Here is a 61,746-nt window from a genome sequence, read left to right as displayed (position 1 = left end):
TCTTGTAGCCCATTCCAGCCTTGTGTAGGTCTACAATCTTGTCCCTGACATCCTTGGACAGCTCTTTGGCCATGGTGGAGAGTTTGGAATCTGATTGATTGATTGCTTCTGTGGACAGGTGTCTTTTATACAGGTAACGAGCTGAGATTAGGAGCACTCCCTTTAAGAGAGTGCTCCTAATCTCAGCTCGTTACCTGTATGAAAGACACCTGGGAGCCAGAAATCTTGCTGATTGATAGGGGATCAAATACTTATTTCCCTCATTAACATGCAAATCAATTTATAACTTTTTTGAAATGCGTTTTTCTGGATTTTCTTGTTGTTATTCTGTCTCTCACTGCTAAAATACACCTACCATTAAAATTATAGACTGATCATTTCTTTGTCAGTGGGCAAATGTACAAAATCAGCAGGGGATCAAATACTTTTTTCCCTCACTGTATGTATGTATGTATGTATGTATGTAAGTGTGTGTGTGTCTGTCTCTGTGTGAAAGTGTGTGTGTGTGTCTGTCTGTGAAAGTGATTGTGTGTGAAAGTGTGTCTGTCTGTCTGTCTGTCTGTGAAAGTGTGTGTGTGTGTGCGTGTGTCTGTCTGTGAAAGTGTGTGTTTGTGTGTGTATGGGTGTGACAGTGTGTATGAGTGTCTGTCATGTAACTCGCACATCTGTGAGGGCACCATTTTTGCAGAAAGAGATGTACACATTTTGGAGCAACATATGCTGCCATCCAGACATCGTCTTTTCCAGGGACGTACCTGCATTTTTCAGCAGGATAACGCCAAACCACATTCTGCCAAGATTACAAGCGCATGGTTGCGTAGGCAGAGAGTGCGGGTGCTAGCATGGCCTGCCTGCAGTCCTGACCTGTCTCCGAATTGAGAATGTGTGGCGCACTATGAAGTGCAAATTAAGACAACGAAGGCCCTGTGCAGTTGCGCAGCTGAGGAAATGCATAATGGATGAATGGGGGAAAATCCCGCTTGCTAAACTTAACCAAGTGGTGTCTTCAGTGCCCAAGTGCTTAATAAGTGTTATTAAAAGAAAAGGTGATGTTACATAGTGGTAAACAGTCGACTGTCCCAACTTTCTTGGTTTCTTTTCACTGCTAATGAGATGCTGTAGAGTGAGTTAGTTATATTGCTTTCAGGAGCTCTAATCGTATTGATGAGTTCATGAAGCATTTGTAATTGAATTTCAAAAAGAAATCTTTGCTGTCTGGCCTGTGTGTATGAGATGTACTCTGTCAATCTTTGGCTAACAACTGAAACATTGGTAGAACAGAAATGGCAACATAAAAAAGAAAAGTACATTTTAAAAGAGCACATTAAATAGGATGAATATACAGTTTTTTACAATCACTTTGTCACTAATTTCAGAACCTTGATGTCATTTTTCAAAACTCTAGACACAAAACTCAAAACGGTCATCACTTGTAACACAGGCTGTCCAATGTTCAAAACATTGCATTGTGCATTCATATCTTTAAAGAAACCTAGCACTTGCAGACTTGTTGGTTCAAATAACTCATTTATCATGAAATACCATAGTAACATAGTAACACAGAAGATACCGATAGTTTCACTGTGTAGTTGTTCGTACAATCATTAAATATTGTAGTACAAAATATGTGATACATGTTTCATTATGGTACTACACATAAATACATCACTGTAAAAGGACTAGTAGAGAGAATACTACAAACACAGTGGAATCATTGAACAAAATCTGAAATGTATTGATGCAATACAATCAAATCACACCATAGGCTTCTTTGAATCCATGCAACAATAATTAGCTACAAAAACGAACAAAACTACAGTAAAATGTCAACTGCAGTGTTCCTCACCTGGCTTAGTGTAAAAAGCAAAACAAAGGATTGATTACTGTACTTCTAAATTTCCATCAGCCCTGTGTTCAGGTTCAGGTTCTCACAACCATTTTTCACAAGAGGCATTTTGAAACTGAACATACCTGAACATACTCAGTCATCAGCTGCTTCACTCTGTCTGCATTTCTTTCAAAAGGCACACTATACTCTGTGCTACACATTGGTATGCAGTATACAGTCATTTGACAATTGAGAGTAGCCTAATGTTTAGTGCATGCTGAAGACTTGCCGCTTCTCAGTACGGACATTTCTGATGATTGAGGCCACAGTTGATCCTGAGTTGATTCTGAGGTTTGATTGATTCATTGTAGCTGCCTCAGTCATGGTCATGCCATGATTTACAACATGTTCTACAACTATTTCTCGGATTTCACTGGACACTATTTGCTGTTGCTGCCGCTGTCTGGTCCGTGGCCTTGTCCTCTACCACGTTCCCCCAACACCTCTCAAATGAGGCCCATGGCTGCCTCTCTGGTGAGGCCTAAGCCCTCCTCTATGACGAGGCCCACGACCACCTCTCAGAAGGGGTGCATGTCCCCTTCCATTCCTTTGACCACCACGTCTTCCTCCTCCCACTGCTTGACCTCTATTGTGACCTGGATGACCTGCCGGCTCCATGTTATCACTGTGTTGCTCGGGTGGATAGCACTCATTTCACTCGATACTCGTACCACAATGTGAAATCAATCATCAATAACCAGTTGGCAGTATTGGAAAAGCAATTACAAGGGCCTGCATACATACAGTAATGTCAAATCTGATGTGGAAGAACAATCATCTTCAACCAGGTTGGAGCGTTAGTTGCAATGCCTTTAATACACGCAGCGTGGAGAGGAACAGTGACTCAAGAAGATCCCAAAGTCGCTCTGCCTTCATTTTAACAGTCAGAGCTTTTATACACAAAAATAATCAGAAAAATATAATCAGAAAGTCATTACTATGTTATCTTAAAAGTTAGCTAAGCAGAATTTATATCATTATAGGACAGAGTTCATAGATCAACACATGGATTAGGGAGCAGGCACTTCAATCATACTGTTTGACATTGTCTCCAAGATTCTCATCGTAAATAACAAGCAGAAATCAAACTACCTTCTGGCCTGACCTTCTAGCTTGACCTTATCTTTCTTAAGTATACAAGAGAGAAAAACAGGTATTAGAGAAAGAATTTCTAACTTTCCTTCCACACTGAAAACATGGTGTGGAAAAGTGCTACATGATGATGAATGATGATGAAATATTACATCCATAGATAATGCAGTCCAACTGGTTCATGCTCCTCGGTTATTGGTGTCAATGGATCTCATTATCCTGAAACTTTCATGATCGAAACATGGAATACTGTTCGTCAGTTTCCATAAAACTATGAATTAAGAGTAATGCAACAGTCACTTATCATTTTGAGCAGCTGTATCAATTGATAGTTAGATCTTTGTAATGAAATGAATAGACAGTGATCTCAGATGTAATGTGTGAATTGCATTTTGAAATGGTAATACTTTGACGTTAAGTTGTATCATTTTAGTTCAATGAACAAATGATCTGAGGTTGATGTGTATTGTATCCAAGCAATTGAAAAATGTGCATTTTGATCATCGGGTGTGAGTTTTGTGTCTAGAGTTTTGAAAAATGACATCAAGGTTCTGAAATGAGTGCCAAAGTGATTGTAAAAAAGTGTAATATCAGGGGACAGTGGCTATTACTGATCTGGCCTTCCGTGGCCTCTGTATTAATGTAACAGGTCACATTGTATGTGTACACTGATACTTGATAGTATAATATAGTACAAGTAAAAAACATACATAGGTATCATAGAAGTATTTTGCAGAAATGATTAAGGATAGTTATCAAAATGGAGAGGAAATGCTAAATCCAGTCTCCCCAGGCTGAGCTTCTATTGCTACACCTGCTAAGTGGCTGCTGGCCCCACTATATGGATAGAGCCACACCAAGTACAAGAGTCTCCACATTGCTATTTATATCTCCCTATCCAGTCTTCTATACGTGTCAGGTATACAAGTGTGTGTGTGTGTGTGTGTGTGTGTCTGTCTGTCTGTCTGTCTGTGAAAGTGTGTGTGTGTGTGTGTGTGAAAGTGTGTGTGAGTGTCTGTCTGTCTGTCTGTCATGTAACTTGCACATCTGTTAGGGCACCATTAATGCAGAAATGTACACATATTGTTTATTTTCCATATATATGTATGTATGTATGTATGCATGTCCAATTGCTTTGACAATACAAATGCACTGAATTGAGACAGAGAGAGAGAGAGAGAGAGAGAGAGAGAGAGAGAGGTGCTAAGGCACATTTGTAACATAAATTAGGGAACATTTGAAACATGCTTAGGGAACATTCATAAGAACATAAGAACATAAGAAAGTTTACAAACGAGAGGAGGCCATTCGACCCATCATGCTCGTTTGGTGTCCATTAATATCTAAGTGATCCATGGATCCTATCCAGTCTATTTTTAAATGTTCCCAAACTTTCAGCTTCTACCACTTTCCATCTTGAATGCCTTGAAGCCCAATTTCCATTTGTTGTCCCCTGGTGCGTGTGTCCCTGCTGATCTGGAAAAGCTCCTCTGGTTTGAGGAACCATTCATGATTTTGAAGACTTGGATCAAGTCCCCACGTAATCTCCTCTGTTCCAGGGTGAAAAGGTTCAGTTCCCTCAGTCTCTCCGAGTAGGACTTTCCCTTCAGACCTGGAATAAGTCTGGTTGCTCTCCTCTGAACTGTCTCTAAAGCAGCAATATCCTTCTTGAAGTGTGGTGCCCAGAACTGTACACAGTATTCCAGATGAGGTCTAGCGCATTGTACAGTCTTAACATTACTTCCCTTGTTTTACATTCTACACTTTTGACGATATACCCTAGCATTCTGTATGCCTTTTGTATTGCTTCCCCACATTGTTTGGATGGAGAAAGTGAATCCACATAGATTCCTAGGTCTTTCTCATGCATTACTTCATCTAGATCTGTACCTCCCATAGTGTAATTATAGTGGACATTTTTGTTTTACTGCATGTATTACCTTGCACTTGTCCACATTGAATTTCATTTGCCAGGTGTCAGCCCACAACTGAATTTATCTAAGTTCCTCTGAATAGCATGTGCTGCCAAGATTGTATCTGCTAAGCCACCTATTTTAGTATCATCTGCAAATTTGACAAGGTTGCTAAGTATCCCAGAGTCCAGATCATTAATATAGATTAGAAAAAGCAAAGGCCCTAGTACTGATCCCTGTGGAACTCCACTAACAACCTCACTCCAGTTAGAAGTGACTCCTCTAATCTGTTTCCTATACATCAACCAGTTCATAATCCATCTACTTACATGACCCTGAATGCCTACAGCTTCCAATTTGAGGATCAGTCTTTGGTGTGGAACCTTATCAAAAGCTTTTTGGAAATCTAAGTATATCATGTCATATGCTTTCACGTGATCTACAGCTGCAGTTGCATGTTCAAAAAAATGTATTAAGTTAGTAAGACATGATCTGCCTCGTCTAAACCCATGTTGACTATCTCCAAGAATATGGTTTTCATTGAGATGCTCCTCTATTTTCTGTCTAATCATTTTTTCCAACATTTTACAGGTGATGCAGGTGAGACTGATTGGTCTGTAATTTCCTGGCTCAGTTTTGTCCCCTTTCTTGTGGATTGGTATGAAATTTGCTGTCTTCCAGTCAGTGGGAACATCCCCTGTTCTAAGTGTCATTTGAAATAATCGAGTTAACGGCCTATACATAATTTCCCTCATTTCTTTAAGTACTGTTGGAAATATCCCATCTGGCCCAGGTGATTTGTTTGATTTTAATTCTGCTAGTCCCTTTAGTACCTCCTCCTCATTTATCCTGATCTCTCTTAGGGTTTGACTGGATTGATTGTCAACCTGTGGCATGTCATCTGTTTTTTCTTTTGTAAAAACCTCTGTGAAATACTCATTTAGAATATTTGCCACATCTTGTTCATTTTCCAAGATACCTCCATTTTTGCCCTTTATCTGTTTCACCTCCTCCTTAATTGACCGCTTGCTGTTGTAATTTTGAAAAAAGCTCATTGCATTGGTTGTAGCTCCAAGAGCTATGTTTCTTTCTATTTCCCTCTTTGCTTTCCTGATCCCTTTCTTAAGATCTCTTTGCAGCTCAACATATTCTATGTATTTTGTTTCATCACCATCCCTTTTGTATGTGCTATACAACATTTTCTTCCTCTTTATATTTTTTTGCATGCCTCTGGTTTGTATGTATGTATGTATGTATGTATGTATGTATGTGTGGAAGGAAAGTTAGAAATTCTTTTCTCACAACTGTTTTTCTCTCTTGTATACTTAAGAAAGATAAGGTCAAGCTAGAAGGTCAGGAGGCCATAAGGTAGTTTGATTTCTCTTTGTTATTTACAATGAGAACCTTGGAGACAATGTCAAACAGAATGACCTACGTGCCTGTTCCCTAATACCATGTATAGACCTATGAACTCTGTTCGATAATGATATATGTTCTGCTTAGTTAGCCTTTAAGATAACATAGTAATGACTTTCTAGCATGTATGTATGTATGTATATATATATATATATGTATGAATGTATGTATGTCCAATTGCTTTTGACAATACAAATGAATTGAGAGGGAGAGAGAGAGAGACAGACAGACAGACAGACAGACTGACAAACAGAAAAACAGACACACACACAAACACACACACACACAGAGCCAGCCAGCCCGCCAGCCAGCCAGCCAGCCAGCCAGCTCAGCGATGACATCACGAGTCTCTCTCAGCTGACTGCTATGACATCACAGAGCACGTACATTCCGTTGCTTGCCGTCTGTCAACCACTCAGTCACTGCCAGCCAGACTGGCTGGCTGGCTGGATGTGGGGGCTGCTTGCTGCTGCTGCGTACCTTAGCAAGCTTATTTGCTTGACCGGCCTTCCTACTCCTCTGCCCACATGCCCACCTATGCCTCTACTCCAAGATACTTATACAATAGAAAAACTATGGTAATAATAATATAGCCCAAGACAAAAAATATTAATCTTTCTAGACTGTATTAAAGTTCAGCACTTCGGAAAAATAGAATTATGTTGTATTTCAATAAAACAAAAATTATTACTGGTATCCACACACCCAACCAATGTAAATGTCACGGACGGTGTTAATTAGCTCCTTAATCACCATTACTTATTATATTTATATTTCACTTCACTTTATGCAATATGGCTTGTGTATTTTGTTTGGTTCTATATTGCCATTATTTTGTGTGTTGATTATCTTTCACTTTATTGTTTAATTTGTTATTCACTTAGTATTATTTTGATTGTTTGCACGCGTGCCTTATTATTTTTGTTTCTTCTTTCTTTCACAACTCACCTGGGTCCACCTGCACTCTTCACACGCGTCCCCACTTAATCACCCTGCCCTGGGAGAGGAGAGGATTATCTGCTGTAGTCCACTTTCCAATGTGGGAGGTCTCTGCGGCTCATATCTCATTCAATTATTTATTCATTTATCCTACATCAAGTTTATTTATTTTCCCACGTTTCATTCAATCACCATCAGAAGCTCTCTGTGCTAAAAGTGGCAGCACATTTGTCTCACACACATCAAACTCACCTTTTCCTGCTTCCCAAGCCTTATCAACTTACTCAGACCCTCGTCAACTTACTCAAACCCTCTTCAACTTTGGTTAACATTGCTCTGCATTCTAACAGCTATTCTTTCTCCTATTCTTAATTTCTTACAAGAAATGTATTCAGGTTTTTTTATCAATATGTTTTATTTATATTTATACAGATGTCACTCCATTATTCGTTTATTGAAGTCATATATGTACCTAACAAAATATTAGCCAATAGGCCATTGATCTCAATAATGATTCCCATAATCCTAGGACACCTTCTCTTTTACTCTTCCTTTCCATTCTTACTTTTCTCCTGTAAAGCATTTTATATTACTTGAGCTTACTTATTCTATAGTTGTAATCTTATACTTCTGCGGTATCTTACCCTTTTCCTACATCACTCATCTTAAAACCATGGTCTACTTTGACTTTCATTTCAGGTATTATATGCTAGGCACCAATAACCAAACATTTTCTGAAAGACTGTAACATGTCACCAGACTGTTTACATTCTCCTGCTTTCACAGGCTGTCAGGGCTGCACCAGGCTCTCTTCTAGCCTTTCGTTTCCTTGAATTTGACTTTTGACAGAGCTTGTCCATAACATGATGTTTAACAAACAAATTCTGGTTCTTCTTGTGGAGACACCATGACTATTTATGTATTACTATTATTATCCATCTGTTTATTCAATGTATATTTTGGATTACTTTTCTTATAATAGTCTTTCTTTCTGATTTCTGATGCTTGAGGCACTCTGTATAGAGCCAAAGATCCTCATGAATATGATAAATCTGTTGTTACATTTTTAAATATAATTCTAAAATGATTGCCAAAACATAGACATTTACCTTATATCACCTTCAAACTATACATATTCATAAACACACAACGCACATACACATTGATATCTAAAGATAATTCAGATATCCGATCTGTGGCATGTTTTATTGACCCTGCAGTGTCTCAAACAGCCCTTATAACTTATTATTTAAGCTTATGATTATTTAGAATAAAATGTCAAATAATCCCACTCGATTATTTCATTATTTCACGATCTCAGTTTTCTTGATCCATTGTGAAAAAGTTCTGTTATTTCCTCCTCATCTGTAGAGGCTACATTAGCCCACTCCCCGGTCTGATATTCTCGTAGTAACTGTATCCAAATGTTGGGCGGACATTTAGCCTTCACGATGATGTGTACATCGTGCGGGTGAAGGAGGTGAATAACCATCTTTTCATCTAGAATATCCCAAAAAGTTGTGTTACCCTGGTTTGGTTTTAATTTTGGGAGGGACGCCCATATCATTTCTTTTTCTCCTGGGGAGAAGGGGACATGGGTTTTAGTCGTATAGACTATTGATTGACCTTCCTCTTTACTCTGTCTAGTTTTGACTTGCATGGGTGCAGCTGGGACCGTTTTCAGAGCGGTCAGATCTGGATACAATGTATTATTATAACCAAAATCAGTGATTGATTTATATTCCGGATTATATGGGGGAGGAGCGCTAGCAAAACCTCCTTTTTCATATTCCCATGCTTTGCCATCTAAATCATCCCAATCGGGCCTGTCGTCCTCGGAGTGATCTGTGTCGCGACGCGCTCCTAACACGGCAGCACATCGCGCACCTACACCTTCACCTTTTCTGACCACTTTTCTTGCCCTTCTAATTTGCCTTGTAGTTCTATTAATTCTATCGTATTTTTCACAACTTCTTCTCTCAATTCACATTACTGTTTATGATGATCTTCCATTTCTGTTAAACCTGACACAATATCACAATTCCTTTCTCTGTCTTATCTGGTTGTTGTTGCTTCCACCAGTCCCGGTGCTCCTTCGGAGACCAGTCTTTCTCCCAACTTCCTTCCAACATTTTCTTCTCTACATTCTGTTTTTTTATTTCTCAAAAAACCAATAATGCTGGTGTCACTCACTGTGACGATTTATCTGAAATATTACATTATTATATATTATTTTATGTATATATATTATAATAAAAACAAACACTCCAGTAAGGTACGGACACCCGTACATGACACTGGCTAAGGTAAGGGAACCCATAAACAACCATAAGCACCCCCGGACCTAGGACAGCCTGTAACTTGCTAACTTGCTAACTGTTTTGTTTGCTTCACATCGTTTGCTGCTAGTTGCATGCCAAACGAGTTCGTTCTGTCCAAAATATAAGCTTTTTTCTTCTAATAAACTCAATAAAAATACAGTGCACTAGCAACTATTTCCCTTTCAAAAGTTGTAGTCCCGTTTCAGTTAAAACAAAATGTGTTCTTCAAACAAAGAAAATACTTGTGTTTCTTTTCCCTCTTTACCTGCTCTTATCACAAAGCTTCTCAACACAATCTCAGGTGCAGGTGCACTCTGCGCTATCCTTTGCCCGAGCTTTGTCCAGGAAAACTCACTGTAGCCATCTTAGTTCAACACGGGCTCTCCTTACCTGCGAGTCACACGGGTCCAATTCACTTTGCAAGTGAACAGTCTCTTCTCAGAAACAATAAGGAAACTTGGAAAGAAACACAATCCCAGGTCGGTGTTAAAAAAAAGTTCTTTGTTTTCATATTAAAAGAAAACATTTGTATTTTCTCTGCACACTTCACAGCTCCAATTAGCACACTCAACTAATCCCTGCCCCCCTCAGAACCGTCACTAAAGAAAGGTACTCACAGTCATTTTAAATATGACATCCTGTAGTGTTTCATTTCAAAATATGATCTTATTATCACTTGAACCAAATAAATCCTTTGACCCACTAATACCAAATTACAGTTATGGGGGCCACAGATGTGATTTGAAAATACGATCTTCCATGTCTTTCTGTTGTGTTTTGACCTGGGGATCTGTAATTGTCCAAGTGGCTACTGCACATGTACTTATTTAATATTAAATGTGTTATTTAATTAGGCTTGGTTCTGGTGAGCATGTTCAAGACGTCAGCTTTTTAAATAACTGTGTGTATTGGATCATACACATTTTAGAAATACTCTCTCAAACTTCCCGCATTGGTACCTCACCAGGGAGGTAGAAAACAGCAATAGCATTGAAAAAGTGTGATTGTAGTTCTGCTCTTCTGCAATATATTTCTACAATATCTTTAACATCTTCTTTAACATTGTTTTAAAGGCTGGGACCAATATGGTGGAATATCTCCAACACACGGACATTGAGAGACTCGACCCCTTTGTGCTGCTGCTCAGAGACCAACTCTCAGTTGTCTCTGAGTAGGCTATGGATCAACTTCCTTTCCTAATATGAAGGAGACCATGGATACAAAACCTATGAAAAACAGGTGATTATTGTTATTCTTCTCATTATAAACTACTTAATACATCTCTCCCATAAAGTACAACAGGATAGTGGTGACGTCATTCAGGATTGGATTGCCATTGGTCAAAAGCCCTCTGAGAGAAATTGTGTGGCGACACTCCACACTCTTAGAAGAAATTGTTCTGCACAGAACCATAAAGGGTTCCTCGAGTAATCGCTCTGGTGGATCCCTTTATGGTTCTATGTAGAACCCCTTCAAAGGGGTTACATGAAGAACCCCCAAACATAGCGTTCTACACAGAACCATTCGTTTTAAAATGTTATATATAGAACCCATTCAAAAGGGGGACACGTGCTATACCTGAATTTGTTTTCCAAATACAATCTTTAAAAAATGTATGAGTTCATATATACAAACACACATACACAACGTAAAAATCGCACTACTAGTGAAGTAACTTCATTTACATTATATGCCACAACTCCTCAATTTGGAACGCAAAAACAAGACATCTGATGTAAAAGTGTAAACTAATTACGAACAGCACTTTTGATTTTTATCTTCAATTCAGGGGCTACTTATTCGAACAGTAAACTGTATTCTCTCTTCAGAGTGACTGGAATGTTTTTGCCTACATTCAACTTAAATATGAAAGTTTCCAAAAACGGCATAGTTTTCTTTAAGGCTATTCAATGCCAAACACAAAATTCTCTCTGCTTTCAGTGCTTGTCCTTCAGCACAATTACACAGGTTCATGATGTTCTCATTTCAATACATTGTTTTCTTATTTAAACTATTTGACTTTGAGCTTACATTGAGAATAAAATCACTTTTGCAAGTAAAACCTGGCCAAGAAAGGAAGCAGCACTACAATAAAACAATACACAGAATACAAAGCAGTTCCTTCAAAAGTGAAAGTGATAAAGAGTGATGTCTGTCAGTAAATTACGTTGAGATACATATTGGTTATTTTGAATTAGGAGTCCAACTTCAATAACTTCTATTAACAAGCCAAAATACAGATCAGAATTACGGGTAATTGAAAATAATATGTAGCACCTAGGTAAGCTTGGATGTGTTCAGAGAAACACTAAAAACGGACCTTCCTCACACCCGTCTTGTTGAGGTGGACGTGGTCATACAGGTGATGTGGCTGGATGTCTCAGTGGTGTGCCAGGTGGACGTTGGGGAGGAGGGCACATCTTCGGGATACTTCTGCGTTGATGGCCTGGATGATGTGCAGGGGCACGTCTGTGCGGGGCAGCAGTGTGGAGATGGTGATTTTGGCAGTTTGGAATTCCTCTGTGGCTTTCTTTGCCACCTGTCTCAGGGCTGAGGCCACATCGCCCCTGCGGGCACTCAGGTCGTTAGTGCCGGTGTGGATGAGGATGTGTTTGACCTGGCACAGCCTCCTCTTGGAGAGCAGCTCCAGGGCTCTCTGTGCTGTCGGGCACCAAAGCTTTTTCACTTTTCGCCCAGGGAAGAGGCGCCTCTCATCCAGGAACTTCCCATTGGAGTCGCTCAGAATGACCACCTCTGTGTTGACCTGCCACTCCGGGTTTTGCGTCGGGAGTGGTGGGGGCAGCGGGTGTGTTTTAGGGGAGTGGCGTTTCAGGGGTTTGTGTATTAGTGGCAGGTCTGGTGATAGTGGGGGTGTCAGGAGTGGTGGGGAGTGTGGGTGGATCAGTGGGTGCGTCAGGGGTTGTAGGTGTTGTGGGGTCAGTGCGGTGCAGTCTCTGTGCTCCTCTCTTAGCTTCTCCAGCTGGCTCTGCAGGCTCCTCAGCTGGCTGTGCTGGGGTGTCCTGGTCAGCTCCTCCCTCGCTCTGTGCAGCTCCGTCCTCAGGGTTTGGCTCTGCTCCTCCTGGTCTCTTACTGCTGCTCTCAGCTTATGGATCTCAGCCTTGTGGTGCATCTTTAGTCCCTGAACTCCGCAAACTTCAGCTCCAGCACTGATAGGCATTCCTTTAGTTTTTTAATGTTGCTGGAGAGTTTTGGGGAGACAGGGGGGCAGTCTGTGGGAGATGGGGCACTGTCTGGCTCCGTGTGGCTGGGGGCAGACTGCAGGGTGGCCGGCTCTGGCTCTTGTTTCTCTACCTCAGTCTGCTGCTTTGAGGTGTGGAAGCCGAGAGATAATTGGTCCAGGCTGCTCTCGCTGTCCTGCACCATGATGGTCCCGTTGTGGTATACATTAAAAGTGAGCATCACACTGTCTGTGTCTTTCTCTACCAGCACTGAGATCTGCCTGCCTCTGCTAATGCCCCTCTTGTTGTTATTGGGGTATGTCTGGCACAGGGTTTTGTGAAAGGCGCTGTAGAACAGTAGATTGTTCTTGACCCTGTTTTCTCCTTTACCGGTGTAGTCTAGGATGAGGGTCTCAGGAGATGCTCTCATCACAGCTTGTTTGTAGTCCTTCTTAGCCTGTGCAGAGCGAATGTCTTCAGGGTATCGGATTTCAAAAGGCAGCTCTGCAGTCAGACTGCTGTTCGATAGATTTGTATCAGTCTCAGTGGCAGTTGGGCTCTCTCCTACTGTCACTCTATTCAAATTGGAGCTCTGCATTTTCATTGGCTGAGTCAACTACTGAGAATGCTTATTTATTTTATTAATACATATTTTTTTGTTTAATTATTTGTCTCTATAGGTGAAAGGTCTTACCTCCAATTCTTGTCTTCAGCTTTTCTTTTCTGACTTTTCTTCCTGAACTGTCTCTCTGCTTTCTTCTTTTTGTGTTTCTCTTAAAATTATTATTTTTTGAATACTTTTTCTTCTGAATTTCTATTCCATGTCTTCTGTGTATGTTTATAGTGCTATATATTCATTTGTAAATGACAAATTAAATCCGCTTATGTATAAAAACAAATGTTTTTTAGGAGCTCATATTCCTCTCTCTCTCTCTCTCTCTCTCTCTTTCTCTCTCTCCCTCTCAATTCAATTCATTTGTATTGTCAAAGCAATTGGACATACATACATATACATACATACATACATACATACATACATACATACATCTACACGGAAAATAAATAATAGAATTATGAATCACAATAAGATGTAATGAAGTACAGAAAATGAAAATGTAAAAAAATGTGATCTTTAATACATACAAATAAAGAAAATAGGTTTACTATTTCCAGATTCCTTTTTTGAAATACAATGACATGCATAACAAACAAGTATTTACATTATATTTACAGCTGGTGCTCGTGTGTCACTGTGTCCCTCAGGCTGTGGTAGGCGCTGACATATTGGGCAGCCAGGGTGGCTGTGTGTCCCTCCCCCAGGAGGACTGGCGTTTTTCTTTTTTCTCAGTTTTGTCACAGGTTGGGTGGGCATCCATTATGTTGTTACAGAATTTGTCCCTTATTTTGGGCTAAAGCTTTCCGTGGAGGGGAACGTGGATCAGTTTGTACCATTTTTGGGAGAATCTGCCTTGTTGGGGCGGAGCTGTGACCAGGTGAACAGCAGATCGGGCATAGGTGGGCATGTGGGCAGAGGAGTTGGAAGGCCGGTCAAGCAAATAAGCTTGCTAAGGTACGCAGCAGCAGCAAGCATCCCCCACATCCAGCCAGCCAGCCAGTCTGGCTGGCGGTGACTGAGTGGTTGTCAGACGGCAAGCAACGGAATGTACGTGCTCTGTGATGTCATAGCAGTCAGCTGAGAGAGGCTCGTGATGTCATCGCTGAGCTGGCTGGCTGGCTGGCTCTGTGTGTGTGTGTGTATGTCTGTGTGTGTGTGTGTGTGTCTGTTTGTCTGTTTTTCAGTCTGTCTGTCTCTCTCTCTCTCTCTCTCTCTCTCTCTCCCTCTCAAATCAATTCATTTGTATTGTCAAAGCAATTGGACATACATACATTCATACATACATATATATATATATATATATATATATATACATACATACATGCATACATGCTAGAAAGTCATTACTATGTTATCTTAAAGGCTAACTAAGCAGAACATATATCATTATAGAACAGAGTCCATAGGTCTACACATGGTTTTAGGGAACAGGCACGTAGGTCATACCGTTTGACATTGTTTCCAAGGTTCTCATCGTAAATAACAAACAGAAATCAAACTAGCTTCTGGCCTGACCTTCTAGCTTGACTCTATCTTTCCGCCTTATATACTTGGTGAATAATTGAGGAAGTAGCACCAAGTGACCACATTAGGCTGCCTGAGGGTTTCTGGGGAGTGTAGTTGTCTAGGGTCGGTTTTCTTCCCTAGAGTGCAGACCTTGCAGCAGACCTGGCCTGACATGTCTGCCATGTATGACCCTGCCCCTTGGTTTGTCCCACATCCTCCCCCCCAGCTGCGACCCCATAGGTCGAGCGACAGCCGCAAAAAAGCATGCACCCGGGACAGCCCATCAACATTCCCCATGGCCTTCCCTGGCCTGTGCTGCAGTGTGAAATGAAAATGTTGGAGACTCAAAAACCACCTCATCACACGGGCATTCCTGTCTTTCGAACGATGCATCCAAGTGAGGGGGGCATGGTCAGTGATCAGGGTGAAGTGCCTGCCCAACAAATAGTATCGAAGACTGTCCAAAGCCCACTTCACTGCCAAACATTCTTCTTCAACTACCAAATAATTTATTTCATTGGATTCCAACTTTCTGCTAAGGAACAACACCGGGTGTTCGTGATCACCCATTCTTTGGGACAAAACCACTCCGATCCCCACCTCAGAGGCGTCCGTCTGGACTATAAATTCTTTCTGAAAGTCTGGTACCATTAAAACGGGGTTGCGGCAGAGCGCCTCCTGTAGGCTCCGGAAAGCCCGGTTTGCTGTATCACCCCATCTAACCATATTGGGTTCTGTAGCCTTAGTCATATCAGTCAGAGGGGCCGCTAAGGTAGCATAGTTGGGAATAAACCTCCGGTAATACCCAGTTAACCCTAAAAATGCCCTAACCTGCTTTTTATTGACAGGCCTAGGCCAAGAGTTTATGGCTTCAACCTTGGATATTTGGGGTTTCACCATACCCCTCCCTACTGTATAGCCCAAGTATTTGGCCTCTTCCAACCCCAAATTGCATTTGGTTGGATTAGCCATCAGGCCTGCTGCATGTATTGAATCCAATACCGCTTGGAGCTGAGACAAATGTGATTCCCAATCTGGACTGTGAATGACCACATCATCTAAATATGCTGCCGCATACGTCCTGTGTGGTCTAAGTATGTGGTCCATCAACCTTTGAAAGGTGGCAGGAGCACCATGCAGGCCAAAGGGCATCACTGTGTAGTGAAACAGACCATTTGGGGTTGCAAAGGCTGTTTTTTCTTTGGCACCCGGGGTCAAGGGAATCTGCCAGTAGCCCTTGGCTAAGTCAATAGTTGAAATATAGCGAGCATTCCCAATATTCTCTAACAATTCATCTACTCGGGGCATTGGGTATGCATCAAACTTTGAAATTTCATTAACCTTTCTAAAATCATTACAGAATCTCCAGGAGCCATCAGGTTTGGAAACCATGACTATAGGGCTGGACCACTCACTGTGGGATTCTTCAATAACCCCTGCCTCCAGCATTTCCTTAACCTCATTTCTAATAGTGTTCCTGCGAGCTTCTGGTACCCTGTAAGGCCTCATATTTACCTTCTTTCCTGGGAGAGACACAATGTTGTGAGAGACTAAATGGGTACGCCCCGGTATGCCTGAGAAAACTTCCCTATTACGTATTATCAAGTCGTTCACCTCAACTTCAACTGGTCAGGTGACAAGGCAGCTGCAATATTCACCTTCGGTGTCCCTAGTGGCTGAGGGGGGTAAGTCAACATCAACACTTCCCTGTCCTTCCAGGCTTTTATTAAGTTGACATGATATATTTGTTCTGGGGGTCGGCGGCCGGGTTGCTGAACCTTATAGTTCACTTCCCGTATTCGCTCTATAATCTCATAAGGTCCCATCCACGTAGCCAGAAATTTACATTCTACAGTGGGAACCAACACCAACACCCTATCACCAGGCTGGAACACCCTCAGTGTAGCCTGACGATTATAGGCGAATTGTTGGTGTTCCTGTGCCTGCCTTAGGTGCTCTCTCACAATGGGAGTGACTGTGGCTATTCTCTCTTGCATAGCATTGATGTGCTCGACTACACTCCGGAAAGGAGTGGACTCGTGTTCCCACGTTTCACGGGCTATGTCTAATATCCCCCTGGGGTGCCTCCCATATAACAGTTCAAAAGGCGAAAAGCCCAGGGAAGCCTGTGGGACTTCCCTAATGGCAGACATCAAGTAGGGCAGCATGAATTCCCAATTTTTCCCATCCTTATCGATTACCTTTCTTAGCATGGACTTCAGGGTCCTATTAAATCTCTCAACCAACCCATCTGTTTGTGGGTGGTAGACTGATGTTCTCAACTGCTTAACCTGCAACAATTTACACAGATCGGTCATAACCTTAGACATAAAGGGTGTGCCCTGATCTGTTAATATCTCCCTCGGTATCCCCACCCTACTACACATCAACATTAGCTCTTTTGCAATACCTTTTGAAGCCATGGTCCGCAGTGGAATGGCTTCTGGGTACCTGGTGGCATAATCCAAAATAACCAGTATATACTGATGCCCTCTGGCTGATTTCGGGAGAGGTCCCACCACATCCATAGCTATCCTAGCAAAGGGGGTCTCTATGATGGGCAAAGGGACCAGTGGGCTTCTGAAGGCTGGTTTAGGAGCATGTAGTTGACATTCAGGACATGAGCTACAATGTTCTGTCACGTCTGCATGTACGCCTGGCCAGTAAAACCTCCTCAGGAGTCTATCCTTGGTTTTGTCCATCCCCAGATGTCCCCCCAGGATATGCCCATGTGCCAGATTGAGAACTGTTCGTCTGAATGGGGTGGGAACTAGCAATTGCTCCACAATGTCCACCCCTATCTTATTTACACGGTACAATAGGTCATTTTTTACCATAAAATAAGGATAAGCTGTTGGCGGGTCTGCAGTAGTCATAGGGGTCCCATTTACTACCTTCACATTTTCTTTAGCATAGTGTAGAGTGAGATCTCGCACCTGTGCGCTGCCAAAATCAGTGGGGAGTCCCTCTAACACTGACACTTCTACATTGTCAGCTTCAGGGGTCTCTATGAATGGATTCTCACCCACCCTGCTAGTGCTGGGTTCCTCACCCTCCATAGGGTCATCTACGTCACTACATTCCACCCCTATGTTTTCAGTTTAATTTTCCCCAACCAAAACCTTCACTGTCGACTCAACTGGAACCAGGTCTACTTTTAGCTCTAGTTGTGGGATCGAGGCAACTTCTGGCTTACAGTTTTCAGTGTGCATTTCCAATTTACTATGTTTTCTATCTAGTTTTCCAAAATTAGGAAAATATCGTCCCAGTATCACATCATATGGCATGTTGGGTACCACACCGACTTCGTAATCTAGTTTCCCGGCCTCTGTCTGTATGTTTACAAGGGCTGTGGGATAGGGGCGTGTGTCACCATGTGTGCATGTGATACTGAGCTCCTGATGTCTATCCAGCTTGTTGGTCGCTACTAATTTTTCTGTGACCAGTGTAACCATACTGCCAGAGTCGAGTAGAGCAGCCACTTCTTTCTCATCGACTATCACTGTACACATGTGTTTTGGATTAGGTACTCCGCCTATGAAAACATCCGTCCCAACAGGGCAGGCATAAAATACCGGTTTCTCTTTCCCCATATCACACACATTACATTGCATTGGTTCCTCTCTACCTGGGCAGTGGGCCGCAATATGTCCTACTTTGTCACAATTATAGCAGACAATTGGTTGTGATGGTGACCCCCTATAACCCTTAGTCTCGGCTTTAGGCCCCACCTTTGCCCCCCCCAGTCTTGCTCTTTTCTTCCAATCCAGCGCGTCATGTTTCCCAGAGTATTTTGGAACCATCTTACCCGGTCCGCTGGTTCGTCATGGCCTGGGGAACGAGTTTTTAACCTCCGGTACATGCTCTGCTGCTCCGGCTGTATAGAACCGCTCTACAATGGCCACCAAGGTGTCAGCGGACAGCACCTCATTCTGGCCAACCCAGCGTCGAACGTCCTTGGGCAAACAGCGTTGGTAGTTGTCAAGGACTATGGCCTCCACCACCTCGGCTGATGAATGGACCTCTGGCTGTAGCCATTTCCTGGCCAGATGGATCAGATCAAACATCTGCGTTCGGATTGGTTGTCCTGGTTGGTAGGCCCACTGCTGAAACCGATGTGCCCTCACTGCGGTGGTCACGCCCAATCGGGTCATTATCTCCGCTTTCAATTTATCATAGACCTGGGCGTCCTTCAGCTCCAGATCAAAGTACGCTTTCTGTGCATCCCCTGCCAGATAAGGTGCCACAAGCCCTGCCCAGGAATCTTTTGGCCATCCCTCTCCCTGCTGTCCTCTCAAAGGTCATAAGGAAGGCCTCAACATCGTCCTGTTTTGTCATTTTCTGCAGAAAGTGATTGGTGCGGGGACTGGAATGGGTTGCAGCCCCCTGTGGCCAAATCCTGGTTGCAAGTGCTTCAACACTCTCTTTCAGCTCTTTAGTCACCTTTTCCTGCTCTTCTCTAAACATTTTATTTGTATCATGCTGGACCTGCAGTGCTTCCTGATGCATCCGCATAGCATCCTGGTGAGCCACCTGCTGCACCCTGGTCGCTTCCTGTTGGGCTATTACAGCCTGTAGTTTTTTTTTTTTTGGATAAAAAAATTCACTCAGCCAGTCTGGGTTTCATGAGGTGCTGCCCGCATTCTACACCAAATGTGACAAAACGCCTTGGCTGTACACATGTGCGGGTCTTCTCTGTGATCTTCTTAGGAGTAAAAACCAGTCATGACCCAGGGAGGAGGTTGCAAATACAGGGCTGTGCCTGTATGTTTACTTCAAACAAAACAAATCTGAAAACAAAACCTAACTCACACTGGAGTTGAAACTAATCTTACATAATCATTCTATTTTAAACAAAGTCTGGAATAAATAAGTCTTGGCTTTCTCCTTATGAGCTACCTCTGTTTTCCAGATAACTCACCCTATTGTCTCTCACTTCTCTCTCTCTCAGGCCCGCCTTATATACCTGGTGAATAATTGAGGAAGTAACACCAAGTGACCACATTAGGTGCTAGAATGGCTGCCTGAGGGTTTCTGGGGAGTGTAGTTGCCTAGGGTCGGTATTCTACCCTAGAGTACACACCTTGCAGCAGACCTGGCCTGACATATCTGCCATGTATGACCCTGCCCCTTGGTTTGTCACAATACATACATACATACATATACACGGAAAATAAATAATAGAATTATGAATCACAATAAGATGTAATGAAGTACAGAAAAAGAAAATGTAATAAAATGTGATCTTTAATACATACAAATAAAGAAAATAGGTATACCATTTCCAGATTCCTTTTTTGAAATACAATGACATGCATTACAAACGAGTATTTACATTATATTTACAGCCGGTGCTCGTGTGTCACTGTGTCCCTCAGGCTGTGGTTGGCGCTGACATATTGGGCAGAATGTGTCCCTTATTTTGGGCTAAAGCTTTCTGTGGAGGGGAACGTGGGTGAGTTTGTACCATTCTTGGGGGGCTCTGCCTTGTTGGGGCGGAGCTGTGATCCAGGTGAACAGCAGATCGGGCATAGGTGGGCATGTGGGCAGAGGAGTAGGAAGGCCGGTCAAGCAAATAAGCTTGCTAAGGTACGCAGCAGCAGCAAGCAGCCCCCCCATCCAGCCAGCCAGCCAGTCTGGCTGGCAGTGACTGAGTGGTTGACAGACGGCAAGCAACGGAATGTACGTGCTCTGTGATGTCATAGCAGTCAGCTGAGAGAGGCTCGTGATGTCATGGCTGAGCTGGCTGGCTGTCTGGCTGGCTGGCTCTGTGTGTGTGTGTGTGTGTGTGTGTGTGCGTGTGTCTGTCTGTCTGTCAATTCATTTCAATTCAATTCAAAGGTGCTTTATTGGCATGATCTATCACAATATTGCCAAAGCAGATACAAATGTTCTATCAATCAAGACAAAACATTGCAATACAAGATTCAGTGGAACAAATATAGTACACATTGAAATAAAATTAAGTAGGATATAAACCATATTTGTTGTTTGTATCAAAATTTGTGTCATGACATCAGAAAAATCACTGTTTTTATTTTGTTTTGCAAATGGAGTGCCACAGGCTGGTGTCTACACACTGTCTCGCAGGCTGTGGCAGGTGGATACATATTGCGCTGCTAAGAAGGCAGTGCGCTCCTCCTCTCCCAGCAGGACGGGGAGTTTGCAGCAATCGGGGATCATGCTGAACTCAGGGATATGCATTTTTAATATTTTAAAGTATGTCTCCCTGATTTTTGTGTATTTAGGGCAGGACAGCAGGAAATGCGCCTGTGTTTCGACCTCCCCTAGGTCACACTGGCTGCACAGCCGCTCTTCTCTGGCAACCCAGAATTTTCTGTAGCGGCCTTTTTCAATGGCGAGGCTGTGGTCACTGAGCCTGTATTTAGTTAGATTTTGTCTCTCTTTTATATTTTGGATTTTTAAGTATTCAGCCAATGTAATGTTTCTATTCAGGGCCCGGTAGCATTCCAATTTGTTTTGTAATTCTAATTCGTGTCTCTAATCTTTTGTGTATTTGCTTTTCAGGTACATGTCAATTTTCCCAATTGTTGTTGTTTTGGTCATTGTGTGTTCGGGCTCTGTGAGCCTCAGAGCCGTGGGGGCGTTTCTGTGTACGTGTAAGATGTTTTTATTAAATTCTAGGTGGAATATTTCCATGGGGCTTTTGTCCCAATTGTTGTTATTGAGGTTCATGAGGGGACCCCACACTTCGCTCCCATATAGCAGGATTGGTTGGATGATGGAGTTTAATATTTTAATCCAAATAGTTATTGGTATTGTTGTTTTCCAAAATTGTGTCTTTATGGCATAAAATGCCCGGCGTGCCTTGTCTTTTAATGCGTTTATAGCCAGGCTGAAGCTCCCTGACGCACTGATGGTCAGGCCAAGGTAGTTGTATCTGGTGCAGTGCTCTAATCCAGTGCTGCCCAGAGTGAAGCGGTACCTGTTTCCCTGAGATGGGGCTTTTTTCTGGAAAACCATAACTCTGGTCTTGTCCAGATTGACTGCCAGGGCCCATTTCTGACAGTACTGCTCTAGCAGCGCCAGGTTCTGCTGAAGCCCCTGCTCTGTGGGCGACAGCAGCACCAGGTCGTCTGCATAGAGCAGGAACTTGATCTCTGTGTCATGGAGAGTTAGGCTGCGGGCGTCAGACTGCTCCAACACTGTGGCCAACTCGATGATGTAGATGTTGAACAGTGTTGGACTCAGACTGCAGCCCTGTCTCACTCCCCGCCCCTGAGTGAAGAACTCTGTTCTTGAGTTGCCAATTTGAACTCCGCATTTGTTTTCAGAATACATTGATTTAATGATGTCATAAACTTTACCCCCTACACCACTCTGTAGAAGTTTATAAAATAATCCCTTGTGCCAGATTGAGTCAAATGCCTTTCTAAAGTCTACAAAACAGGCAAATATTTTTCCTTTATTGTTTTGGGTATATTTATTTATGAGGGTGTGTAGAGTGTAAATATGATCGGTTGTGCTGTGTTTTGGTAGGAAGCCAATCTGACTCTTATTCAGGACACTGTGCTTGGTAAGGAAGGCCAGTATCTGGGCGTTGATGATACTGCAGAACACCTTCCCCAGGTTACTTCTCACACAGCTGCCCCAGTAGTTATTGGGGTCTAATTTGTCTCCACTTTTAAAAATCGGGGTGATCAATCCTTGATTCCCGACCTCAGGGAAACACCCGGCTCTCAGCACCAGGTTAAAGAGTTTGAGCAGAGCCTCCTGCAGCTGCGGGCTGCTGTGCTTCAGCATCTCAGGGCTGATGCTGTCGGGGCCGCTGGCTTTCCTGGGTTTGAGGATTTTGAGTTGATGTTTTAGTTCCTGTATTGTAAATGGGTTATCTAAGGGATTTTGGTTATTCTTAATGATTTCTTCCAATTTATTTAGGTTTTTTAATATTTTAACCTGTTCTGGCTTTGGATTGTTTTCAACATTTTGGTAAAATTTTTCAAAGTGTGTTTTCCAGATTTCTCCATTTTGAATTGGTATTTCATTTTTTGTTTTTGGGGTATTTATTCTGCCCATATAGTGGTCTTTTTTCTTACTGAGGAGTTGCTTGTAGTGCCGCAGGGCCTGGCAGTAGCTGAGGCGAGCCTCCTGGTTGTCGGGCTCTCTGTGTTTAGTGTTGGAGAGATGTCTCAGGTGTTTCCTAGAAGTTTCACACTCCTGGTCACACCACTGTTCTTTTTTTCTTTTAGACGATTTCATATTTTGGTTTTTAATTGTTTTAATGTTTGATTTTAAAGCCAGTCTCTCAAATATTTCATTCAGTGTTTTGGTGGCTGAGTTTATTCCGTTTTGGTTTATTTGATAGTGTGAGGATTGATATCTGTCTAACATGTTTTCAATCTCATCACTATTCAGGGCTCTTGTGTAGTTCTCTGTGCTGGGCTCTGACCATCTCTAACTGGGTGGCAGGGAGACCAGTTTTGTGGGAAGTTTGGCTCTGACTTGTGGCTGCGCTGATCTTTTTAGGTAAAGTGTTATTTGGCTGTGGTCTGATAGTGGAGATTGTTGTCTGACTATAAACGCATTGTTGGCTTGTGGGTCCAGGTCAGTTATGGCGTAGTCCACCACACTGCTGCCCAGAGCCAAGCAGTATGTGAATCTCCCCAGAGAGTACCCCCTGGTCCTGCCATTGATGATATATAGACCCAGGCTTTTACATAGGCGCACTACCTGCTTCCTGCTCTTGTTTACCACGCTGTCGTGGCTGTGTCAGTGTGGAGGTGTGTGTGTGGCACAGCGGGGAGTCTCCGAACAGGTGTGTGTTCCCCTCTGTATTGATGTAGTCCATCTCTCTGCCAGTCCTGGCATTGAGATCGCCACACAGCAGTACAGAGCCCAGGGTCTGGAAGTGGCAGATTTCGTTTTGAAGCTCATGAAAGCCTTCCTCATTATAGTAGGGGGAGTCTGCGGGTGGCATATAAATTGCACATAGGTATATATCTGTGTTATTTTGTAGGGTGTCTTTTCTGATTTTCATCCACAGGTGTGTGTCTCCTCTCTGTACTGGGCATAGGGCTGCTCGGAGCTCCTCCCTGTACCACACGATAATCCCCCACGAGGCCCTGCCACACCTGACTTTGGGTTTTTTATAGGAGGGCACAATCAGCTCCCTGTATCCATTGTATCCATCCAGTGTATAGACATATCTGCACAGCACCAAGTCTCTACAAGAATGAAAACATCTGAACTATTTACAGTGTTGATCAGTTCAGGGCCTGTGCTCTTCATTCCAAAAGTTGAGGAGCGTAAACCCTGCATATTCCAACTGCTTATTTTAAAGGACATGTTAATATATTTTATTATACTTGTCTCTTCTACATAAGAAAGTTTAATTTGTGGTCTACAACTGATATTATATTACTATTAATAATTATATATGGATATACATAATAATCACTCAAAGATTTTATCTTTGCATCAAAATATCAGAATAATTAAATCACATTTTTTCTTACTCTCCATCTCCACAACCATATATATGTGTGTTGAGGCTCAGTTAACTCAGCAGTGTGGTACAGATGACACTGAGGAGTTGCCTTATCTGGGCCAGCTGGGCAGCATCGGGCCTCCAGGCTCTGGAAGCCGCTGCTGCGTGGCTGTGTGGCTGTGCTGGTCCCCGGCTGTCCGCTCTGCTGTGCTGGACGGGCCCTCAGGGGCTGGGGCTGGGGTGGAGCCGGTGGCTGGGGATGTGGCCGGGGGCTGGGGGGGTTGCTCCTGGTCTCGAGGTGGGGGTGTGTGGGGTTTCGGCCCAGGGTTGTGTCCTTGAGGACCTTTGAGATGATCCTCACACCCGTCTTGTTGAGGTGGACGTGGTCATACAGGTGATGTGGCTGGATGTCTCAGTGGTGTGCCAGGTGGACGTTGGGGAGGAGGGCACATCTTCGGGACACTTCTGCGTTGATGGCCTGGATGATGTGCAGGGGCACGTCTGTGCGGGGCAGCAGTGTGGAGATGGAAATTTTGGCAGTTGGGAATTCCTCTGTGGCTTTCGTTGCTACCTGTCTCAGGGCTGAGGCCACATCGCCCCTGCGGGCACTCAGGTCGTTAGTGCCGGTGTGGATGAGGATGTGTTTGACTTGGCAAAGCCTCCTCTTGGAGAGCAGCTCCAGGGCTCTCTGTGCTGTGGAGCACCAAAGCTTTTTCACTTTTCGCCCAGGGAAGAGGCGCCTCTCAACCAGGAACTTCCCATTGGATTCGCTCAGAATGACCACCTCTGCGTTGACCTGCCACTCCGGGTTTGCGTCGGGAGTGGTGGGGGCAGCGGGTGTGTTTTGGGGGAGTGGCGTTTCAGGGGGTTGTGTATTAGTGGCAGGTCTGGTGATAGTGGGTGTGTCAGGAGTGGTGGGGAGTGTGGGTGGATCAGTGGGTGCGTCAGGGGTTGGAGGTGTTGTGGGGTCAGTGCAGTGCAGTCTCTGTGCTCCAGTGATGTGTAGCTCCTCTCTTAGCTCCTCCAGCTGGCTCTGCAGGCTCCTTAGCTGGCTGTGCTGGGGTGTCCTGGTCAGCTCCTCCCTCGCTCTGCGCAGCTCCGTCCTCAGGGTTTGGCTCTGCTCCTCCAGGTCTCTCACTGCTGCTCTCAGCTCATGGATCTCAGCCTTGTGCTGCATCTTTAGTCTGTGCATCTCATCCCGGAGCTGATCGCACAAGGAGGTCTGGGCCAGGGTGCTCAAGGTCTGCTCCCTGAACTCCGCAAACTCCAGCTCCAGCACTGATAGGCATTCCTTTAGTGTTTTAATGTTGCTGGAGAGTTTTGGGGAGACAGGGGGGCAGTCTGTGGGAGATGGGGCACTGTCTGGCTCCGTGTGGCTGGGGGCAGACTGCAGGGTGGCCGGCTCTGGCTCTTGTTTCTCTACCTCAGTCTGCTGCTTTGAGGTGTGGAAGCCGAGAGCTAATTGGTCCAGGCTGCTCTCGCTGCCCTGCACCATGATGGTCCCGTTGTGGTATACATTAAAAGTGAGCATCACACTGTCTGTGTCTTTCTCTACCAGCACTGAGATCTGCCTGCCTCTGCTAATGCCCCTCTTGTTGTTATTGGGGTATGTCTGGCACAGGGTTTTGTGAAAGGCGCTGTAGAACAGTAGATTGTTCTTGACCCTGTTTTCTCCTTTACCGGTGTAGTCTAGGATGAGGGTCTCAGGAGATGCTCTCATCACAGCTTGTTTGTAGTCCTTCTTAGCCTGTGCAGAGCGAATGTCTTCAGGGTATCGGATTTCAAAAGGCAGCTCTGCAGTCAGACTGCTGTTCGATAGATTTCTATCAGTCTCAGTGGCAGTTGGGCTCTCTCCTACTGTCACTCTATTCAAATCGGAGCTCTGCATTTTCATTGGCTGAGTCAACTACTGAGAATGCTTATTTATTTTATTAATACATATTTTTTTGTTTAATTATTTGTCTCTTACCTCCAATTCTTGTCTTCAGCTTTTCTTTTCTGACTTTTCTTCCTGAACTGTCTCTCTGCTTTCTTCTTTTTGTGTTTCTCTTAAAATTATTATTTTTTGAATACTTTTTCTTCTGAATTTCTATTCCATGTCTTCTGTGTATGTTTATAGTGCTATATATTCATTTGTAAATCACAAATTAAATCCGCTTATGTATAAAAACAAATGTTTTTTAGGAGCTCATATTCCTCCTCTCTCTCTCTCTCTCTCTCTCTCTCTCTCTCTCTCTCTCTCTCTCTCAATTCATTTCATTTGTATTGTCAAAGCAATTGGACATACATACACATACATACATATACACTCACCTAAAGGATTATTAGGAACACCTGTTCAATTTCTCATTAATGCAATTATCTAATCAACCAATCACATGGCAGTTGCTTCAATGCATTTAGGGGTGTGGTCCTGGTCAAGACAATCTCCTGAATTCCAAACTGAATGTCTGAATGGGAATGAAAGGTGATTTAAGCAATTTTGAGCGTGGCATGGTTGTTGGTGCCAGACGGGCCGGTCTGAGTATTTCACAATCTGCTCAGTTACTGGGATTTTCACGCACAACCATTTCTAGGGTTTACAAAGAATGGTGTGAAAAGGGAAAAACATCCAGTATGCGGCAGTCCTGTGGGCGACAATGCCTTGTTGATGCTAGAGCTCAGAGGAGAATGGGCCGACTCGATTCAAGCTGATAGAAGAGCAACTTTGACTGAAATAACCACTCGCTACAACCGAGGTATGCAGCAAAGCATTTGTGATGCCACAACACGTACAACCTTGAGGCGGATGGGCTACAACAGCAGAAGACCCCACTGGGTACCACTCATCTCCACTACAAATAGGAAAAAGAGGTGAGACATTCAGATGGTAGAGTCAGAATTTGGCGTAAACAGAATGAGAACATGGATCCATCATGTCTTGTTACCACTGTGCAGGCTGGTGATGGTGGTGTAATGGTGTGGGGGATGTCTTCTTGGCACACTTTAGGCCCCTTAGTGCCAATTGGGCATCGTTTAAATGCTACGGCCTACCTGAGCATTGTTTCTGACCATGTCCATCCCTTTTTGACCACCATGTACCCATCCTCTGATGGCTACTTCCAGCAGGATAATGCACCATGTCACAAAGGTCGAATCATTTCAAATTGGTTTCTTGAACATGACAATGAGTTCACTGTACTAAACTGGCCCCCACAGTCACCAGATCTCAACCCAATAGAGCATCTTTGGGATGTGGTGGAACGGGAGCTTCGTGCCCTGGATGTGCATCCCACAAATCTCCATCAACTGCAAGATGCTATCCTATCAATATGGGCCAACATTTCAAAAGAATGCTTTCAGCACCTTGTTGAATCAATGCCACGTAGAATTAAAGCAGTTCTGAAGGCGAAAGGGGGTCAAACACAGTATTAGTATGGTGTTCCTAATAATCCTTTAGGTGAGTTCATCGTAGCTCTTAATACTCTCTTTCTGTCTGGAGGAGATATAATTGAAGTATTGTACACGTACCCGGCTACTTTCAACACCCTTTGCTGCACTGATATTTTTCCCTCCATTTTTTTTTTTTTTTTTTTTTTTTTTTTGGAAGTTCCGTCAATACCCACCAGCCTTTAAGAGACATCATGCAGCCAGGCTTTTTGGCTTGCAGCCACACCGTCCTGAACGCGCCCGATCTCGTCAGATCTCGGAAGCTAAACGGGGCAGGGCCTGGTCAGTACTTGGATGGGTGACCTCCTGGAAATACCAGTTGCAGCAAGCTCTTTCGTCTCCTGGGTAACATCATCGTAGCTCTTAGTACTCTCTTTCAGTATGGAGGAGATATTATTGAAGAATTCTACACGTACCCGGCTACTTTCAACACCCTTTGCTGCACTGATATTTTTCCCTCCATTTTTCTTTTTTCTTTTTTATTTTGCTGGAAGTTCCATCAATACCCTCCAGCCTTTAAGAGACATCATGCAGCCAGGCCTCTCGGCTTGTGGCCACACTGTCCTGAATGCGCCCGATCTCGTCAGATCTCGGAAGCTAAACGGGGCAGGGCCTGGTCAGTACTTGGATGGGAGACCTTCTAGAAATACCAGGTGCTGCAAGCTTTTTACGTCTCCTGGGTAACTTCATGGTAGCTCTTAATACTCTCTTTCTGTCTCCAGGAGATATAATTGAAGAATTGTACACGTACCCGGCTACTTTCAACACCCTTTGCTGCACTGGTATATTTCCCTCTATTTTTCTTTTTTTTTTTGCTGGCAGTTCCGTCAATACCCGCCAGCCTTTAAGAGACATCATGCAGCCAGGCATCTTGGCTTGCGCCCACACCATCCTGAACGCGCCCGATCTCGTCAGATCTCGGAAGCTAAACGGGACAGGGCCTGGTCAGTACTTGGATGGGAGACCTCCTAGAAATACCAGGTGCTGCAAGCTTTTTACGTCTCCTGGGTAACTTCATCGTAGCTCTTAATACTCTCTTTCTGTCTCCAGGAGATATAATTGAAGAATTGTACACGTACCCGGCTACTTTCAACACCCTTTCCTGCACTGATATTTTTCCCTCCATTTTTCTATTTTTTTTTTTTTTTTTTTGCTGGAAATTCCGTCAATACCCGCCAGCCTTTAAGAGACATCATGCAGCCAGGCATCTCGGCTTGCGGCCACACCGTCCTGAACGCGCCCGATCTCGTCAGATCTCGGAAGCTAAACGGGGCAGGACCTGGTCAGTACATGACTGTGAGACCTCCTGGAAATACCTGGTGCTGCAAGCTTTTACGTCTCCTGGGTAACTTTATCGTAGCTCTTAATACTCTCTATCTGTCTGGAGGAGATATAATTGAAGTATTGTACACGTACCCAGCTACTGTCAACACCATTTGCTGCACTGATATTTTTCCATCCATTTTTCTTTTTTTTTTTTTTTTTTGCTGGAAGTTCCGTCAATACCCGCCAACCTTTAAGAGACATCATGCAGCCAGGCCTTTCGGCTTGTGGCCACACCGTCCTGAATGCGCCCGATCTCGTTAGATCTCGGAAGCTAAACGGGGCAGGGCCTGGTCAGTACTTGGATGGGAGACCTCCTAGAAATACCATGTGCTGCAAGCTTTTTACGTCTCCTGGGTAACTTCATGGTAGCTCTTAATACTCTCTTTCTGTCTCCAGGAGATATAATTGAAGAATTGTACACGTACCCGGCTACTTTCAACACCCTTTGCTGCACTGGTATATTTCCCTCTATTTTTCTTTTTTTTTTTGCTGGCAGTTCCGTCAATACCCGCCAGCCTTTAAGAGACATCATGCAGCCAGGCATCTTGGCTTGCGCCCACACCATCCTGAACGCGCCCGATCTCGTCAGATCTCGGAAGCTAAACGGGACAGGGCCTGGTCAGTACTTGGATGGGAGACCTCCTGGAAATACCTAGTTCTGCAAGCTTTTACGTCTCCTGGGTAACTTTATCGTAGCTCTTAATACTCTCTCTCTGTCTGGAGGAGATATAATTGAAGTATTGTACACGTATCCAGCTACTGTCAGCACCCTTTGCTGCACTGATATTTTTCCATCCATTTTTCTTTTTTCTTTTTTTATTTTTTTTTTTTGCTGGAAGTTCCGTCAATACCCGGCAACCTTTAAGAGACATCATGCAGCCAGGCCTTTCGGCTTGTGGCCACACCGTCCTGAATGCGCCCGATCTCGTCAGATCTCGGAAGCTAAACGGGGCAGGGCCTGGTCAGTACTTGGATGGGAGACCTCCTAGAAATACCAGGTGCTGCAAGCTTTTTACGTCTCCTGGGTAACTTCATCGTAGCTCTTAATACTCTCTTTTTTTCTCCAGGAGATATAATTGAAGAATTGTAGACGTACCCGGCTACTTTCAACACCCTTTGCTGCACTGGTATATTTCCCTCTATTTTTCTTTTTTTTTTTTGCTGGCAGTTCCGTCAATACCCGCCAGCCTTTAAGAGACGTCATGCAGCCAGGCATCTTGGCTTGCGGCCACACCATCCTGAACGCGCCCGATCTCGTCAGATCTCGGAAGCTAACGGGGCAGGGCCTGGTCAGTACTTGGATGGGAGACCTCCTAGAAATACCAGGTGCTGCAAGCTTTTTACATCTCCTGGGTAACTTCATCATAGCTCTTAATACTCTCTTTCAGTCTGTAGGAGATATTATTGAAGAATTGTACACGTACCCGGCTACTTTCAAAACCCTTTGCTGCACTGATATTTTTCCCTACATTTTTCTTTTTTCTTTTTTTTTTTGCTGGAAGTTCCGTCAATACCCGCCAGCCTTAAAGAGACATCATGCAGGTGGGCCTCTCGGCTTGCGGCCACACCGTCCTGAATGCGCCCGATCTCGTCGGATCTCGGAAGCTAAACGGGGCAGGGCCTGGTCAGTAGTTGGATGGGAGACCTCCTAGAAATACCAGGTGCTGCAAGCCTTTTACGTCTCCTGGGTAACTTCATCGTAGCTCTTAATACTCTCTTTCTGTCTGGAGGAGATATAATTGAAGAATTGTACACGTACTAGGCTACTTTCAACACCCTTTGCTGCACTGATATTTTTCCCTCCATTTTTCTTTTTATTTTATTTTTTTGCTGGAAGTTCCGTCAATACCCGCCAGCCTTTAGGAGACATCATGCAGCCAGGCCTTTCGGCTTGTGGCCACACCGTCCTGAATGCGCCCGATCTCGTCAGATCTCGGAAGCTAAACGGGGCAGGGCCTGGTCAGTACTTGGATGAGAGACCTCCTAGAAATACCAGGTGCTGCAAGCTTTTTACGTCTCCTGGGTAACTTCATCGTAGCTCTTAATACTCTCTTTCTGTCTCCAGGAGATATAATTGAAGTATTGTACACGTACCCGGCTACTTTCAACACCCTTTGCTGCAATGGTATATTTCCCTCTATTTTTCTTTTTTTTTTTTGCTGGCAGTTCCGTCAATACCCGCCAACCTTTAAGAGACATCATGCAGCCAGGTCTCTTGGCTTGCGGCCACACCGTCCTGAACGCGCCTGATTTCATCATATCTCGGAAGCTAAACGGGGCAGGGTCTGGCCAGTACTTGGTTGGGTGACCTCCTGGAAATACCAGGTGCTGCAAGCTTTTTACGTCTCCTGGGTAACTTCATCGTAGCTCTTAATACTCTCTTTCAGTCTGGAGGAGATATTATTGAAGAATTGTACACGTACACGGCTACTTTCAACAGCCTTTGCTGCACTGATATTTTTCCCTCCATTTTTCTTTTTTTTTTTTGCTGGAAGTTCGTCAATATCCGCCAACCTTTAAGAGACATCATGCAGCCAGGCCTCTCGGCTTGCAGCCACACCGTCCAGAACGCCCCCGATCTCATCAGATCTTGGAATTTAAACGGGGCAGGGCCTGGTCAGTACTTGGATGGGTGACCTCCTGGAAATGCCAGGTGCTGCAAGCTTTTTACGTCTCCTGGGTAACTTCATCGTAGCTCTTAATACTCTCTTTCTGTCTGGAGGAGATATAATTGAAGAATTGTACACGTACCCGGCTACATTCAAAACCCATTACTGCACTGATATTTTTCCCTCCATTTTTCTTTTTCTTTTTTTTTTTTTTTTTTTTTTGCTGGAAGTTCCGTCAATACCTGCCAGCCATTAAGAGACATCATGCAGCCAGGCGTCTCAGCTTGCGGCCACACCATCCTGAACGCGCCCGATCTCGTCAGATCTCGGAAGCTAAACGGGGCAGGACCTGGTCAGTACTTGGATGGGAGACCTCCTGGAAATACCAGGTGCTGCAAGCTTTTTACGTCTGCTGGGTAAGTTCATCGTAGCTCTTAATACTCTCTTTCTGTCTGGAGGAGATATAATTGAAGTATTGTACACGTACCCGGCTACTTTCAACACCCATTGCTGCACTGATATTTTTCCCTCCATTTTTCTATTTTTTTTTTTTTTTTTTTTCTTGGATGTTCCGTCAATACCCGCCAGCCTTTTAGAGACATCATGCAGCCAGGCCTCTAGGTTTGCGGCCACACCGTCCTGAACGCGCCCGATCTCATCAGATCTCGGAAGCTAAACGGGGCAAGACCTGGTCAGTACTTGAATGTGAGACCTCCTGGAAATACCTGGTGCTGCAAGCTTTTACGTCTCCTGGGTAACTTTATCGTAGCTCTTAATACTCTCTTTCTGTCTGGAGGAGATATAATTGAAGTATTGTACACGTACCCAGCTACTGTCAACACCCTTTGCTGCACTGATATTTTTCCATCAATTTTTTCATTTTTATTATTATTTATTTTTTCTGCTGGAAGTTCCGTCAATACCCGCCAACCTTTAAGAGACATCATGCAGCCAGGCGTCTTGGCTTGCGGCCACACCGTCCTGAACGCGCCCCATCTCGTCAGCTCTCGGAAGCTAAACTGGGCAGGGCCTGGTCATTACTTGAATGTGAGACCTTCTGGAAATTCCAGGCGCTGCAAGCTTTTTTCGTCACCTGGGGAACTTCGTTGTAGCTTTTAATACTCTCTTTCTGTCTGGAGGAGATTTAATTGAAGAATTGCACACGTACCTGGCTACTTTCAACACCCTTTGCGGCACTGATTTTTTTCCCTCCATTTTTCTTTTTTTCTTTTTTTTTTTTATTTGCTGGAAGTTCCGTCAATACCCGCCAGCCTTTAAGAGACATCATGCAGCCAGGCCTCTCGGCTTGCGGCCACACCGTCCTGAATGCGCCCGATCTCGTCAGATCTCGGAAGCTAAACGGGGCAGGGCCTGGTCAGTACTTGGATGGGAGACCTCCTAGAAATACCAGGTGCTGCAAGCTTTTTACGTCTCCTGGGTAACTTCATCGTAGCTCTTAATACTCTCTTTCTGTCTGCAGGAGATATAATTGAAGAATTGTACACGTACCCGGCTACTTTCAACACCCTTTGCTGCACTGGTATTTCTCCCTCCATTTCTATTTTTTTTTATTGCTGGCAGTTCCGTCAATACCCGCCAGCCTTTAAGAGACATCATGCAGCCAGGCATCTCGGCTTGCGGCCACACCGTCCTGAACGCGTCCGATCTCGTAAGATCTCGGAAACTGAGTGGGGCAGGACCTGGTCAGTACTTGGATGGGAGACCTCCTGGAAATACCAGGTGCTGCAAGCTTTTTACGTCTGCTGGGTAAGTTCATCGTAGCTCTTAATACTCTCTTTCTGTCTGGAGGAGATATAATTGAAGTATTGTACACGTACCCGGCTACTTTCAACACCCATTGCTGCACTGATATTTTTCCCTCCATTTTTCTATTTTTTTTTTTTTTTTTTTCTTGGATGTTCCGTCAATACCCGCCAGCCTTTTAGAGACATCATGCAGCCAGGCCTCTAGGTTTGCGGCCACACCGTCCTGAACGCGCCCGATCTCATCAGATCTCGGAAGCTAAACGGGGCAAGACCTGGTCAGTATTTGAATGTGAGACCTCCTGGAAATACCTGGTGCTGCAAGCTTTTACGTCTCCTGGGTAACTTTATCGTTGCTCTTAATACTCTCTTTCTGTCTGGAGGAGATATAATTGAAGTATTGTACACGTACCCAGCTACTGTCAACACCCTTTGCTGCACTGATATTTTTCCATCAATTTTTTCATTTTTATTATTATTTATTTTTTCTGCTGGAAGTTCCGTCAATACCCGCCAACCTTTAAGAGACATCATGCAGCCAGGCGTCTTGGCTTGCGGCCACACCGTCCTGAACGCGCCCCATCACGTCAGCTCTCGGAAGCTAAACTGGGCAGGGCCTGGTCATTACTTGAATGTGAGACCTTCTGGAAATTCCAGGCGCTGCAAGCTTTTTTCGTCACCTGGGGAACTTCGTCGTAGCTTTTAATACTCTCTTTCTGTCTGGAGGAGATTTAATTGAAGAATTGCACACGTACCTGGCTACTTTCAACACCCTTTGCGGCACTGATTTTTTTCCCTCCATTTTTCTTTTTTTCTTTTTTTTTTTTTATTTGCTGGAAGTTCCGTCAATACCCGCCAGCCTTTAAGAGACATCATGCAGCCAGGCCTCTCGGCTTGCGGCCACACCGTCCTGAATGCGCCCGATCTCGTCAGATCTCGGAAGCTAAATGGGGCAGGGCCTGGTCAGTACTTGGATGGGAGACCTCCTAGAAATACCAGGTGCTGCAAGCTTTTTACGTCTCCTGGGTAACTTCATCGTAGCTCTTAATACTCTCTTTCTGTCTGCAGGAGATATAATTGAAGAATTGTACACGTACCCGGCTACTTTCAACACCCTTTGCTGCACTGGTATTTCTCCCTCCATTTCTCTTTTTTTTTTTTGCAGGATGTTCCGTCAAAACCCGCCAACCATTAAGAGACATCATGCAGCCCGGCCTCTTGGCTTGCAGCCACACCGTCCTGAACGCCCCCGATCTCATCAGATCTTGAAATTTAAACGGGGCAGGGCCTGGTCAGTAGTTGGATGGGTGACCTCCTGGAAATACCAGGTGCTGCAAGCTTTTACGTCTCCTGGGTAACTTTATCGTAGCTCTTAATACTCTCTTTCTGTCTGGAGGAGATATAATTGAAGAATTGTACACGTACCCGGCTACTTTCAAAACCCATTACTGCACTGATATTTTTCCCTCCATTTTTCTATTTCTTTTTTTTTTTTTTTTTTTTTGCTGGAAGTTCCGTCAATACCCGCCAGCCATTAAGAGACATCATGCAGCCAGGCCTCTCGGCTTGCGGCCACACCGTCCTGAACGCGCCCGATCTCGTCAGATCTCGGAATTTAAACGGGGCAGGGCCTGGTCAGTACTTTTATGGGTGACCTTCTGGAAATACGAGGTGCTGCAAACTTTTTACGTCTCCTGGGTAACATCATCGTAGCTCTTAATTCTCTCTTTCTGTCTGGAGGAGATATAATTGAAGAATTGTACACGTACCCGGCTACTTTCAACAGCCTTTGCTGCACTGATATTTTTCCCTGCATTATTCTTTTTTTTTTTTTTTTTTTTTTGCTGGAAGTTCCGTCAATACCCGCCAGCCTTTAAGAGACATCATTTAGCCAGGCGTCTCGGCTTGCGGCCACACCATCCTGAACGCGCCCGATCTCGTCAGATCTCGGAAGCTAAACGGGGCAGGACCTGGTCAGTACTTGAATGTGAGACCTCCTGGAAATACCTGGTGCTGCAAGCTTTTACGTCTCCTGGGTAACTTCATCGTAGCTCTTAATACTCTCTTTCTGTCTGGAGGAGATATAATTGAAGTATTGTACACGTACCCGGCTACTTTCAACACCCATTGCTGCACTGATATTTTTCCCTCCATTTTTCTATTTTTTTTTTTTTTTTTTTCTTTGATGTTCCGTCAATACCCGCCAGCCTTTTAGAGACATCATGCAGCCAGGCCTGTAGGTTTGCGGCCACACCGTCCTGAACGCGCCCGATCTCATCAGATCTCGGAAGCTAAACGGGGCAAGACCTGGTCAGTACTTGAATGTGAGACCTCCTGGAAATACCTGGTGCTGCAAGCTTTTACGTCTCCTGGGTAACTTTATCGTAGCTCTTAATACTCTCTATCTGTCTGGAGGAGATATAATTGAAGAATTGTACATGTACCCGGCTACTTTCAACACCCTTTGCTGCACTGATATTTTTCCCTCCCTTTTTCTATTTTTTTTTTTTTTTTTTTTTTGCTGGAAGTTCCGTCAATACTTGCCAGCCTTTAAGAGACATCATGCAGCCAGGTCTCTTGGCTTGCGGCCATACCGTCCTGAACGCGCCTGATCTCATCATATCTCGGAAGCTAAACGGGGCAGGGTCTGGCCAGTACTTGGTTGGGTGACCTCCTGGAAATACCAGGTGCTGCAAGCTTTTTACGTCTCCTGGTTAACTTCATCGTAGCTCTTAATACTCTCTTTCAGTCTGGAGGAGATATTATTGAAGAATTGTACACGTACACGGCTACTTTCAACAGCCTTTGCTGCACTGATATTTTTCCCTCCATTTTTCTTTTTTTTTTTTGCTGGAAGTTCGTCAATATCCGCCAACCTTTAAGAGACATCATGCAGCCAGGCCTCTCGGCTTGCAGCCACACCGTCCTGAACGCCCCCGATCTCATCAGATCTTGGAATTTAAACGGGGCAGGGCCTGGTCAGTATTTGGATGGGTGACCTCCTGGAAATGCCAGGTGCTGCAAGCTTTTTACGTCTCCTGGGTAACTTCATCGTAGCTCTTAAACTCTCTTTCTGTCTGGAGGAGATATAATTGAAGAATTGTACACGTACCCGGCTACTTTCAAAACCCATTACTGCACTGATATTTTTCCCTCCATTTTTCTTTTTTTTTTTTTTTTTTTTTTTTTTTTTGCTGGAAGTTCCGTCAATACCCGCCAGCCATTAAGAGACATCATGCAGCCAGGCGTCTCGGCTTGCGGCCACACCATCCTGAACGCGCCCGATCTCGTCAGATCTCGGAAGCTAAACGGGGCAGGACCTGGTCAGTACTTGAATGTGAGACCTCCTGGAAATACCTGGTGCTGCAAGCTTTTACGTCTCCTGGGTAACTTCATCGTAGCTCTTAATACTCTCTTTCTGTCTGGAGGAGATATAATTCAAGTATTGTACACGTACCCGGCTACTTTCAACACCCATTGCTGCACTGGTATTTCTCCCTCCATTTCTATTTTTTTTTATTGCTGGCAGTTCCGTCAATACCCGCCAGCCTTTAAGAGACATCATGCAGCCAGGCGTCTTGGCTTGCGGCCACACCGTCCTGAACGCGCCCCATCTCGTCAGCTCTCGGAAGCTAAACGGGGCAGGACCTGGTCAGTACTTGAATGTGAGACCTCCTGGAAATACCTGGTGCTGCAAGCTTTTACGTCTCCTGGGTAACTTCATCGTAGCTCTTAATACTCTCTTTCTGTCTGGAGGAGATATAATTCAAGTATTGTACACGTACCCGGCTACTTTCAACACCCATTGCTGCACTGGTATTTCTCCCTCCATTTCTATTTTTTTTTATTGCTGGCAGTTCCGTCAATACCCGCCAGCCTTTAAGAGACATCATGCAGCCAGGCGTCTTGGCTTGCGGCCACACCGTCCTGAACGCGCCCCATCTCGTCAGCTCTCGGAAGCTAAACGGGGCAGGACCTGGTCAGTACTTGAATGTGAGACCTCCTGGAAATACCTGGTGCTGCAAGCTTTTACGTCTCCTGGGTAACTTCATCGTAGCTCTTAATACTCTCTTTCTGTCTGGAGGAGATATAATTCAAGTATTGTACACGTACCCGGCTACTTTCAACACCCATTGCTGCACTGGTATTTCTCCCTCCATTTCTATTTTTTTTTATTGCTGGCAGTTCCGTCAATACCCGCCAGCCTTTAAGAGACATCATGCAGCCAGGCGTCTTGGCTTGCGGCCACACCGTCCTGAACGCGCCCCATCTCGTCAGCTCTCGGAAGCTAAACTGGGCAGGGCCTGGTCATTACTTGAATGTGAGACCTTCTGGAAATTCCAGGCGCTGCAAGCTTTTTTCGTCACCTGGGGTACTTCGTCGTAGCTTTTAATACTCTCTTTCTGTCTGGAGGAGATTTAATTGAAGAATTGCACACGTACCTGGCTACTTTCAACACCCTTTGCTGCACTGGTATTTCTCCCTCCATTTCTCTTTTTTTTTTTTGCTGGATGTTCCGTCAAAACCCGCCAACCATTAAGAGACATCATGCAGCCCGGCCTCTTGGCTTGCAGCCACACCGTCCTGAACGCCCCCGATCTCATCACATCTTGGAATTTAAACGGGGCAGGGCCTGGTCAGTACTTGGATGGGTGACCTCCTGGAAATGCCAGGTGCTGCAAGCTTTTTACGTCTCCTGGGTAACTTCATCGTAGCTCTTAATACTCTCTTTCTGTCTGGAGGAGATATAATTGAAGAATTGTACACGAACCCGGCTACTTTCAACAGCCTTTGCTGCACTGATATTTTTCCCTCCATTTTTCTATTTCTTTTTTTTTTTTTTTTGCTGGAAGTTCCGTCAATACCCGCCAGCCTTTAAGAGACATCATTTAGCCAGGCGTCTCGGCTTGCGGCCACACCATCCTGAACGCGCCCGATCTCGTCAGATCTCGGAAGCTAAACGGGGCAGGACCTGGTCAGTACTTGAATGTGAGACCTCCTGGAAATACCTGGTGCTGCAAGCTTTTACGTCTCCTGGGTAACTTCATCGTAGCTCTTAATACTCTCTTTCTTTCTGGAGGAGATATAATTGAAGTATTGTACACGTACCCGGCTACTTTCAACACCCATTGCTGCACTGATATTTTTCCCTCCATTTTTCTATTATTTTTTTTTTTTGTTTGTTTGATGTTCCGTCAATACCCGCCAGCCTTTTAGAGACATCATGCAGCCAGGCCTGTAGGTTTGCGGCCACACCGTCCTGAACGCGCCCGATCTCATCAGATCTCGGAAGCTAAACGGGGCAAGACCTGGTCAGAACTTGAATGTGAGACCTCCTGGAAATACCTGGTGCTGCAAGCTTTTACGTATCCTGGGTAACTTTATCGTAGCTCTTAATACTCTCTTTCTGTCTGGAGGAGATATAATTGAAGTATTGTACACGTACCCAGCTACTGTCAACACCCTTTGCTGCACTGATATTTTTCCATCAATTTTTTTATTTTTATTATTATTTATTTTTTCTGCTGGAAGTTCGTCAATACCCGCCAACCTTTAAGAGACATCATGCAGCCAGGCGTCTTGGCTTGCGGCCACACCGTCCTGAACGCGCCCCATCTCGTCAGCTCTCGGAAGCTAAACTGGGCAGGACCTGGTCATTACTTGAATGTGAGACCTTCTGGAAATTCCAGGCGCTGCAAGCTTTTTTCGTCACCTGGGGAACTTCGTCGTAGCTTTTAATACTCTCCTTCTGTCTGGAGGAGATTTAATTGAAGAATTGTACACGTACCTGGCTACTTTCAACACCCTTTGCGGCACTGATTTTTTTCCCTCCGTTTTTCTTTTTTTCTTTTTTTTTTTTTTTTTGCTGGAAGTTCCGTCAATACCCGCCAGCCTTTAAGAGACATCATGCAGCCAGGCCTCTTGGCTTGCGGCCACACCGTCCTAAACGCCCCCAATCTCGTCAGATCTCGGAAGCTAAACGGGGCAGGGCCTGGTCAGTACTTGGATGGGAGACCTCCTAGAAATACCAGGTGCTGCAAGCTTTTTACGTCTCCTGGGTAACTTCATCGTAGCTCTTAATACTCTCTTTCAGTCGGGAGGAGATTTAATTGAAGAATTGTACACGTACCCGGCTACTTTCAACACCCTTTACTGCACAAATATTTTTCCCTCCATTTTTCTTTTTTCTTTTTTTTTTGCTGGAAGTTCCGTCAATACCCTCCAGCCTTTAAGAGACATCATGCAGCCAGGCGTCTCGGCTTGTGGCCACACCGTCCTGAATGCGCCCGATCTCGTCAGATCTCGGAAGCTAAACGGGGCAGGGCCTGGTCAGTATTTAGATGGGAGACCTCCTGGAAATACCAGGTGCTGCAAGCTTTTTACTTCTCCTGGGAAACTTTATCGTAGCTCTTAATACTCTCTTTCTGTCTGGAGGAGATATAATTGAAGTATTGTACACGTACCCGGCAACTTTCAACACCCTTTGCTGCACTGATATTTTTGCCTCCATTTTTCTTTTTCTTTTTTTTTTTCTGCTGGAAGTTCCGTCAATACCCGCCAACCTTTAAGAGACATCATGCAGCCAGGCGTCTCGGCTTGTGGCCACACCGTCCTGAATGCGACCGATCTCGTCAGATCTCGGAAGCTAAACGGGGCAGTGCCTGGTCTGTACTTGGATGGGTGACCTCCTGGAAATACCAGGTGCTGCAAACTTTTTACTTCTCCTGGGTAACTTTATCGTAGCTCTTAATACTCTCTTTCTGTCTGGAGGAGATATAATTGAAGTATTGTACACGTACCCGGCAACTTTCAACACCCTTTGCTGCACTGATATTTTTGCATCCGTTTTTCTTTTTTTTTTTTTTTTTTTTGCTGGAAATTCCGTCAATACCCGCCAGCCTTTAAGAGACATCATGCAGCCAGGCATCTCGGCTTGCTGCCACACCATCTTGAACGCGCCCGATCTCGTCAGATCTCGGAAGCTAAACGGGGCAGGACCTGGTCAGTACTTGAATGTGAGACCTCCTGGAAATACCTGGTGCTGCAAGCTTTTACGTCTCCTGGGTAACTTTATCGTTTCTCTTAATACTCTCTTTCAGTCTGGAGGAGATATAATTGAAGAATTGTACACGTACCCGGCTACTTTCAACACCCTTTCCTGCACTGATATTTTTCCCTCCATTTTTCTATTTTTTTTTTTTTTTTATGCTGGAAATTCCGTCAATACCCGCCAGCCTTTAAGAGACATCATGCAGCCAGGCGTCTCGGCTTGTGGCCACACCGTCCTGAACGCGCCCGATCTCGTCAGATCTCGGAAACTAAACGGGGCAGGACCTGGTCAGTACTTGGATGGGAGACCTCCTGGAAGTACCAGGTGCTGCAAGCTTTTTACGTCACCTGGGGAACTTCGTCGTAGCTTTTAATACTCTCTTTCTGTCTGGAGGAGATTTAATTGAAGAATTGTACACGTACCCGGCTACTTTCAACACCCTTTACTGCACAGATATTTTTCCCTCCATTTTTCTTTTTTCTTTTTTTTTTTTTGCTGGAAGTTCCGTCAATACCCTCCAGCCTTTAAGAGACATCATGCAGCCAGGCTGCTTGGCTTGTGGCCACACCGTCCTGAACGCGGTCGATCTCATCAGATCTCGGAAGCTAAACGGTGCAGGGCCTCGTCAGTACTTGGATGGGTGACCTCCTGGAAATACCAGGTGCTGCAAGCTTTTTCGTCTCCTGGGTAACTTCATCGTAGCTCTTGACACTCTCTTTCAGTCTGGAGGAGATATATTTGAAGTATTGTACACGTACCCGGTTACTTTCAACACCCTTTGCTGCACTGATATTTTTCCCTCCATTTTTATTTTTTCTTCATTATTTTGCTGGAAGTTCCGTCAATATCCACCAGCCTTTAAGAGACATCATGCAGCCAGGCCTCTTGGCTTGCAACCACACCGTCCTGAACGCGCCCCATCTCGTCAGATCTCGGAAGCTAAACGGGGCAGGGCCTGGTCATTACTTGAATGTGGGACCTCCTGGAAATACCTGGTTCTGCAAGCTTTTTACGTCTCCTGGGTAACTTTATCGTAGCTCTTAATACTCTCTTTCTGTCTGGAGGAGATATAATTGAAGTATTGTATACGTACCTGGCTACTTTCAACATCCTTTGCTGCACTGATATTTTTCCCTCCGTTTTTCTTTTTTTTTTTTTTTGCTGGAAGTTCCGTCAATACCCGCCAACCATTAAGAGACATCATGCAGCCAGCTCTCTAGGCTTGCGGCCACACTGACCTGAACATGCCCGATCTTGTCAGATCTCGGAAGCTAAACGGGGCAGGGCCTGGTCAATACTTGGATGGGAGACCTCCTGGAAATACCTGGTGCTGCAAGCTTTTTAGTCTCCTGAGTAACTTCATTGTAGCTGTTAATACTCTCTTTCTGTCTGGAGGTGTTATAATTGAGGATTTGTACACGTACCCGGCTACTTTCAACACCATTTGCTGCACTGGTATTTTTCCCTCCATTTTTCTTTTTTTTGCTGGAAGTTCCATCAATACCCGCCAGCCTTTAAGAGACATCATGCAGCCAGGCTTTTTGGCTTGCGGCCACACCGTCCTGAACGCGCCCGATCTTGTCAGATCTAGGAAGCAAAACGTGGCAGGACCTGGTCAGTATTTGGATTGGTGACCTCCTGGAAAAACTAGGTACTGCAAGCTTTTTACGTCTCCTGGGTAACTTCATTGTAGCTCTTAATACTCTCTTTCTGTCAGGAGAAGATACAATTGAAGAAATGTACACGTACCCGGCAACTTTCAACACCCTTTGCTGCACTGATATTTTTCCCTCCATTTTTCTTTTTTCTTTTTTTTTTTGCTGGAAGGTCCGTCAAAACCCGCCCGCCTTTAAGAGACATCATGCTGCCAGGCCTCTCGGCTTGCGGCCACGCCGTCCTGAACGCGACCGATCTCATCAGATCTCGGAAGCTAAACAGGGCAGGGCCTGGTCAGTACTTGGATGGGTGACCTCCTGGAAATACCAGGTGCTGCAAGCTTTATACGTCTCCTGGGTAACATCATCGTAGATCTTAATACTCTCTTTCTGTCTGGAGGAGATTTAATTGAAGAATTGTACACGTACCTGGCTACTTTCAACACCCTTTGCGGCACTGATTTTTTTCCCTCCGTTTTTCTTTTTTTCTTTTTTTTTTTTTTTTTACTGGAAGTTCCGTCAATACCCGCCAGCCTTTAAGAGACATCATGCAGCCAGGCCTCTTGGCTTGCGGCCACACCGTCCTAAACGCCCCCAATCTCATCAGATCTCGGAAGCTAAACGGGGCAGTGCCTGGTCTGTACTTGGATGGGTGACCTCCTGGAAATACCAGGTGCTGCAAACTTTTTACTTCTCCTGGGTAACTTCATCGTAGCTCTTAATACTCTCTTTCAGTCGGGAGGAGATTTAATTGAAGAATTGTACACGTACCCGGCTACTTTCAACACCCTTTACTGCACAAATATTTTTCCCTCCATTTTTCTTTTTTCTTTTTTTTTTTGCTGGAAGTTCCGTCAATACCCTCCAGCCTTTAAGAGACATCATGCAGCCAGGCGTCTCGGCTTGTGGCCACACCGTCCTGAATGCGCCCGATCTCGTCAGATCTCGGAAGCTAAACGGGGCAGGGCCTGGTCAGTATTTAGATGGGAGACCTCCTGGAAATACCAGGTGCTGCAAGCTTTTTACTTCTCCTGGGAAACTTTATCGTAGCTCTTAATACTCTCTTTCTGTCTGGAGGAGATATAATTGAAGTATTGTACACGTACCCGGCAACTTTCAACACCCTTTGCTGCACTGATATTTTTGCCTCCATTTTTCTTTTTCTTTTTTTTTTTTCTGCTGGAAGTTCCGTCAATACCCGCCAACCTTTAAGAGACATCATGCAGCCAGGCGTCTCGGCTTGTGGCCACACCGTCCTGAATGCGACCGATCTCGTCAGATCTCGGAAGCTAAACGGGGCAGTGCCTGGTCTGTACTTGGATGGGTGACCTCCTGGAAATACCAGGTGCTGCAAACTTTTTACTTCTCCTGGGTAACTTTATCGTAACTCTTAATACTCTCTTTCTGTCTGGAGGAGATATAATTGAAGTATTGTACACGTACCCGGCAACTTTCAACACCCTTTGCTGCACTGATATTTTTGCATCCGTTTTTCTTTTTTTTTTTTTTTTTTTTGCTGGAAATTCCGTCAATACCCGCCAGCCTTTAAGAGACATCATGCAGCCAGGCATCTCGGCTTGCTGCCACACCATCTTGAACGCGCCCGATCTCGTCAGATCTCGGAAGCTAAACGGGGCAGGACCTGGTCAGTACTTGAATGTGAGACCTCCTGGAAATACCTGGTGCTGCAAGCTTTTACGTCTCCTGGGTAACTTTATCGTAGCTCTTAATACTCTCTTTCAGTCTGGAGGAGATATAATTGAAGAATTGTACACGTACCCGGCTACTTTCAACACCCTTTCCTGCACTGATATTTTTCCCTCCATTTTTCTATTTTTTTTTTTTTTTTTATGCTGGAAATTCCGTCAATACCCGCCAGCCTTTAAGAGACATCATGCAGCCAGGCGTCTCGGCTTGTGGCCACACCGTCCTGAACGCGCCCGATCTCGTCAGATCTCGGAAACTAAACGGGGCAGGACCTGGTCAGTACTTGGATGGGAGACCTCCTGGAAGTACCAGGTGCTGCAAGCTTTTTACGTCACCTGGGGAACTTCGTCGTAGCTTTTAATACTCTCTTTCTGTCTGGAGGAGATTTAATTGAAGAATTGTACACGTACCCGGCTACTTTCAACACCCTTTACTGCACAGATATTTTTCCCTCCATTTTTCTTTTTTCTTTTTTTTTTTTTGCTGGAAGTTCCGTCAATACCCTTCCAGCCTTTAAGAGACATCATGCAGCCAGGCTGCTTGGCTTGCGGCCACACCGTCCTGAACGCGGTCGATCTCATCAGATCTCGGAAGCTAAACGGTGCAGGGCCTCGTCAGTACTTGGATGGGTGACCTCCTGGAAATACCAGGTGCTGCAAGCTTTTTCGTCTCCTGGGTAACTTCATCGTAGCTCTTGACACTCTCTTTCAGTCTGGAGGAGATATATTTGAAGTATTGTACACGTACCCGGTTACTTTCAACACCCTTTGCTGCACTGATATTTTTCCCTCCATTTTTATTTTTTCTTCATTATTTTGCTGGAAGTTCCGTCAATATCCACCAGCCTTTAAGAGACATCATGCAGCCAGGCCTCTTGGCTTGCAACCACACCGTCCTGAACGCGCCCCATCTCGTCAGATCTCGGAAGCTAAACGGGGCAGGGCCTGGTCATTACTTGAATGTGGGACCTCCTGGAAATACCTGGTTCTGCAAGCTTTTTACGTCTCCTGGGTAACTTTATCGTAGCTCTTAATACTCTCTTTCTGTCTGGAGGAGATATAATTGAAGTATTGTATACGTACCTGGCTACTTTCAACATCCTTTGCTGCACTGATATTTTTCCCTCCGTTTTTCTTTTTTTTTTTTTTTGCTGGAAGTTCCGTCAATACCCGCCAACCATTAAGAGACATCATGCAGCCAGCTCTCTAGGCTTGCGGCCACACTGACCTGAACATGCCCGATCTTGTCAGATCTCGGAAGCTAAACGGGGCAGGGCCTGGTCAATACTTGGATGGGAGACCTCCTGGAAATACCTGGTGCTGCAAGCTTTTTAGTCTCCTGAGTAACTTCATTGTAGCTGTTAATACTCTCTTTCTGTCTGGAGGTGTTATAATTGAGGATTTGTACACGTACCCGGCTACTTTCAACACCATTTGCTGCACTGGTATTTTTCCCTCCATTTTTCTTTTTTTTGCTGGAAGTTCCATCAATACCCGCCAGCCTTTAAGAGACATCATGCAGCCAGGCTTTTTGGCTTGCGGCCACACCGTCCTGAACGCGCCCGATCTTGTCAGATCTAGGAAGCAAAACGTGGCAGGACCTGGTCAGTATTTGGATTGGTGACCTCCTGGAAAAACTAGGTACTGCAAGCTTTTTACGTCTCCTGGGTAACTTCATTGTAGCTCTTAATACTCTCTTTCTGTCAGGAGAAGATACAATTGAAGAAATGTACACGTACCCGGCAACTTTCAACACCCTTTGCTGCACTGATATTTTTCCCTCCATTTTTCTTTTTTCTTTTTTTTTTTGCTGGAAGGTCCGTCAAAACCCGCCCGCCTTTAAGAGACATCATGCTGCCAGGCCTCTCGGCTTGCGGCCACGCCGTCCTGAACGCGACCGATCTCATCAGATCTCGGAAGCTAAACAGGGCAGGGCCTGGTCAGTACTTGGATGGGTGACCTCCTGGAAATACCAGGTGCTGCAAGCTTTATACGTCTCCTGGGTAACATCATCGTAGATCTTAATACTCTCTTTCTGTCTGGAGGAGATATAATTGAAGAAATGTACACGTACCCGGCTACTTTCAACACCCTTTGCTGAACTGATATTTTTCCCTCCATTTTTCTTTTTTTATTTGCTGGAAGTTCCGTCAACACCCGTCAGCCTTTAAGAGACATCATGCAGCCAGGCCTCTCGGCTTGCGGCTACACCGTCCTGGACGCACCCCGTCTCGTCAGATCTCGGAAGCTAAACGGGGCATGGCCTGGTCAGTACTTGGATGGGAGAACTCCTAGAAATACCAGGTGCTGCAAGCTTTTTACGTCTCCTGGGTAACTTCATCGTAGCTCTTAATACTCTCTTTCTGTCTGGAGGAGATATAATTGAAGAATTGTACACGTTCCCGGCTACTTTCAACACCCTTTCCTGCACTGTTATTTTTCCCTCCATTTTTTTATTTTTTTATTTTTTATTTTTTGCTGGAAATTCCGTCAATACCCGCCAGCCTTTAAGAGACATCATGCAGCCAGGCATCTCGGCTTGCGGCCACACCGTCCTGAACGTGCCCGATCTCGTCAGACCTTGGAAACTAAACGGGCCAGGGCCTGGTTAGTACTTGGATGGGTGACCTCCAGGAAATACCAGGTGATGCAAGCTTTTTACATCTCCTGGGTAACTTCATCGTAGCTCTTAATACTCTTTATCTGTCTGGAGGAGATATAATTGAAGTATTGTACACTTTGTCTTAGGGACAGTCTGGCTAGCAGTGACTGAGTTGTTGACAGACGACAAGCAACGGAATGTACGTGCTCTGTGATGTCATAGCAGTCAGCTGAGAGAGGCTCGTCATGTCATCGCTGAGCTGTCTGTCTGTCTGTCTGTCTGTCTGTCTCTCTCTCTCTCTTTCTCTCTCTCTCTCTCTCTCTCTCTCTCTTCCTCTCAATTCAATTCATTTGTATTGTCAAAGCAATTGGACATACATACATACATATATATATATATATATACATACATACATACATCCATACATGCTAGAAAGTCATTACAATGTTATCTTAAAGGCTAACTAAGCAGAACATATATCATTATAGAACAGAGTTCATAGGTCAACACATGGTTTTAGGGAACAGGCACGTAGGTCATACCGTTTGACAATGTCTCCAAGGTTCTCATCGTAAATAACAAACAGAAATCAAACTATCTTCTGGGCTGACCTTCTAGCTTGACCGTATCTTTCTTAAGTATACAAGAGAGAAAAACAGGTGTAAGAAAATAATTTCTAATTTTCCTTCTACACATATATACATACATACATACATATGTAGCGTTATGTTGGGTGTATTTGGATAAGAGCATTTGGGCTCTGAGCTGAAGCACTGATCTAAAGAAGACCTCTCCCCCCCCAAAGTTATCAGATTTCCTTAGCTCATCAGCTTGGAACTGGTTTGCATCAAAGTGACAGTTTTGGGGAGGATGGCACCGAGAAGAGGCCAAATAGTTTGGAATTCTGCTATGAGATGTCTGGAGAAAGGGGCCTGTAGGTGATAAAAACTCTTTGAAGTGGATGAGAGCCGAAATCCCGACATAGAGCTACGAACCCAGGCCAACCGGCATTTCCAAAAGATGGCATGGATTGACATCAGTCATAAATAAAGCCTCCCTCCAATAGGACACTGGGGGCTGAAACCGAAATCCAATCTCAAGAACTCAGGGACCAATCACCTACTGATCTGACAGACTATAAGGAACAGCGGACAGTCTTTCTCTCTCTCTCTCTCTCACCTGAACCAGAAACTCGCTGCCACAGCTCAACCTGTAGCTCTGTTGCCAGAACCGGAATCAGAAACCAACCAAGTCTTTGTCGGCAACAGAAGAGTTAAACTGGGAGAAGGAGATTGAGCGAAGAATTATTTTAAAGGACTTTATTAAATAAATAACTTCACAGACCCACCTGATCAGTGGAGTTTTACAGCTGGACAATTGACTAAGTCGACTGAATACGAAAGTGTCAGTCACTTAAATAGCTATTTGAGTCTTAAAAAACTTGACCCTTGGAACAAACAGGGCCCTGCTTTCCTCAAAGACTTCGTCTTCAAGTAACTACGGTGGAACCATGCTTACAAAGAAGATTTTGTGCACAACCTTGGAGCCTTCAAACCAATGGAAAATCTGTTTGGAAAAGACTCTACATTCGCGAAACCCCAACTTCCAGGTGCATCGACTGAGTGGAAGTTCTTGGACAAAGCCGAACCGGACTGCCTTTGTTCCAAACCACACGGACCTCGTGCCGTGTGCTGTTATCTGAGCCCGAAGCCAGAGAGGCCTCTCTGCGACGAAGTTCACATAAGTTTAACAGTTTGGAGTTTGTGATTCATGACATTTGAGAAATCAATTAGAAATGTTAATCTGTGATTCATAACTCTAGAATGTGTAATATCATTTAGTTTTCTTAAATATAAATGTGAGTTGCATTAAACTGTTTTGTTGATAATTTTAGAAATAAAATCTGTCAACGCCGAGAAATATCTTCTCATTCCTGTTTAACTGTTTAGTCTGAAATTGACACAAGTTAATAGACATTAGATTATTGGTGGCCCTGCCTATCCTTAATCATTGAATAATAATCAGTTAAGGGAAATTGTGGTAACAAATAGGATCTTTCTCGGCACCTAAACGTAAATGAGACTGATATATATATAACGAGAAGTTACCTGACATAAATACTAACCTGCGTAGTTATTTAATGTCTGACTAATAATACTAACGAGAGACTCACCTTCGTCTTACTAACCGGTATTGTAGTCAATGTGTTTATAACCTTTTTTGTTTAACGATTTGTTAAACGAAATGTACGTGCTCTGTGATGTCATAGCAGTAAGCTGAGAGAGGCTCGTCATGTCATCGCTGAGCTGGCTGGCTGGCTCTCTGTGTGTGTGTGTGTGTGTGTGTGTGTGTCTCTCTGTCTGTCTGTCTGTCTCTCTCTCTCTCTCTCTTACTCTCTCTCTCTCCCTCTCAATTCAATTCATTTGTATTGTCAATGCAATTGGACATGCATACATACATACATACATATATATGGAAAATAAACAATATGTGTACATCTCTTTCTGCATTAGTGGTGCCCTCACAGATGTGCAAGTTACATGACAGACAGACAGACAGACACACACACACTTTCACACACAGACAGACAGACACAGACACACACAGACACACACACACATACTTTGACAGACAGACAGACAGACAGACACACGCATATTATGGGTCTTTGTTGGGTAGTGAAATGGGTAGCATCAGTCGCAGTGTGGGTAATGTCAGGGAGCCAATCATAGTCCCCGTTATTTGCATATCGTGGCGCAAAGCATTCTGGGAAAAGCAACTAAACACGTTTAGTCATGTATTTGTCCATAGTTTACACATGAGATGAAAGAGACAGTATGACGTGTTGAGCACCTAGGATTCCTCATGTGTATGTGAGGGGCAGAGGAACCGGATCCCAAGTGTGCGTCCCAGGTGCTATAGGTTTCAAAGCATGCAGGGGAATAGGCATCCCACCCTGACACCAATAAGACTGGATAGGGAGATATAAATAGCAATGGGGAGACTCTTGTACTTGGTGTGGCTCTATCCATATAGTGGGGCTAGCAGGTGCAGCAATAGAAGCTCAGCCTGGGGAGACTGGATTTAGCATTTCCTCTCCATTTTGATAACTATCCATAATCATTTCTGCAAAATACTTCTATGATACCTATGTATGTTTTTTACTTGTACTATATTATACTATCAAGTATCAGTGTACACATACAATGTGACCTGTTACATTAATACAGAGGCCACGGAAGGCCAGATCACTAATAGCCACTGTCCCCTGATATTACACTTTTTTACAATCACTTTGGCACTCATTTCAGAACCTTGATGTCATTTTTCAAAACTCTAGACACTAAACTCACACCCGATGATCAAAATGCACATTTTTCAAAACTCTAACACTTTTTTACAATTGCTTGGATACAATACACATCAACCTCAGATCATTTGTTCATTGAACTAAAATGACACAACTTAACATCAAAGTATTACCATTTCAAAATGCAATTCACACATTACATCTGAGATCACTGTCTATTCATTTCATTACAAAGATCTAACTATCAATTGATACAGCTGCTCAAAATGATAAGTGACTGTTGCATTACTCTTAATGCATAATTTTATGGAAACTGACAAACAATATTCCATGTTTCGATCATGAAAGTTTCAGGATAATGAGATCCATTGACATCAATAAACGAGGAGCATGAACCAGTTGGACTACATTATCTATGGATGTAATATTTCATCATCATTCATCATCATGTAGCACTTTTCCACACCATGTTTGCAGTGTGGAAGGAAAGTTAGAAATTTTTTCTCTAATACCTGTTTTTCTCTCTTGTATACTTAAGAAAGATAAGGTCAAGCTAGAAGGTCAGGCCAGAAGGTAGTTTGATTTCTGTTTGTTATTTACGATGAGAATCTTGGAGACAATGTCAAACAGTATGATTGAAGTGCCTGCTCCCTAATCCATGTGTTGATCTATGAACTCTGTCCTATAATGATATAAATTCTGCTTAGCTAACTTTTAAGATAACATAGTAATGACTTTCTGATTATAACCAGCTCTTTGATTTTTGTGTATAAAAGCTCTGACTGTTAAAATGAAGGCAGAGCGACTTTGGGATCTACTTGAGTCACTGTTCCTCTCCACGCTGCATGTATTAAAGGCATTGCAACTAACGCTCCAACCTGGTTGAAGATGATTGTTCTTCCACATCAGATTTGACATTACTGTATGTATGCAGGCCCTTGTAATTGCTTTTCCAATACTGCCAACTGGTTATTGATGATTGATTTCACATTGTGGTACGAGTATCGAGTGAAATGAGTGCTATCCACCCCAGCAACACAGTGATAACATGGAGCCGGCAAGTCATCCAGGTCACAATAGAGGTCAAGCAGTGGGAGGAGGAAGACGTGGTGGTCAAAGGAATGGAAGGGGACATGCACCCTTTCTGAGAGGTGGTCGTGGGCCTCGTCATAGAGGAGGGCTTAGGCCTCACCAGAGAGGCAGCCATGGGCCTCATTTGAGAGGTGTTGGGGGAACGTGGTAGAGGACAAGGCCACGGACCAGACAGCGGCAGCAACAGCAAATAGTGTCCAGTGAAATCCGAGAAATAGTTGTAGAGCATGTTGTAAATCATGGCATGACCATGACTGAGGCAGCTACAATGATTCAATCAAACCTCAGAATCAACTCAGGATCAACTGTGGCCTCAATCATCAGAAATTTCCGTACTGAGAAGCGGCAAGTCTTCAGCATGCACTAAACATTAGGCTACTCTCAATTGTCAAATGACTGTATACTGCATACCAATGTGTAGCACAGAGTATAGTGTGCCTTTTGAAAGAAATGCAGACAGAGTGAAGCAGCTGATGACTGAGTATGTTCAGGTATGTTCAGTTTCAAGATGCCTCTTGTGAAAAATGGTTGTGAGAACCTGAACCTGAACACAGGGCTGATGGAAATTCAGAAGTACAGTAATCAATCCTTTGTTTTACACTAAGCCAGGTGAGGAACACTGCAGTTGACATTTTACTGTAGTTTTGTTCTTTTTTGTAGCTAATTATTGTTGCATGGCTTCAAAGAAACCTATGGTGTGATTTGATTGTATTGCATCAATACATTTCAGATTTTGTTCAATGATTCCACTGTGTCTGTAGTATTCTCTCTACTAGTCCTTTTACAGTGATGTATTTATGTGTAGTACCATAATGAAACATGTATCACATATTTTGTACTACAATATTTAATGATTGTACGAACAACTACACAGTGAAACTATCGGTATCTTCTCTGTGGGTGATCTAAATAAATGTTACTATGGTATTTCATGATAAATGAATTATTTGAACCAACAAGTCTGCAAGTGCAAGGTTTCTTTAAAGATATGAATGCACAATGCAATGTTTTGAACATTGGACAGCCTGTGTTACAAGTGATGACCGTTTTGAGTTTTGTGTCTAGAGTTTTGAAAAATGACATCAAGGTTCTGAAATTAGTGACAAAGTGATTGTAAAAAACTGTATATTCATCCTATTTAATGTGCTCTTTTAAAATGTACTTTTCTTTTTTATGTTGCCATTTCTGTTCTACCAATGTTTCAGTTGTTAGCCAAAGATTGACAGAGTACATCTCATACACACAGGCCAGACAGCAAGGATTTCTTTTTGAAATTCAATTACAAATGCTGCATGAACTCATCAATACGATTAGAGCTCCTGAAAGCAATATAACTAACTCACTCTACAGCATCTCATTAGCAGTGAAAAGAAACCAAGAAAGTTGGGACAGTCGACTGTTTACCACTATGTAACATCACCTTTTCTTTTAATAACACTTATTAAGCACTTGGGCACTGAAGACACCACTTGGTTAAGTTTAGCAAGTGGGATTTCCCCCCATTCATCCATTATGCATTTCCTCAGCTGCGCAACTGCACAGGGCCTTCGTTGTCTTAATTTGCACTTCATAGTGCGCCACACATTCTCAATTCGGAGACAGGTCAGGACTGCAGGCAGGCCATGCTAGCACCCGCACTCTCTGCCTATGCAACCATGCGCTTGTAATCTGGGCAGAATGTGGTTTGGCGTTATCCTGCTGAAAAATGCAGGGACGTCCCTGGAAAAGACGATGTCTGGATGGCAGCATATGTTGCTCCAAAATGTGTACATCTCTTTCTGCAAAAATGGTGCCCTCACAGATGTGCGAGTTACATGACAGACAGACACTCATACACACTGTCACACCCACACACACACACACACTTTCACAGACAGACACACGCACACACACTCACTTTCACACAGAGACAGACACACAAACACAGAGACAGACACACACACACTCACTTTCACACAGAGACACACAAACACATACACTTTCACACAGACACACACACACATACATACATACATACATACATACATACATATATAAGGAAAAGAAACAATACATTTAAAAATCACAAAAAGATGTAATAAAGTACAGAAAATCTAAATGTAATAAAATGTGATCTTTAATACACACAAATATGTATGGCTGGTCGGATGCGTCTTGGACTCGGGTTCCTCTTCATTACGTATAATGCTTTTGCCTTTTGCTATAGCTTTCCGTGGAGGGGATCGTGGGTGAGTTTGTACCATTCTTGGGAGGCTCTGCCTTGTTGGGGCGGAGCTGTGATCCAGGTGAACAGCAGATCGGACATAGGTGGGCATGTGGGCGGAGGAGGAAGGCCAGTCAAGCAAATAAGCTTGCTAAGGTACGCAGCAGCAGCAAGCAGCCCCACCATCCAGTCAGCCAGCCAGTCTGGCTGGCAGTGACTGAGTGGTTGACAGACGGCAAGCAACGGAATGTACGTGCTCTGTGATGTCATAGGAGTCACCTGAGAGAGATGTTTGTGATGTCATCGCTGAGCTGGCTGGCTCTGTGTGTCTTGCTGGCTGTGTGTGTGTGTGTGAGAGAGAGAGAGACTTTTTGACTTTTATCAGACTTCATTGCCTGTTTGCAACACGCAATAATTCATACAAAAGAAAATAAATAAATAAATAAAAAATAGTGTTCCCCTTTGTTTGTCTCCCCCAACAAGCATTAACTCCGCCACTGATCTGTACACTTTTAAAGAAAGCAACCCAATACACACAACAAAACAACCATCAAATACTAAACCCTATAAATGAATTACATAATAAAAACCAACTCCCCGTCATACAATTCACAAAGGGCATCATTAATACACCAGACCTGTTCAAAACTCTCCAAATCATTAATCAGCCTGTAATAGTTAAACTCTAGTCTGACTCTGCACTTGACCAGCATGGCAAACACTCTCACTGCATCCTCACTGCCCTCCCCACACACTCTGTTCTTCCTAGTCTTATAGACGGCCATTTTAGCCTGGCCCAGCAAGAAGTTTACCAGCTGGTCCACATGTTTGGTCCTTCTGGTGTATCGCGCCCCTAAAATAAAAACCTTTGTGTTAAAAATCAGGTTAAGATCAGTAAAAAGACGAGTTAAAAGACTAAAAATGGGTGACAACCGAGAGCAAGTGCTGAAACAGTGAAACACGGTCTCTCTCTGAGCACAGAATGGGCAGGCGTCGGACACAGCAGGGTTAAGAACAGTAATAAAAGAATTGACAGCAATAATGGTGTGTAACACCCTCCACTGCAGATTGCCAGCTCTCTTATTGAGGGGGGCTTGTACAGGCTTCTCCAGGCGGGCGCAGTGTCTTCCCCCAGCCCCAGCCTGTAAAGTAATTTTAGGAATCACAAAGAAACAGTTGAAAGTGCTAAATAAGTATTTTGATGCACCATATTAATTTAGGAAATTTACATGTTGTTTTTCATCAGCTTCTGTATCTGATGGCTCCACATCACTGGCTGGATTGATAGCAACGACACTCTAAAAAAAGAAGTGTTAAGTTTGAGCATTCAGGACTTGTTTTGAAGATCCTGAATATCACTGGTCCACAATTTATCTGTGAAACTATGGGTTAATCTCCATATACAAAATACTTTTCACACACACTTTAAATTTACAACTAAATTTACATGTTGATGTCTTTCGTAAGCTTCTGTATTTGATGGCTCAATATAACTGGTTGCATTAACAGCAACGGCACACTACAAGAAAATAACATTATATTTAAACATTCAGGACTGGTTTAGCATCACCTCGAATATCCCTAGCCCTTGAGGTCGATTGTTATTGTGGTCTTCAAGACCAGTGCTTCTCAACCTTAGTCCTGGAGGAGGCCCACTGTCTGCTGATTTTCATTACAACAACATTGTAGGTTATATCAGTGACTGTGGTCCTAAAGTACCCCTATGCCTGCTGTTTTTTTTTCCAGTTGAGCTCTTAATTACCTAATTGGCTTAACTGAAGCCATTTAACCCTTTTCCCAGGTCTTTGGTTGTTGATGAGTTACAAAGAGCTGGATTGTGGCCCGCCATGACTGGAAGTGAAGAACACTCACTCTAGGCCTTTAACTTAATGTTCATATGTAGGGGCCTATCCATCTGATTTGTTTTTGCACATTTATTAACAGAAAAATTGATGGTACGTGAAATCATCTGAGCTGAAAAATATAATGTTCCACCAATAATAAAATAAATGTATTAATTAAAATTATAGAGATAATAGAATGTTCACAGATTATTAGTTCAGAAGACAAAATATTTTTTTATATCTTAAATAGAATTAACACTCAAATCAGTTGTAGGGTAAACAAGGTCTATTTTTTGGATTGATTTTATAATTATACATGTATGGCTGCATGAAGCTTACCTGAGAATCTGATATTTTAGTAACTTTGTTGCTTCTTGTTGGGTAGTCCACGTTTGCCGCCGTTCTTTTTCTGTAAATGTAAATCAAAAGGCAATAATTACATACTGTAATTAAAATACAAAAAGTATAAACATTGTATTATTATTTTTGTATCCTGTTTCTCCATCTCGATGCTGTTCTTTTTGGAATTGCATATCTAGGTTTACTTAAATACTGTTTATAAGATTGTAAACTCATCATCCAAATTTCTTCATTTGCCAAACTTTATGTAGTGCGCTTGCAGTTTCAGAAGAAGAAAAAAAACTGTAACAGATGGGATATGTAGTACTTTATACTCGAGTGGTCTATGCGATTACACCCTGTTGGTGTTATTAAGAACGCCAAGTACCAGAATGCAGAGCGGGACTGTTTTTTGTGCCGTGACTTGTCGGGGGAAAAACGCGCAGAAAAAACGGACGAGAAGGTGAAGGTAGTATGGCGGTGATGCACGCGTTGGTGAAGTGGGAAAGCGGGGTCGACAAAGACTCTTACAGCGTGATTCCCACTGCTTGCTTTCGCAATTTTGATTTATTCAGCATTGCTGATGATGACGAAGAGACGACTCGAAACTTCAGAGCAGAGTGGAGAGACACGAACAAACCTCCAAAAGGTGGATGGCCTGTCCATGAAGCGCAGATCATTATGACTGGTAACAATGTTTATTTAAAAAAAAAAACATTAAAGTCTTTACATGCTATTTGATATATACAATCACAGTATATTTGAAATGAATGTTTAAGTTATTAATGTGTTGTACTTCTAACATACTCTTATAACATGGTAGGTGGTGGTGAGGGCGCTAAAAACTCGTCATACTTGACTGGCATTTGTAAGAACGATTTATTGTGTGTTGTGCTTTACAATAAAATCCCCCAAATCACAAAATAAATTAAACCAGATATAATTTAACTTCAGTTTTGATTCACTGTTGGCTGTTCATCTTAATTTGTATGGTCAAAGCACAGTATTTTTATGACAAATAAATATAATCCCCAAATATCTGTGGACATAATGCAGGGTTTTATTTATTTTATTTTTATTTTAGGAAAAGAAGGCGAACTAAGAAGAAAACTTAATGACCTAACAAAAATGCCCTGTCCTAAAATGAAGACAGTACCTAAACCAAACAAAAAACTTCAAATTTCAGATGATAGTGACCTTGATGAACCACAGTTACCGGTGAGATAATTACAGTGACGATAATAAATGTATTGCAGGATTGTGTTTTTTAAATCATTTTCATATATATATATATATATATATTCATTTTAAACTCTTTTTCTCTCTGAATACAGCACAAAATAAGAAAGAAAACCGATGGAGCTTCAAGAATTAGATCCCGTCATATTCTACAGACATTTAAAGAGTCCAGTGAAGTTGAGCTACAGCAAAACGTTAAGCAGCTCGAAAAGGAAAACACAAGACTTAAAAATGAAAACCAATGTCTTCGAAACCGTATGGTTGATGGTAAGTTTTTTTATTTATAGCAAATAATTCCTTACCTTGATAAATGTTATTCTTCAGTAATTTAGATTCCAGAGTAATGTATTATAGTTGATCATACTGAAGTAATCTAGAACCACAATACAGACTCTTAATGTGCACTGTCTAATAGTTTAATAATACTGATTATTAAATAAAGTTTTTCAACATAACTTCATAATCCTACATTAATGACTATATGCATTACATTAGACCTGGTAATTGTTGTATTTTATCTCTTTTATTTTTTTCGTAGCTAATGTTAATGACCCACAAAAAGGTCAGTTTGCCAATAACATAGAGCAAGTCTCTCAAGTATAATTGCAGGCATTGATGGTTTTGTTTTCACTTTGTATTAAATATATTACTAGAAATGATTATCATTTAATACTAAGGTTTTTTTCTCCAGAGATTCCAGACCTTTTGGACAATCTGAAAAAAATTGTAACAAAAGCCACATTTATCAGCAATGAAGACAAAAGTGTGTCACCATCAAGTGGTTCTGACAGCCCCACAGCAAATTGTTCTGAATCTGACAAAGAATCACCAAAACAGGTATAACACTCTTGGTCTACAATATTACAAAGACAAGGTAAAAATATATATATTGAAAACAAATATTGGTTGTAAACAATCTAATGATGCTACATTATCAGTTATATTCATAGTTATAGTTGATAATAAGAATGTAATTGAATTATGGGTGTCACAGATTCACTGACTTTATTATGTCTGTAAATTAATAAACTTAGAATTGAGACATACTGTGGTCTTTAATAACACATTTCTGTAACAAAATCACAGCCTTACTGATAATGTATTCCACTTAACATAATATAAGAATAGTTTGGGGATATACTTGTTTTTTATTTACCATTGTCTTTTAGGTGGAAATATTCCCAGGCACTGGAGTTTACATTGACAAACTGTCCTGGATCCTTGCAGAGAGGTGCAGCACGAATACGTCATATGCAAGAACCCTGACGGTTGCTGTCTTTGACTTTCCAACATTACTAAAGAGCAATCTTCGTGGTGGTGGCAGCAAGAGAGATCCAACTTCGGAGACATTAAGATCCTCATTGATGTTATTGAGGATCATATACAGCTGCCTTCGGAAGGACACGACGTGTTTCAGTTGCGGGGCTTTGCAGCCCAGCGGGACCCTCTTAATGCCGGACATCAGCTGCCCGAGCCGGTGCGGATGAACGGAGGGACGTTAGACAGCGTTACCTTCCGGGCAGGAGCAGCGAGCGGCAACACCGGGGTGAAAGTGTCGTCTAACACTGTGCCATTAGCCACTAGCTGATTGAGCAGATCAGTGGTTTTTAAGAAGATAACAATGGCAGCAGACTTGATATTTTCACACCCTGCTACCTCCCCAACCGCTAACACACACTGCTCTAGGGGGCAGAACTGCACCGGAGCGATCTTGACTCCATGGCGTCGGGTCAGTTTTTCAAAAGACGCATTCAGGGGGTCCGACCCCCCGACCCGGGAAGAACTACCGGTACTCCCCCCTCCCCTCCCCTGTTCCCCCACAATAAGAAAAGCACTGAAAACAGAAGACAAAATAAACAAACTGAAAAAAGTAAAGCAACAAAAAAACGCAGCCAAAGGACAGAGCTCTCAGCAGCACTCCCGCTCACTGCAGACCCCTCCCACACACTCCCAGCTGAGAGAGAGAGAGAGAGAGAGAGAGAGAGAGAGTGAGAGAGTTAGTGTCTGTCTGTCTCTCTCTCTCTGTAGATGCATCATAGGGAACATATGTGACAATCTCTCTTTTTGTTTACCAAAAATGAGAATGAACGTATTTCAAGTGGGTGTTGCCTTGGTTGGAAACGTTTTAAGATTATTTATGAAGTGTAAAGTGGATTTGTCTCAGTTCTCCGTAGTTTTCAATGTATGTGCCATTCAGTAGCGTTCATGTTACAGATGTGCCCTATGCAGTGGTAGGGTCAATAAAATGTCAGTAAAACTTTATTTTAGCAATTATGGAGGGGAAGAACTGCAAATAGCGGGTCCCCACTAATTATCTAACTTACCAACAACGTTTCAAATTAGGTCTTGCGAAGCTGCCAAATAATGCTGTATAATCGTATGTGTCTTCATACACCGGCTGCTATAGTCTGATAGCTTTGATTATATATATATATATATTTTCTCGTGAACCACAAATGCTATTTGCTTGATTTTTATAATAAATACCATTCTTATGAAGCCTGACAAATTGTATGCTGTAATTATGAATATTTTCAAATCATTTGTTTGTTTTTCCTAACATGTTACAAATGATCCCTATGTGAAAGATGCATTATATCTTAATAACGTCTAAACAATTACAGATATACAGATTATTATTTTCGGTAAAGTTATAACACATTGCTATTAACTATGTGTGTCAGTAAAAGTTTAAAAAATCCTAATAATTTTTTATTGATCCTGCAAAATAGGTGTTTAGGGAACATTTGTAACATTAGGGTTACGATTTGCCATAGACGCGGAATGAGTTTGATTGTGATGTTAAATGGAGTTTAAAGACGCAGTCGCCTCGGTGCTGATTACTATTGCTGTGTTTCTCCACTTCTACTCCATGCTTGGGAACGCCCACATCCAGTGACGTCAAAACCGGTGGAAAAGCGGGCCGGTTCAAAAAAGATCAGCTGGATCCCAGGCCGAGCAGCAGCTCCGGCTCCAGCACCGGCACCATGTCGCTGGAAAAGCGCTAAGTGAGCTCACAGTGAGCTCAGTGTAATGTCTGCTCTGGTGAGCTCACAGTGTGACCTAGTCGTGAGTTCACGTCTTCACTGGGTAGTCCATGACAACTTAATTGACTCAATTCTTGGGCTTAATTGGTCAAAATGACCATTGGTTGAAGGTACTCAGGGACTGATGTGTAGAGAGACTTATTAAACCTGCAGGATTGTGGTTTTCCCAGAACAGAATTAACCAGTGTAGCGTTATGTTGGGTGTATTCTGATAAGAGCATTTTAGCTCTGAGCTGAAGCACTGATCTAAAGAAGACCTCTCCCCCCCAAATTTATCAGATTTCCTTAACTCATCAGCATGTGAACTGGTTTACATCAAAGTGACAGTCTTGGGAGGATGGCACCAAGAATGGGCCAAATAGCTTGGAATCCCTGCTGTGAGATGTCTGGGGAAGGGGGCCTGTAGGAAATAAAAACTCTTTGAAATGGACGAGAGCCGAAATCCCGACACAGAGCTACGAACCCGTGCCAACCGGCATTTCCAAAAGATGGCATGGATTGACATCAGTCATAAATCAAGCCCCCCTCCAATAGGACACTGGGGGCTGAAGCCGAAATCCAATCTCACAAACTAAAGAACCAATCACCTATTGATCTGACAGGCGTATAAAGGGTAACGCACGGCATCTCTCTCTCTCTCTCACCTAAACCAGTAACTCGCTGCCACAGCTCAACTTGTATCTCTGTTGCCAGAACCGGAACCAGAAACCAACTAAGTCTTTACCAGCAACAGAAGGGTTAAACTGGGAGAAGGAGATTGAGCCGTACGAAGAATTCTTTTAAAGGACTTTATTAAATAAAGAACTTTACAGACTGCGCTGCCCGCCTGTGCCCAGCCATCCAGCTGGACAATTGACTAAGTCGACTGAATACGAAAGTCATTTAAACAGCTATTTGAGTCTTAAGAAACTTGACCCTTGGAACGAACAGGGCCCTGCTTTCCTCAAAGACTTTGTCTTCAAGTAACTACGGTGGAACCCTGCTTACAAAGAAGATTTTGTGCACAACCTTGGAGCCTTCAAACCAGTGGAAAATCTGTTTGGAAAAGACTCTACATTCGCGAAACCCCAACTTCCAGGTGCATCGACTGAGTGGAAGTTCTTGGACAAAGCCGAACCGGACTGCCTTTGTTCCAAACCACACGGACCTCGTGCCGTGTGCTGTTATCTGAGCCCGAAGCCAGAGAGGCCTCTCTGCGACGAAGTTCAGATAAGTTTAACAGTTTGGAGTTTGTGATTCATGACATTTGAGAAATCAATTAGAAATGTTAATCTGTGATTCATAACTCTAGAATGTGTAATATCATTTAGTTTTCTTAAATATAAATGTGTGTTGCATTCAACTGTTTTGTTGATAATTTTAGAAATAAAATCTGTCAACGCCGAGAAATATCTTCTCATTCCTGTTTAACTGTTTAGTCTGAAATTGACACAAGTTAATAGACACCAGATTATAGGTGGCCCTGCCTATCCTTAATCATTGAATAATAATCAGTTAAGGGAAATTGTGGTAACAAGTAATGATAGGATCTTTCTCTCCACCTAAACGTTAATGAGACTGATATATATATATTACGAGAAGTTACCTGACATAAATACTAACCTGCATAGTTATTGAATGTCTGACTAACAATACTAATGAGAGACTCACCTTCGTCTTACTAACCGGTATTGTAGTCAATGTGTTTATAACCTTTTTTGTTTAATGATTTGTGTGTTATCATATGCGATCCCATGGTCTTTGATTTGGTCACGGAAGTGATTTGTCTTTGATTTGTTGATCTAGAGTTGAATTTTAATTAGTTTTTCCCTTTTGTATAATTAGTGTAGTGCTACATTTAGTCTTTGTTTTTGAATAAATTTGACAATTTATATCTTTGGAATTGGTGTCTGCATCCAATTATTACAGAAAATGAGTTCTACAAGATTCCAGGATTCGTGATAAGGTGATACTATAAATTCACTTCTTTAATTGAATTTTATAAGTGTACCTTACGCTACACCTTTGACCACCACGTCTTCCTCCTCCCACTGCTTGACCTCTATTGTGACCTGGATCACCTGCCGGCTCCATGTTATCGCTGTGTTGTTGAGGTGGATAGCACGCATTTCACTCGATACTCGTACCACAATGTGAAATCAATCATCAATAACCAGTTGGCAGTATTGGAAAAGCAATTACAAGGGCCTGCATACATACAGTAATGTCAAATC

At 43.4% G+C, this 61,746-nt stretch overlaps 13 non-coding genes and 44 pseudogenes across 13 annotated transcripts; all 57 read left to right on the top strand.

Moving 5' to 3' along the window:
• The first annotated feature begins 27,959 nt into the window (after positions 1 to 27,959).
• LOC136731777 (uncharacterized) lies at positions 27,960 to 28,078 on the top strand (annotated as a pseudogene).
• Positions 28,079 to 28,293: 215 nt separating this feature from the next.
• LOC136731690 (5S ribosomal RNA) lies at positions 28,294 to 28,412 on the top strand. Its single transcript, XR_010809678.1, has one exon. It is a non-coding gene; the product is annotated as a 5S ribosomal RNA (ribosomal RNA).
• A 209-nt stretch (positions 28,413 to 28,621) lies between these two features.
• Positions 28,622 to 28,740, top strand: LOC136731624 (5S ribosomal RNA). Its single transcript, XR_010809616.1, has one exon. It is a non-coding gene; the product is annotated as a 5S ribosomal RNA (ribosomal RNA).
• Positions 28,741 to 28,959: 219 nt separating this feature from the next.
• Positions 28,960 to 29,078, top strand: LOC136732055 (uncharacterized; annotated as a pseudogene).
• A 215-nt stretch (positions 29,079 to 29,293) lies between these two features.
• On the top strand, positions 29,294 to 29,412 carry LOC136731789 (uncharacterized; annotated as a pseudogene).
• A 209-nt stretch (positions 29,413 to 29,621) lies between these two features.
• LOC136731922 (uncharacterized) lies at positions 29,622 to 29,740 on the top strand (annotated as a pseudogene).
• Positions 29,741 to 29,964: 224 nt separating this feature from the next.
• On the top strand, positions 29,965 to 30,083 carry LOC136731419 (5S ribosomal RNA). The gene has a single exon (XR_010809544.1). It is a non-coding gene; the product is annotated as a 5S ribosomal RNA (ribosomal RNA).
• Positions 30,084 to 30,293: 210 nt separating this feature from the next.
• Positions 30,294 to 30,411, top strand: LOC136731732 (uncharacterized; annotated as a pseudogene).
• Positions 30,412 to 30,627: 216 nt separating this feature from the next.
• On the top strand, positions 30,628 to 30,746 carry LOC136731609 (5S ribosomal RNA). The gene has a single exon (XR_010809602.1). It is a non-coding gene; the product is annotated as a 5S ribosomal RNA (ribosomal RNA).
• Positions 30,747 to 30,962: 216 nt separating this feature from the next.
• On the top strand, positions 30,963 to 31,081 carry LOC136731739 (uncharacterized; annotated as a pseudogene).
• Positions 31,082 to 31,291: 210 nt separating this feature from the next.
• LOC136731947 (uncharacterized) lies at positions 31,292 to 31,410 on the top strand (annotated as a pseudogene).
• Positions 31,411 to 31,619: 209 nt separating this feature from the next.
• LOC136731890 (uncharacterized) lies at positions 31,620 to 31,738 on the top strand (annotated as a pseudogene).
• A 226-nt stretch (positions 31,739 to 31,964) lies between these two features.
• On the top strand, positions 31,965 to 32,083 carry LOC136731715 (5S ribosomal RNA). The gene has a single exon (XR_010809703.1). It is a non-coding gene; the product is annotated as a 5S ribosomal RNA (ribosomal RNA).
• Positions 32,084 to 32,303: 220 nt separating this feature from the next.
• Positions 32,304 to 32,422, top strand: LOC136732010 (uncharacterized; annotated as a pseudogene).
• Positions 32,423 to 32,645: 223 nt separating this feature from the next.
• LOC136731508 (uncharacterized) lies at positions 32,646 to 32,764 on the top strand (annotated as a pseudogene).
• A 222-nt stretch (positions 32,765 to 32,986) lies between these two features.
• On the top strand, positions 32,987 to 33,105 carry LOC136731843 (5S ribosomal RNA). Its single transcript, XR_010809727.1, has one exon. It is a non-coding gene; the product is annotated as a 5S ribosomal RNA (ribosomal RNA).
• Positions 33,106 to 33,315: 210 nt separating this feature from the next.
• On the top strand, positions 33,316 to 33,434 carry LOC136731189 (uncharacterized; annotated as a pseudogene).
• Positions 33,435 to 33,653: 219 nt separating this feature from the next.
• LOC136731942 (uncharacterized) lies at positions 33,654 to 33,772 on the top strand (annotated as a pseudogene).
• Positions 33,773 to 33,995: 223 nt separating this feature from the next.
• Positions 33,996 to 34,114, top strand: LOC136731538 (uncharacterized; annotated as a pseudogene).
• Positions 34,115 to 34,337: 223 nt separating this feature from the next.
• LOC136731607 (5S ribosomal RNA) lies at positions 34,338 to 34,456 on the top strand. Its single transcript, XR_010809600.1, has one exon. It is a non-coding gene; the product is annotated as a 5S ribosomal RNA (ribosomal RNA).
• Positions 34,457 to 34,666: 210 nt separating this feature from the next.
• On the top strand, positions 34,667 to 34,785 carry LOC136731896 (uncharacterized; annotated as a pseudogene).
• A 224-nt stretch (positions 34,786 to 35,009) lies between these two features.
• On the top strand, positions 35,010 to 35,128 carry LOC136731126 (uncharacterized; annotated as a pseudogene).
• Positions 35,129 to 35,348: 220 nt separating this feature from the next.
• Positions 35,349 to 35,467, top strand: LOC136731802 (uncharacterized; annotated as a pseudogene).
• A 218-nt stretch (positions 35,468 to 35,685) lies between these two features.
• LOC136732009 (uncharacterized) lies at positions 35,686 to 35,804 on the top strand (annotated as a pseudogene).
• A 221-nt stretch (positions 35,805 to 36,025) lies between these two features.
• On the top strand, positions 36,026 to 36,144 carry LOC136731863 (uncharacterized; annotated as a pseudogene).
• A 209-nt stretch (positions 36,145 to 36,353) lies between these two features.
• On the top strand, positions 36,354 to 36,472 carry LOC136731668 (5S ribosomal RNA). Its single transcript, XR_010809658.1, has one exon. It is a non-coding gene; the product is annotated as a 5S ribosomal RNA (ribosomal RNA).
• A 226-nt stretch (positions 36,473 to 36,698) lies between these two features.
• Positions 36,699 to 36,817, top strand: LOC136731801 (uncharacterized; annotated as a pseudogene).
• Positions 36,818 to 37,026: 209 nt separating this feature from the next.
• LOC136731287 (uncharacterized) lies at positions 37,027 to 37,145 on the top strand (annotated as a pseudogene).
• Positions 37,146 to 37,354: 209 nt separating this feature from the next.
• LOC136731286 (uncharacterized) lies at positions 37,355 to 37,473 on the top strand (annotated as a pseudogene).
• A 209-nt stretch (positions 37,474 to 37,682) lies between these two features.
• On the top strand, positions 37,683 to 37,801 carry LOC136731507 (uncharacterized; annotated as a pseudogene).
• Positions 37,802 to 38,011: 210 nt separating this feature from the next.
• LOC136731155 (uncharacterized) lies at positions 38,012 to 38,130 on the top strand (annotated as a pseudogene).
• Positions 38,131 to 38,350: 220 nt separating this feature from the next.
• LOC136731800 (uncharacterized) lies at positions 38,351 to 38,469 on the top strand (annotated as a pseudogene).
• A 218-nt stretch (positions 38,470 to 38,687) lies between these two features.
• On the top strand, positions 38,688 to 38,806 carry LOC136731313 (uncharacterized; annotated as a pseudogene).
• Positions 38,807 to 39,028: 222 nt separating this feature from the next.
• LOC136731496 (uncharacterized) lies at positions 39,029 to 39,147 on the top strand (annotated as a pseudogene).
• A 223-nt stretch (positions 39,148 to 39,370) lies between these two features.
• LOC136731941 (uncharacterized) lies at positions 39,371 to 39,489 on the top strand (annotated as a pseudogene).
• A 215-nt stretch (positions 39,490 to 39,704) lies between these two features.
• Positions 39,705 to 39,823, top strand: LOC136731157 (5S ribosomal RNA). Its single transcript, XR_010809518.1, has one exon. It is a non-coding gene; the product is annotated as a 5S ribosomal RNA (ribosomal RNA).
• Positions 39,824 to 40,040: 217 nt separating this feature from the next.
• Positions 40,041 to 40,159, top strand: LOC136731100 (uncharacterized; annotated as a pseudogene).
• A 218-nt stretch (positions 40,160 to 40,377) lies between these two features.
• LOC136732015 (uncharacterized) lies at positions 40,378 to 40,496 on the top strand (annotated as a pseudogene).
• Positions 40,497 to 40,713: 217 nt separating this feature from the next.
• LOC136731813 (uncharacterized) lies at positions 40,714 to 40,832 on the top strand (annotated as a pseudogene).
• A 218-nt stretch (positions 40,833 to 41,050) lies between these two features.
• Positions 41,051 to 41,169, top strand: LOC136731156 (uncharacterized; annotated as a pseudogene).
• Positions 41,170 to 41,384: 215 nt separating this feature from the next.
• On the top strand, positions 41,385 to 41,503 carry LOC136731504 (uncharacterized; annotated as a pseudogene).
• A 213-nt stretch (positions 41,504 to 41,716) lies between these two features.
• Positions 41,717 to 41,835, top strand: LOC136732054 (uncharacterized; annotated as a pseudogene).
• Positions 41,836 to 42,040: 205 nt separating this feature from the next.
• Positions 42,041 to 42,159, top strand: LOC136731491 (uncharacterized; annotated as a pseudogene).
• Positions 42,160 to 42,375: 216 nt separating this feature from the next.
• Positions 42,376 to 42,494, top strand: LOC136731116 (5S ribosomal RNA). Its single transcript, XR_010809514.1, has one exon. It is a non-coding gene; the product is annotated as a 5S ribosomal RNA (ribosomal RNA).
• Positions 42,495 to 42,717: 223 nt separating this feature from the next.
• LOC136731235 (uncharacterized) lies at positions 42,718 to 42,836 on the top strand (annotated as a pseudogene).
• Positions 42,837 to 43,052: 216 nt separating this feature from the next.
• Positions 43,053 to 43,171, top strand: LOC136731998 (5S ribosomal RNA). Its single transcript, XR_010809742.1, has one exon. It is a non-coding gene; the product is annotated as a 5S ribosomal RNA (ribosomal RNA).
• A 218-nt stretch (positions 43,172 to 43,389) lies between these two features.
• Positions 43,390 to 43,508, top strand: LOC136732057 (uncharacterized; annotated as a pseudogene).
• A 218-nt stretch (positions 43,509 to 43,726) lies between these two features.
• Positions 43,727 to 43,845, top strand: LOC136732014 (uncharacterized; annotated as a pseudogene).
• A 218-nt stretch (positions 43,846 to 44,063) lies between these two features.
• On the top strand, positions 44,064 to 44,182 carry LOC136731812 (uncharacterized; annotated as a pseudogene).
• Positions 44,183 to 44,401: 219 nt separating this feature from the next.
• On the top strand, positions 44,402 to 44,520 carry LOC136732046 (uncharacterized; annotated as a pseudogene).
• A 215-nt stretch (positions 44,521 to 44,735) lies between these two features.
• On the top strand, positions 44,736 to 44,854 carry LOC136731503 (uncharacterized; annotated as a pseudogene).
• Positions 44,855 to 45,067: 213 nt separating this feature from the next.
• On the top strand, positions 45,068 to 45,186 carry LOC136732053 (uncharacterized; annotated as a pseudogene).
• Positions 45,187 to 45,391: 205 nt separating this feature from the next.
• Positions 45,392 to 45,510, top strand: LOC136731490 (uncharacterized; annotated as a pseudogene).
• A 216-nt stretch (positions 45,511 to 45,726) lies between these two features.
• On the top strand, positions 45,727 to 45,845 carry LOC136731105 (5S ribosomal RNA). The gene has a single exon (XR_010809513.1). It is a non-coding gene; the product is annotated as a 5S ribosomal RNA (ribosomal RNA).
• Positions 45,846 to 46,054: 209 nt separating this feature from the next.
• Positions 46,055 to 46,173, top strand: LOC136731374 (uncharacterized; annotated as a pseudogene).
• A 221-nt stretch (positions 46,174 to 46,394) lies between these two features.
• Positions 46,395 to 46,513, top strand: LOC136731929 (uncharacterized; annotated as a pseudogene).
• Positions 46,514 to 53,017: 6,504 nt separating this feature from the next.
• Positions 53,018 to 53,132, top strand: LOC136731582 (U5 spliceosomal RNA). Its single transcript, XR_010809576.1, has one exon. It is a non-coding gene; the product is annotated as a U5 spliceosomal RNA (small nuclear RNA).
• Positions 53,133 to 61,746: the final 8,614 nt, after the last annotated feature.

The sequence above is a fragment of the Amia ocellicauda genome, unplaced genomic scaffold (assembly GCF_036373705.1).
Source record: "Amia ocellicauda isolate fAmiCal2 unplaced genomic scaffold, fAmiCal2.hap1 HAP1_SCAFFOLD_33, whole genome shotgun sequence".
Classification (NCBI taxonomy): domain Eukaryota; kingdom Metazoa; phylum Chordata; class Actinopteri; order Amiiformes; family Amiidae; genus Amia; species Amia ocellicauda.
The sequence above is the reverse complement of the archived record's forward strand: the minus strand, read 5'-3'. Positions and strand labels throughout refer to the sequence as shown.